The 72,089-nt window shown below is 46.0% G+C and overlaps 7 non-coding genes across 7 annotated transcripts; 5 read left to right on the forward strand and 2 right to left on the reverse strand.

Moving 5' to 3' along the window:
• Window positions 1-6,179: 6,179 nt before the first annotated feature.
• On the forward strand, window positions 6,180-6,251 carry TRNAH-GUG (transfer RNA histidin (anticodon GUG)). The gene has a single exon. It is a non-coding gene; the product is annotated as a tRNA-His (tRNA).
• Window positions 6,252-9,443: 3,192 nt separating this feature from the next.
• On the forward strand, window positions 9,444-9,514 carry TRNAG-GCC (transfer RNA glycine (anticodon GCC)). The gene has a single exon. It is a non-coding gene; the product is annotated as a tRNA-Gly (tRNA).
• Window positions 9,515-21,193: 11,679 nt separating this feature from the next.
• TRNAG-GCC (transfer RNA glycine (anticodon GCC)) lies at window positions 21,194-21,264 on the forward strand. Its single transcript has one exon. It is a non-coding gene; the product is annotated as a tRNA-Gly (tRNA).
• Window positions 21,265-27,644: 6,380 nt separating this feature from the next.
• TRNAS-UGA (transfer RNA serine (anticodon UGA)) lies at window positions 27,645-27,726 on the forward strand. The gene has a single exon. It is a non-coding gene; the product is annotated as a tRNA-Ser (tRNA).
• Window positions 27,727-28,002: 276 nt separating this feature from the next.
• Window positions 28,003-28,084, reverse strand: TRNAL-AAG (transfer RNA leucine (anticodon AAG)). Its single transcript has one exon. It is a non-coding gene; the product is annotated as a tRNA-Leu (tRNA).
• Window positions 28,085-57,032: 28,948 nt separating this feature from the next.
• TRNAI-AAU (transfer RNA isoleucine (anticodon AAU)) lies at window positions 57,033-57,106 on the reverse strand. Its single transcript has one exon. It is a non-coding gene; the product is annotated as a tRNA-Ile (tRNA).
• A 443-nt stretch (window positions 57,107-57,549) lies between these two features.
• On the forward strand, window positions 57,550-57,631 carry TRNAS-AGA (transfer RNA serine (anticodon AGA)). The gene has a single exon. It is a non-coding gene; the product is annotated as a tRNA-Ser (tRNA).
• The last annotated feature ends 14,458 nt before the right edge of the window (window positions 57,632-72,089 follow it).

Raw genomic sequence — 72,089 nt, forward strand, 5'->3', positions numbered from 1 at the left:
TTTCAGACTAAAGTATAATAGAACCTCGCTTAAGGCTGTTTCATAATTTTGCGGTCAATCGTCAATGTCTTTCAAGGGTGCAGAGTAAAGACACGAAAAGTGTTTTATCCCAAAATTTGCGTCCAGGTAAAGGTCTTTGCTAGATCTCCCATTCTTGTTGCCCTTCAATAACAGACGCCAAAAGCCAAATTGGTCTTTTGCTATGGCTGCAGCATTTAATTTGGCCCAGATGTTATCCTGCCATTCTTTTCTGGTATGGACCAATAATCTCTTGTATTCAGCCCTTTTGTCCCTTAAGTCCACTATATCTTTAGTTTAAAATGCCAGAATGAGCTCCTTTTTTGTGTTACGACATTCTTTATTATACGCTAAACTCACTAGCTTCTAAGATCCCATTTTTAGATTTCTTCGGAACCTTGCTTATTATAGGTGTCAGCTCTTTAACCAGTCTACAATGAATTTCCACTATTGGGATCTCTGAAATGGGTAAATCTGCATACGGGGAAACCATATTTTCAAAGGTTTGCTAGCCCTCACAGCAACCAACTGAAAGAGATATACCTCAAGTGTCAAACATAATGGGAAGTGGTCGCTCTCAGTTCTAGCATCGACTACTAGATTGTGAACCATTGGACACATTTCAATCAAAACTAGTATTTAGTCTATACAGCTCTTTACGTTACTTCTGCAAAATTTAGGGGCATTCGGACTGTCAGAAGGCAGATGGCCATTGCAGGCTCGTAGACAGTACCCCGAAACAAGTCTTAGTAACTGCGCAACAGCAGTTGTAAAGGGTACTGCCGGGATGCTTTCTAGTAGTGGGATATTATTGGCCAGGTCTTCTTCTTGAAAGATATTTTCAAATCCAACCGCAGGTTCGAATTTGCAGTTGAAATCACCTCCCAAAATTATCAGAGCCTTTGAGTCGATGGAGCTTAAGACGTTTTCTAGGTACTCAATGACCTCTGATTCTTTACTTATTGGATATGGTCTGGAGTATATATTTGATATATAAACTTCTTTTTTGTCAGGTGTACTAAATTTTATTCCCAAAATATCCTGCAATGGGATTTTAACTAGTTCGACGTCTATACCTAAAGTCACCTTTACCCAAATAGAGAGACCTCTTGAGGGCCTCCCTCTAACTACAGGGATGGCATCTATACTAAAGGTTTTTAAGCCCATTTTGTGAGGGGGCTCTAGGGTCCAAGTTTCTTGTAATTGAATTATATTGTTTTGCCCAATATATTCCTCCATACAACGTCTACCATGTTCCTTTTCAGCCCTGCAATATTCCAGGAGATCAGTTTTATCTTGCCTCGGCTTTCCGCCTTACTTTTTTCCTTTTGGACATATTCTATTGCAGAGTTATGAGTAGGAAGATGATTTCTAATATCCCTTTGATGGTTCGTAGGAGGATTGGCTAGCTCATTATTCAGCCTGTTAGCCTCAACCAAGAGTAGCCTATTCTCCTCAACCACAACTAACTTCTGGCGATCGTTTTTATCCTGTGCTATGGCTTCCTCTCCATCTTTAGGGTTACAACTTCTATTCTGATGGCCATTGTTTGAATCTAACCTTCCTGCCCCTTTGTTGGGATACTAAAAACTGGTTCATCTCCAGCTTGACCCATACTCATCAATATTTTGTTATCATTTACATAAATCTTAGAGGTAGTGGCCTGTAACCCAACCGCCAGTGATCCAACCAATTGGGGTACAGATGATTGTCAGTCTTGGGCATCCAAGTACGATAGTGTGTGAAATCTATTAGCCGTTGGTACAAAAATGGGTCTATTATATACATGTCCTGACTGCGGTCTGTGAAAAAACCCCAATGGGTGTGCACAAATATCAGTGTGAGTGGGATATGTTATCTCACGATTGTTCAAAAGATAGCGAACCAGCTGTGGCCTACAGAAATTAAGCACTATACAATCGCCTTTTACATTTTTCGTGGATTGACCTATCCATCCTACTCTAGGGACGATTAGTATCTCCTTTAAGTCTGAGAGATGGAACCTTTTGTGTTTTACTAGCCAATCCACTGTTTTATTCCGTAGATCATCCCAGCTTTCTTTCTGGTTCACTCTAAGAACGGGTACGCCAGCCAATATTAATGTGTATGGACATGAAGCTGGGGGCAAACTCAATACGTCCAAATTGGCATTTAATGGGACCTTAGGTAGGTCTTTGCTTAAGTCCAAGGCGGGGATCGGAACGTTTAGTCCCCTAGCTACATTAGATTGGTTTAGGCAGTTATTCTGTGTGCCTGGGGTTTTTGAGCCGTTTGATGCCTCCTTTTCCGTACTATTAAAAATAGAATTAAAACTTTTGCCACCCTTTGGTCCCCCATCATAGGTTGCATGTTGGCATCCATCCACCATTCTCCCATAGTCTCCCCTACTTGACTCATCTGCGTTCCTACACGCCATGTCATGACCTAAGTTTTTTATTACAGTGTCCAGATAGTTCAATTTATCCCAAAGCTGTGTAAAAGTATTCTCAAGTAATTCTTGGATGTGGGTTACTGTTGCACATATAATTGTTTCATTAAGGGCAACATCAGTTTTAGTGGTGGCCTCCTTGATGTTAATGTGTGTACAATCGTGCGGCACAAAGTCCATCTCTGTCTGCGTACCAACGGAACTGCTTTTAGGTTGGCACTTAGATATATAATGGGTAGTGGTTGGGCAGTCAATTGTTTGGGAGCCCTTCGTGAACTAAGTTTCTTTACAGGCACCCCCTGTTTCCGTTTTGCCGGCAGAGCTTCCTTTTTTTGTACTGTCACGTTCTTCTGGGCTCCGGTCCTAGTGACTAACCCACAGTTACTGGTGTAACAGTTTCTGTATCTACCGTGGTAGAAGAAGCACAATATGTAGGTAAGGCAATAATAGGGGAATTATCCGGCGGGTCTTCTTGGACACGGTCTCCTACTCCAATTGCTTAAATGCCCACTAAATGATGATCTCGAAAAATGGATGGATCCAGGGAGATACGACGCTCAGTTAATTCTATCTCATGGGTCAGTAATGATTCTGCCCTTACCAAAAAAGCGTCTAGCGTGCCCGCCTCACCCTTTCGTTTTTCCATTATATGCTAACTACCAGTTGTTAATGCAGAGATCAAAGTTAAAACAATAATTTGCTAAGGATTCCACAATAAACAGTATCTTGGTTTCTCTGCGAATTCCCGGTCAATCGCTCTCGGAAGCCAGATGTTAGAGAGCTTGCCCAGCCCAGCCTCTTCTAGGCTCTGACAGGTGCAAACTGGCTACCCCTTGGCTAGGGCGCATCCCACGCTGCGGGAGTCCTGCGGTCTTCTTAAGCACCTCCCGGGGCTTGGGGCATGTGTGGGTGGCGTGCGCCCTGCTGGGAATGCTGGGGCTTGTAGTCCTGGCCGGCGTCCCCCACTCGCAGGCGGAACCGGGATTTAGAATGCCCGAGTGACTCTCCTGGCGGTGGCGGCAAGAGTGGAGCAGTGAAGCACCAGGCACCAAGTAAGATTAGCTCCCAGGCTGCGAGAGCCCTGCGGTCTTAAGCGTCTCGAGCGCTTGGGGCATTCGTGGGCGGCGTGCGCACCGCTGGAATGCTGGGGCTTTTAGTGCCGGCAGGCGTCCCCACTCGTGCCCGGAACCGAGACTGTAGAATGCCCGAGTGACTCTCCTGGCCGTGGCGGCAAGAGTGGAGCAGTGAAGCAGCAGGCACCAAGTAAGATTAGCGTCCCAAATTGGAATTGTTAAGTGCAGTGACCTCATGATGAAGTGTCCTGGAGGAATGACGACTAATTTGTTTCTGTACCTTCCCCAAAAGATTCTTTTCTCTTATGGGGATTGGCCTCCGACGATGAGAAACAGTATTGGATCAAGCAGAAGGGTACAAGGCACCCAGAGGGAGTGGGTAGGTACAGCTCAGTCAACGTGGCCACACCAACATTTCTGCTCCCAAACCTTGCATGGCTGTACCTTTGAGCTGCTCATTTCGGTAGAGATGAAATGATTCATGCTGCAGCTGGTACGTGGCTTTCTTTCTCACTCTGACCCAAAATTATGGCCACCTGCCAATGCTTGTTATATATATATTTTTTTCTTCTACAGCAAGTAAAGGTGCATTTCCAGCTGCAGAAATGAAATACCAGTATTTGTAAAGCGCACAGAGCTACCTCCGAAGTGGTGTCCCGGCGCTGGGGGCCCTCAGGAAGATTAAGCGAGCTATTGCCCAGAGTCACATGGTGCTGGGCTAACCTGCCGCCGGTGATCAAACCGTGAACCCCATGGTCCGGTGTCAGGCACTCTTGCCGCTGCACCACACCTCTTCCATGATGGATGAAAACAACTACCTATCACGATCAGACAGCAGAGACCATTGCAGCATTCCGTGCCGGGATGCTCCAGATACCGCAGCAATGACACCGTTACAATTCACGACCTTTGCATACAGAAGCTGCCACATCTTGCCTTGAAAAAGCCCTTGGCCCACCCGCCCTTTGGGTGAAACATGTGTCGCTGTTTCTGTGTTCACTTGCATCTAAATAAAGAAGAAAATATTATAAAAACACAGTATTCTACTTCCTTTACCTGCAACACCTATCCAGAATGTGGGAATCTCTTACCCTAAGATTTTACGTACTTACTTGTGGCACAAATCTATCACATTTCTGGAATATTTACCCATCACAGTGCAGTCATAATTTCTTGGTCAAGTTATATCACCAACATCTGGTCTAGAACTACCCCATGAAACGAGACAACAGTACCAGTAACACCGTTACTGGATGTTGATATGGCAACATTGAGATTGTTTTCCAGTTTTATGTCTTCATTAAACAACTCATTGCATTTTGGGGGTTGGAGTCCAATTTTTCCTCAATTGGGTAAAATTAACAGATGACAGGGTTGTATAGAGTGAAACCATTTGGTGACTATTTTATTTATAAATTGACACGTGCTAAAAGTAAATGGGATAGCCAAAATCGAGCAGAACGTAGGTGTATATTATGGACTTTAATATTAACACATATTCAGCTGACTCCTCATAGTTGTGGTACTTTGCTAAATATGATATGCTAAATATGAAAACTGATCAGCGACCCTATTCATTGTCATACAGTTTATGCTCATTTTTTTGTTTTCACCAGCGGCACAAAACGCTCTTCACATCCCCTCAGTTCTTGTCCCCAGTACCCACCCACCCAAACTGGACCATGAAAGTTCTAGACCACTTTACAAGTGTCCTTTCACAGCGTTGGTCATTATAGCAAATTTAAGTAACATCTGTGCTGTAAAGTGCACTATTTAACCATTTTATCCAAACTTTCTTTAGCAGAGTACCCTCCAAACAAAACTTGAGAAAGAAGGGCCCCTTTACCCACCTTAATAGGTTGAAGGTCATGGGAGTAGCTGCATGGCACCGGGGCCCAGGACCCTGAGGGGCCCACTGAACCTTGCTCATTTCTGCATTTTGCTGTCCTACAGCAGTCAAAGGGGACCTTTCCCTTGCTTGCCCCGGGGCCCCTGGCATCCAAACTACCGTGGGTCCTGTCTTTCGGGGAAGTGTGTGGCTGCCTCCGAAGAAAACGTTTGGGGATTTGCCCTTATGTTTTTGGAACAAAGTAAGCACTGCTTGTGGCGCTTTAATTCGACTCTCCCGGTTCCATTGTTGTATTTTATGTAAGATGAGATAGGACTCGTGTTGTTCCCGTTATTCCTCATTCTTGAATCGTGCGCGGCGCCTCTGACTGTGTTCCCCATCTCTCCCATGACAGGTTGTGAACCTGTTATCTAAAGCTCGAACAGTAATAGATTTATGGTCTCTGGAGCTTTTTTTCTATATAATCCTCTCGCTTCCTTCCTCTGCTCGTGATTTGCTGCTGAGTTCGTGTTCGTTGCTCTTGAACAGCAGCAACAAACATGCAATGGTTTCTCCGTTTAGAACCGCATCCGACACTCGGAACAGGAGGTGCAGTCATGGTGTGTCAGTTCTCGGCAAATACAAGATGGCTGAGCTGTGTCGGGTACTGGTTTGTGTACATTACAGGTTACGGAAGTGGAAATAGACCAGTGGAAGAGGAGGCGAAATACGAGCGCCTCAACATACAACATCCACGGCTACCAGACATCACGTGACAAGATTTAGCTTATAAGAGCTTCGAGATAGATCTACGTCAGAGCCCAAGTAGCTCGCCGTGATCGTATAGTGGTTAGTACTCTGCGTTGTGGCCGCAGCAACCCCGGTTCGAATCCGGGTCACGGCATTGCGGGTGGCAATGTCACGGCAGTTGGGCGATATTTTTAGAAATACATTTGGCATACGGTAAAAAAAATTGCTTTTTTAAATAGTTTTTATTCCTTAGTATCGCACTCTCCAACCAGTGAAAACGATCACGTTTTACTAACAGTTGTTCATAATAATTTACATTTTATATACTGTTACATGCCATCGTTTTTTCTTGTCCAAAACTGAAAAAAACGATTTCGATTTTTTATGGGATGCAGGAAATGTCGTTGCTTTAAAATACCTTTTCTGTAATATTATTTTATTTATTGGCTTGGTATGAGCTCAGCTAAAGCTGAATGTATAATGAGGATTACTGATTTGTTATGCAATTGTGCAGGCAGTGGCTATTTTTGCAAAATGATACATTTGCCAGCCAATTCCTTATTCTGCTGATCAATCTGCAAATTTGAACCCCTAAATATTGTTTCTAGCTCAACAGGTTCAAAAGTTATTAAAAATGCAAGGATGCGTGTGAATACCCATTATAAAGACTGGCGTCCTGTTCCCTATTGCTATATTTATGAGTTAAACTGGTACTAATGAGGTGCAACCAATGCCCAGACAGTGTAAGCAAGCATAAAAATGTCAAAATAAGGGAGCAGTACATTGCTTTAAGTGGGCCGGGTCTTAAGGGGTCTGAGCACCTGCAGTTTTTTAAAAGGGGCCTCGAAAAGGGTCTCTACCGGGCTCTGTTTTGATCCCTGGCACAGGTGGTCCGTTTTTTTTCCGGACTGCAGTGACAAGTCCGGAAAAAAGTGCCAGGGCGCAAAACAGCCTGATAAAGACCCGTTTTGAGACACAAGCACATCGATGTGCGCTGCCCACACTGCTCACTTCTCACTAGTGGAGAAGTTACGGCATGACGTCATGCCAGGTGAGCGTTGTGGGGGAAGGGAAATCCTTTAAAGAGCCATTTTCTTTCTGGATTTCCCTTCTCTTTCTGAAACACAAGATCAACAACATTGTGGTAGGGTCACCAGGGCTTTAATTGGAAGCTTTTTCAATATTATATGTAACAAGCCATAGTTGCAGCTTATTTATCTTATGCAACTAATAACCATTGACAAAGCCAATAGTCCTTACATGTTGTAGGTATGATGTTACTTGTTGTATCACATATCTGGATGCAATGACAGAAACAGCAAAATACAAGTCGGGCGGCACACTATGCTAAACACAGATTTTGAGCGTAAGTGTTTTAAAGCCACACCCCTAATTACACTGGCCACGCCCATTGAGAGACCCTCCAGTTTTTTCATCCCACTTAAAACCCTGAAGTAGTATTATCATAAAATATATTTTGTTGGCAGTGGATGATGCTGGGCAAGGGGGGCTCCTCTGTTAGAGAGGAGGAGCGTCACCCGCCAAGTAAAATTACCCCAAAAGCCCCTACTAGATGAAAAATAAAATAGCAATAAAGTTAATTTATTATCATTTTATTTTTCATGCCCACATCCCGAACCGAGGGTCAGGAGAGGGCTTGGACAGTGACGGCAGCAGGGAGGGACATGAACTGCTTGAGCACTTTTCAAAGTGCGAATGTCCCTTTGGCTGGTCGTCTTGTGACGGCCAGCCAGACATGTACTTTGAAAGCTCTAACCCAGCTGTCTTAAGAAAGCTGACTCAGAGCAAGTGCAGGGCTCCAGTGTCTTCTGGAGCGGTGAGAGAGGCCGCTTCTTCCAATCCTGTCACATCTCTCATGCTGGTGAGAAAGTGCTGGGATTTGTTAATGCAGTTGGCTGGGGCTTGTGTAAACACCAGACTGGAGCAGGAGGAGCACGTGCTGCGAGGAGGATACTGTGTCATTCATGTAAGGTAAGTGGACTTTATTTTTTATAATTTTTTTATTTGCACAATAGTGCACTTCCCACCACCCATTTGCCCACCCCACTACACTCAGTAGATGCCAGCCACTGCTGATGCTGGCTGGGTCCCAGCTCAAGCCAGATCTAATTCTGATGTAGGAACTAGGTTTAATACATTGAGATTAAGTAATCTCGGTGAGTCAGGGGAACCTGTCAAAAGTAAACCTGTATAGTATACCTACAGTAATCATAGTAAGGGCCATTTTAGATATTATTGTACCCCAGTCTCCTGCATGTGATCTCCGCCTCCTCTCATGGATGGATAATTGTCTAGTGTGTGTGAACTCTTGTCTGTTCAAAACACAAAATAAGCATTGGCAAAGCCAATTGTTTTCGCCTCCGCAAAATCTATTGGGTTTGTCAATGTTCTTTTACATGTTGAAAAACAAGGCTCAAAGAAAAAACATGAAAGCAATATGACACGGCCTGCACAGACCCGAGTGGACGGTGGGGGGTGAAGAAGAAGATCTGCAGGAGCTTTCAGTGGAGGAATACTGGTCACGAAAAGCAGTACTTGGTCCTGGCTCCACGGCAGGACAAAGCCACGAAGCCCAGGAGGAAAACAGATGTGAGGAGAAGGAGCTGACCAATAGGAAGCAAGGAAATGAGAGTGACGTGGAAGCCTGCTGATGGTGAGCAAATAAAAGTAAAGGCAGGCGCTAAGCTCTTTTAATATTTTTTTTTAAACACAAGAGATTTCCCAGCACATTGCAATCGGTGTGCAGTCAAAATATAAGAACACGTTACGCGCTGAGTGTCATTTTTGTCAGTCCTAAGCTATGAATGTGCCATCCAGTGTGGAGAAACAAAATCATTCTCTAGTCCCTTTCCTGCATCCCTACAAGCCCTCAGCATTCAGCATTATAGAATGGTTCTACGTTTGATGACTTCAGATAGGGCTTGAGATTATCGTGGAGTCATTCACCACAGGTGTCCTATGAACCCTTGCTGTGTTATGCAGCATGCATTGGATCTTTCTTTCTGTTGGCTTTGTGTGCAGGTTTGGTGCTTTACATGTAGTGTTTCAGCATGTGCAGCAGGTGGACATCATCGGACTGTGCACTCTGATGTGCACCTGAAGCATGAAGAATTGCTGGTTCACTTGTAAAACTTTATATAATACTGTGTTTCCTGTCTGCTCTCTTCATATGAAGCATGATGCTGCAATATGCATGGGCTCTGCTGTGGTTAGCTTCATGCTTGACCCGGGTCTGAGCACAGAAATATATAACCATCTCTACATGTATACGTTCCTTGGGAAGTGAATCGTAATCTACATGTCCTGAAACATCATTTCTATCGAAGCATTGGTGGTTCAGTGGTAGAATTCTCGCCTGCCACGCGGGAGGCCCGGGTTCGATTCCCGGCCAATGCAGATGGCCTTTTTCAGACACTTTTGTATGTATATTAATTTGGGAGTATTGTGAATTGCCTTACAATTTTAATATTAACGTGAACTATATATTTAGACATACGTTTCTTGCATTACATAATTCCCTCAAAGCCGTTTTCGGAGCCATTTCCGAAATGCCACACTTCATGCCACGTACTGAAGTTTTTTTATGGGAGTTTTTAAAGCACTTTGCAGTAAACTCGCTGATTTTTAACAGCCTACGCCCCTTCATTAACACGACTGCACCCGCTTTTGTAACAAAAGTAACCAACCCATAAAGCTTTATGTAACTAGGCGATGTTTCAGTAACAGTGCTCAGGCATTTGACAGAGGACCGAAGGGACTAGGCTTCCGAGAGATCTCTACGTCAGAGGTGGGGCATCCCGGGCCACCCCACCTCACCCCACCCACCCCACCCCCACCCATGATCACTCTGAATTAAGCTCATCTATTTTACTGTCTGCCTCTCTATTTTCTGTCTGTTCATCTTCCCCTGTCCCGTTTCTCCTTCTCTCCCTCTAGCTCTCTGCCCGTTTTGTTCTCAGTCTCTTCGGCAATATCTCTATCTATCTCTCATCCTGTCTCTCCCTGCTTCTCGTCACCTCTTTCCTGCTTTTTGTCTCTCTCTCTCCGTCGTTCTCCTTCACTCTCTGTGTCCATATTTCTCTTTCTCTGAATCTAGCTTCTTTCGTTCTTTCTCTCTTTTTCTGTTTCTGTCTTTTTTCCTCCCTCTCTCGCTATTTCCCATCCCTTGCCTCTGTTTGCTCTGCCTTCTTGGGGTGGCACTTATGTCCCTCCCACTCTGAGGCTTAATAAACATCAAGATGTGTTCGCCTTGGTGATTGACGATTTACAAAACCCTATTGGAGTCAGCACAGAAGTCTGTGGAAATCATGGTTCTCCAGGAGCACCTCTATCTGCCACGCCTCCCCCGGCGGAGAATACATGGGAGCGCACATGGTGGGATTGTGCAGAAGCCCAGTTATATGTCTAGCGTGACAGCTTTCGATGTTTAGTAGATCTCATGTAACCCCCCAAAAACAAGCATTGTCATAGCCAATCCGTATCGCCTTTGGAACCTTGAAAGTGTTTTGCCATGCAGCCCATTATCCAGGGTGCTACAACATATACTGTTACTACTTATGATAATAATCCGGTATTTGTAAAGCGCAAACAATTACCCCCAAGTGTCAAGGCGCTGGGGGTCGTCAGAGAGATCAAGCGGGCTATTGTCCCGAGTCACATGGTGCTGGGCTAACCTGCGACCGGCGGCCGCTGCGCCACACCTCTTCCCCTTATCTTTTTATGTGTTATAATTTTTTATTAGTATTTCATGTTCAAAAACAATGCATATAAAATATATAACAGTATACTAGTCCATATGTGAAATAAATAATAAATTACATGAACTCATTTCAATATACTATGGTCTTCCCCTTATCTTTTGTCTTGGCATCTGTCAAGTCTCCCATGACCCATAGCTGTACTCAGGGTCGGGTGGAGATTCCTCGCCCTCATCCCAGGCTGCGCATGGAGGATATGAAAGTAACTGATATAAGAACTCAATCTTTGGGGAGGCTGAGGGAGGCTTGCCACTCCTTGGGGGGCTTATCAACCAGTGGTCTAAGGCCTCAGGCAAACACGCATTGCAAATACAGAGTGCACACAGGAAGTCACACAGAAAAACTTGGCCCCATGCAAACCCCGCAGATACTGGGCAAAAGCAGACGAACGGACCAAAGTGCAAAGAAATAAAACTCAGTGCACACCAAAACAGCAGCGGAAACATGCAGCAGGTGCAGGGCGAAGGCAAAAAGTTTATGGAGGGTGATCCAGAGAGATGCCAGGCACTTTCTGCTCACACAGTGGTGCATGTGGAGGGACGAAGGGCGAAAGAGGTGCCAAGCACAGTGTGCGTGCCCTGAGACATAGTGGGAGGAAATAGGGGTGCCAGCAAACAGTATCTCTGATAAGAGGGACCTCTGGAAGGGGAGCCTGGAGAGTTACCATGTACTGAGTGCTTGCACACAAAAGGTCAAAGGGAGGAGAGCCAAGCGGGTGCCAGGCTCTCAGCACACAGAGGGACACGGGGAGGTATATAATATGGGTGTCAGGCAGAGTGTGCATACCTGTCCACTGCCCCTGCTGTCCTCCTGGCATGTGGTGGCACCTAGGACACCCACCTCACTTTCCAGTGTTCTGCCATCCAGTGACTTCCAGATTATGATCATGTGCATCACTGAACCCCCTGCAGTGGAGCAGGATTCCTCCTCCATACTCTTCTCCGGCTCCTGTTCCCGTGTGGCAGGGGAGGTGGTGTCTCTCTCCCGCAATCTGCTGTTAACACACTGCCTCTGAGATAAGCCTGTCTGCTCGTGCCAAGCTACCAAGGGGGAACCAAGGGGGTGAGCAGGGGTTATCCAGGAGTGCAATCCTCTTTCCCTGACTAGAAGCAAGGGTCCCTATTTGGACAAAGGTGTATACCATTGTCAACTAAGAGACCCCCAGTTCTAACAAAAGGGAATTTTAGATTTATAATTCTTACCACACTTCCATTTATCTTCATGAGACAGTGCTCCTTTTTGGGACTGAAAATTACTAAAGGCCAGTATTTCCGTCGTGATATGGGTAATATACATCTGCTAAAAGTTTAACCTATAATAAATATTGTTTGGCTGTAAGAGGGCTTGACTTTGCTCATAATGTGCAACAATTGAAAAGTTGTTCCGAATTGAGGACCGCAAGTTTCGCCAGGCCTGGGGCCCTAAAAATCCTTAGGATGGCGCTGAACTGCGGTATCATTCATAAGTTAGTCATTGTTTCTACCTTCTTTGTGGTAATATTAATTTTGGCCTCCATTGCTTTCTGTGTTAATCCATTTGGTTCCTGTTGTGTGACTTACTTTAGGCTAATCTGATGTAAGTTAAGGTGTAATTAGCCTGCATCACATCATGAGTAGTGTTGGATGTAACCTTTCTGAATTGAGCTTGGCTTACCCCTCTGTAGGTGTGATGAGGGTTTGCATGGCCTTTCCTTTGCTTCTCCTTAGTTCCCTTTTACTCCATCCATTTTGGAGTGGATTGTCCACATTTTCGTATCTGTTCAAGCAGCATTCACACCTATGTAGGACATTTTGGAGCATAACACTTTCTGTACTTGAGGGGTAATATACTGCATATTGAGGTTCATTTTGTACTGCACTTGTGTTTTTAGGTCTAACTGCAGATAGCACATGTGCTGTCCTGGGTAGGAGGTGGGCTACTGTTTGCAATAAAAGTCTTGCAGCATGCCCATTGCTTAACATGTTGGTATCATTGCCACTCTTCTTTGCTGCCTCCAAATTGGTCAGAGTGTTCCCTACATCACTTCCTTTTCTGTCTCTTGCACATGGACCAACCACAGATTGATTAACTTGAATTAGTGCCCAACTCGCTTTGTGGTACTGTTTCATTTTTTTCCTTTTGTATTTTTATCATCGCACAAACTCAACCCAACTCCAGGGTATTGGTGTACTTTACATGGTCACCAGTTACATTATAAGTGCACATTCATATTTGTAGACACTTGGAAAATGTAGGGCCTGATTTAGAACTTGGCTGACGGGTTACTCTGTCACAATGGTGATGGATATCCCGTCCACCAAAATAATAAATCCCATAGGATCTAATGGGATTTATATTTCAGGTGACAGGATATTTATCACCGTTGTGATGGAGTCATCCGTCCCCCATGGTCTAAATCTGGCCCTGAGTGTTTTACAAAGAGTCACAAGATGTTGAGCCGACACAGAAACTTGAACTTGGTTCCCCAAGTCGCAAGTCAGCAATCCCGTCACAAAGCCAAATCCCTCTTTCACCTCCCACCCACCTCTTCTCCATTTTGCCTAGAAATAAAGGAGGAATTCTAGATTCAGAAGATGTTTTTGGAGCCCTCACTAGCTGTGCTCAATATTTGTGTTGTCGAACAAAAAGGCTGCTGCCAGGTGCTGATTCCACAACCTTCAATTGTAGTTCCGTAGTTTGAGGGTCTGAGGTCCGGTGGTTCCGAACCTGTTCAATAAAGGTCGTCTGAAAAAGACGATTTTGGTATCAGTGGAGCGCAAATCACGAGTGCGGTGTGTACGAGTGTTTCCGTCTTAATCGATCAATGAGAACACTACGTATCTAGGGATTTCGTTTGAACCCTCTGGTTCCATTTTGTGTATGGCAGCCATTTTGTGTGGTTGCCCTCACACAGGCCGATGACTGCGGCCGAGCGAGTCCTTGGGACACGTACACCTTAGCTGACTTCTGAGTGACCTGGCCGAACTGACTCCCTTGCCCGAGGTTGACCTCACTGAGCCAGTTCCTTGTTAAGCAGCTGGTCAGATAAAGATCAAAGAGCAGGACATTGCCAAATTTACAGTACACTGCACCCACCCTTCTATCTCACTTCTCATCTGTTTCTGCTCCTTCTTTTACGACATAATCACTGATTGGGTTAAGGTTTTATGATGGGTTTGTCCGGCCTGATCCGACAGGATATTGGAATGTGCTTGGTCATTTCTGGTGGGCTGGACAACGGAAAATCGGATTGTCGTTCTGCGCTACTTTTGAAAAGTCATTATCTTATTGGACAGTTTGTGTGTAACTGATGCTACTTGGAATGTGATTTTTGGCATAAAAGACCATGCTCCGCTCATTGAAATTGTGCAGTCTCTAGCGAACCACCCGTGTTGTGCTTCGTAGATCTCTGTTCCTGGTTGCAGCCAATAAACTTTGGTCTTTGACGTCATCGAGAAGTGCCCTGTGTCTCTGTTTGCCGAGGCAGGGGAATCCGAAGACTTTGAGCGTTTTCCCTGGCTCTGCTGGGTTCTAAAACCTGGTTCTTCACAATCCTTCTTAATGCTTTTGCAACTGCTTAACTATCTTCCTCTTGCTTCTTTATTCTCCCTTTTCTGTAGGACTGGGTGGAAGGAACTCCGTGAAGTAACAAAAATGCTCTGTCAAGCTATGAAGGGCTCCTCGAGTGGTGGAGTGTGTTACCTCGCGCAGTTCGTGCTGATTTTCACTGCCAAGTGTTTGTTCTGCACTGTAAAATCAATGTGAATGGCACCACGCGCAGTGCAGGATGGTGCTACTTCTTTCTGCTGCTCAATTAGAGGTTCTACTTGAGCGGCAGCTTTTCACGGCGAATGGAAGGGTTCTCAATACAAGCGGTAGCGACCATCTGCAACCACCCACATTGAGAAATTTTGCTCGGAAGCAGTCTTGAGTTAGATTTTCCTCACTCGTGTTCACCAATTTACTCTTGGCAAACACGAGCGTGGAAAAAACTCTGCTTCCACTGGTTTTTGGGAACTCTGCCAGGGTGGCGGTCACATCCTAATCTGCACGGAGAGACCTCCGCAGACCCTGCGGACGGTCCCTCCTACTCTATGGTGGCAGACGGACTCAGGTCTGTCCGCTATCATAATCGGCCCCTATGTACCGTTTGGCTTTATTTTCACTAGAAATTTGAAACTTCGTGACTCTTGTTCTCCTGTTTCAATTTGTGTCATTTTGAGTCCGTCCGCCACCATAGAGTAGGAGGGACTGTCCGCAGGGTCTGCGGAGGTCCCTCCGTGCAGATTAGGATGTGACCGCCAGGGTTGTGGTCACATCCTCAATCTTTAACATTGCGGCGGGTGCAGCTTCAAGCTGCACCCGCCGCAATGTTAAAAAAGCATGCACGGCATTTGCGTGCACAAAGCAGCAGGCACCGCGCGGTGCCCGCCGCTTTGTCCACGCAAATGCAGGGGGGTACCATAGGTACCCCCTATGTGAACCCCCCACCCATCCCGTCACCAAGGGGGCCCGCAACGGGCCCCCGAAGGCAATCTCTGTATGCTTTTCCACGGCAGAAAAGCCGCTGTGGAAAAGCATATGTTTTCCGCTATCCTCATATCGCTGGCGGTGTCTGACAGACACCGCCAGTCATGTTAGGGCTTCTCCGCCGTGGTCGGAAGGCGACTGTGGCGGAAAAGCAGCGGGCGGATTTTGAGACCCACCGCCATCCTAATTTGGCGGTGGGTCTTCTGTGCCTCCGCAGCGGTTTTCCCGCATCCTCCGGGCCGGCGGTGGCTTCCGCCGGCCCGGAGTATGCGGGACAACCGCGATCCTAATCAAGCCCTTAGTGCCAATTTTGGTTATCTACTCACTCTAGACCAGATGCCGAATTAATTGCACTTATTTGAGTCTGTATTCTGGCAGATAAAAATAGTTTAACTCTGTACACTGACTCAAAGGATGCATTTTGAGTGATGCTTGGCTTTGAACTTTTCTGGTTGCAAAGGGGATTTTTAAAGTTTGCTGGAACCCCTATTAAAAATGGTTAATATATATCTACAGAATTTTCTGCATGCTTTGATGCTACCCCAACAAGTTGGAGTACTTAAGTACAGTGCCCACCAATGCACTCATGATGAAGTGTCCTGGAGGAATGGCCTCGCTGACTCAGCTGCCAGGAAAGCTGCTCGGTCATGAACAACTGCTATGTATGTCGGACGGACTAATTTGTTTCTCTACTGTACCTATACGATTGATTTTTATTATGGGAATGAGCCTCTGACAATGAGAAACAATATTGGATCAAGCAGAAGGTGCAATGTACCATGAGCGATTGGGGAGGTTCAGCTCAGGGCAATTTCTACTCCCCAACCTTGCCTGGTTACCTTTGACCTGCCCATTTCGCTAGAGATAAAATGATTCATGTTGCAGCACCCGCTGGTAAGTGTATTTCTTTCTCACTCAGACCCAAAATCATTGCCACCTGCCAATGCTTGTTATACAGGGCACAAGTCGTAAAAAAAGAAGTGGGGGGATGCTGTCACCGGATAGTGACATCACGACAGGAAGTGACATCACAAAATGTGCCGAGCTCCTCATCCCAAAAGGCCAAAGAGTGAAGTTGAGCTGTTTGACAGGGGGGATGGCGTCCCCCCCCGGTAAAATAAGTGAGGGGATGCCGTCCACCGGCGTGGTACCCCGACTCGAGCCCTGTTGTTATATATTGTTTCTGTTCTAAAGCAAGTAAAGGTGCATTTCCAGTTGCAGCCGGATGAAAACAACTACCCATCATGATCGGACCGCAGAGACCATTACACGCATTCCGTGCCGGGATGCTCCAGATACCGCAGCAATGACACAGTTACAATTCAAGACATATTTGCATACAGAAGCTGTCACATCTTGCCTTGAAAAAGCCCTTGGCCCACCCGCCCTTTGGGTGTCGCTGTTTCTGTGTTCACTTACATCTAAATAAAGAAGAAAATATCATAAAAACACAGTATTCTACTTCCTTTACCCGCAACACCTATCCAGAATTTGAGAATCTCTTACCCTAAGATTTTACATACTTACTTCTAGCACAAATCTATCACATTTCTGGAATATTTACCCATCACAGTGCAGTCATAATTTCTTGGTCAAGTTATATCACCAACATCTGGTATAGAACTACACCATGAAACGAGACAACAGTACCAATAACACCGTTACTGGGTGTCGATATGGCATCATTGACATTGTTTTCCAGTTCTATGTCTTCATTTAACAACTCATTGCATTGTGGGAGTTGGAGTCCAATTTTTCCTCATTTGGATAAAATTAACAGATGACAGGGCTGTATAGAGTGAAACCATTTGGTGACTATATCATTTATAAATTGCCACGTGCTAAAAGTAAATGGGATAGCCAAAATAGTGCAGAACTTAGGTGGAAATTCTGGACTTGGATATTAACACATATTCAGCTGACTCCTCATAGTTGTCGTATTTTGCTAAATATGACCTTTGTTAATATCAACTTTGCTAAATATGACATGCTAAATATGAAAACTGATCAGCGACCCTAGTCATTGTCATAGAGATTATTTCTATTTGTTTGTTTTCACCAGTGGCACAAAACACTCTTCACGTCCCCTCAGATCTTCTCCCCAGTTCCCACCGACCTAAACTGGACCAATACAGTTCTAGACAACTTTGTACGTGTCCTTTCACATCGTATCTCTTTTTAGCAAATGTAAGTAAAAACTGGGCTGTAAAGTGCAATATTTAACCATTTTATCTAAACTTCCTTGAGCAGAGTACTGTCCAAACACCTCTCGAGGAAGGAGGGCCCCTTTGCCCACCTCAATAGGTTGAAGGTCATGGGAGCAGCTACCATTGCTGCAACAGGTGCATGATACCGGGGCCCAGGGCCAGAGATAAGTTCTGTACGTTGCTAAACCAATGGCAGTCAAAGGGGACTTTTCCCTTGTTTGCCCCGGGGCCCCTGGCATCCAAGCTACTGGTGAAGACATTGTCCACCATGTGGGCCTTGACTATCGCCGATGTGTGTGGCTGCCTCCTAAAAAAACGTTTGGGGATTTGCACTTATGTTTTTTAACAAAGAAAGCACCGAATGTGGCGCTATAATTCGACTCTCCCGGTTCAAAAAGTAATAGATTTGTGGTCCTCTCCTTCCGGAGCTTTTTTTCGATATAATCCGCTCGCTTCCTTCCTGTGCTCGTGATTTGCTGCGGTAGCTCGTGTTCATTGCAATATATAAAATGGTCTCTCATTTTAGAACTGCATCGGACACAGTTGACAGGTGCAATCATGGTGTGTCAGTTCTCTGCAAATACATATTGGTAGAGATGTGTCTGGTAGGTTTGTGTACCTTACAGGTACAGAAGTGAGAATAGGCCAATGTAAGAGGAGGCGAAATACCAGTGCTTTCACATACAACATTCACCGAAACCAAAAAGCACGTGACAAGATTAGGGTTATTATCCCTTCAAGAGGGCTTGACGTCAGAGTCCAAGTAGCTTGCCGTGATCGTTTAGTGGTTAGTACTCTGCGTTGTGGCCGCAGCAACCCCGGTTCGAATCCGGGTCACGGCATTGCGGGTGGCAATGTCACGGCAGTGGGGTGATCTTTTATTTATACATTTAGAATATGGCAATAAATTGCTGATTTCAATAGTTTATATCCCCTAGTCTCGCACTCCAACCAGTGAAACGATCAAGTTTTACAAACAGAAGTTGTTCATAATAATTTACATTTTATGCACTGTTACAAACCTTCGTTTCTTCTTGTCCAAAACTGAAAAAATCGATTTCGATTTTTATGGGATGCAGGAAATGTCGTTGCTTTAAAAGACCCTTTATGCAATGTTATTTTATTTTTGGCTTGGCTCAGCTGAATGTATAATGAAGATTACTGGAATTTTATGTAATTGTGCAGGCAGCGGCTATTTTGCATAATTATACATTTGCCACATAATTCCTTATTCTGCTGATTAATCTGCAGATGTTAACCCCCAAAAATTGTTTCTAACTCAACAGGTTCAAAAGTTATTAAAAATGCAAGGATGCGTGTTGCCGTGCAGTGGAATACACATTATAAAGACTGGCGTCCTGTTCCCTATTGCTATATTTGTGAGTTAAACTGGTACTAATGAGGTGCAACGAATGCCCAGACAGTGTAAACAAGCATAAAAATGACAAAATAATGTAGTATTATCATAAAATGTATTTTGAGGTGGTGGAAGGAGGCTGGGCAAGGTCGGCTCCTCCGTAAGAGCAGAGGAGCGTCGCCCGCCAAGTAAAATGACCCCAAAAGCCCCTACTAGATGAAAAATAAAATAGTAATAAAGGTAATTTATTACCATTTTTTTTTTCATGCCCTCGTTCCGAACCGAGGGTCAGGACGGGGTGGGGCTTGCACAGTTACGGCAGCAGGGAAGAGGGTGGACTGCTCGAGGACTTTTCAAAGTGCGCATGTCCCTTTGGCTGGTCGTCTTGTGATGGCCAGCCAGACATGCCACTTTGAAAGCTCTAACGCAGCGGTCTTAAGACATCTGTCTCAGAGCAAGTGCAGAGCTCCAGTGTCTTCAGGAACGGTGAGAGAGGCCGCTCCTTTCGATCCCGGCATCTCTCTCATGCTGGTGAGAAAGTGACGGGATTGGTTAATGCAGTTGGCTGGAGCTTGTCTGAACACCAGACTGCAGCAGGAGGAGCACGTGCTGCGAGGAGGATGCTGTCATTTATGTAAGGTAAGTGAACTTTATTTTTTATTATTGTTTTTATTTGAGCTGTAGTGCACTTCCCACCACCTACATGCCCATCCCACTACACTCAGTAGATGCCAGCCACTGCTGATGCTGGCCGAGTCCCAGCTCAAGCCAGATCTAATTCTGATGTAGGCACTATGTTTAACCCCTTTGTTGCAGCGGCGATTCCGCCGCAGCGCTCGCATGCTCGTGACGGAGCCGCTCCGTCACGAGCTGCGGTTGAGCTGTGCTCGTGACGGAGTGGTTCCGTCATGGCCACGCCCGCTCAATAGAACGCGCCGTGCAGGCGCGAAATCAGCGCCGCGCAGGCGCGGCGGCAGGCCATGACGGAACCGCTCCGTCATGAGCACAGCTCAGCCGATGCTCATGACGGAGCAGCTCCGTCATGAGCATGGGAGGGGTTAATACATTAAGGTTAAGTAATCTCAGTGAGTCAGGGGAAGCTGTCAAAAGTAAACTTGTATAGTATACCTGTAGTCATCATAGTAAGGGCCATTTTAGATATTAATGTACCCAGTCTGCTGCATGTAATCTCTCCCTCCTCTCATGGATGGATAGTTGGCTAGTGTGTGAGAACTCTTGTCTGTTCAAAGCACAAAATACGCTTTGGCAAAGCCAATTGTTTTTGCCTCTGCAAAATCTATTTGGTTTGTCATTGTTCTTTTACATGTTGCACAACATGGTTCAAAGACAAAAAAATGAAACCACTGTGACGTGGTCAGCACAGACCCAGGTGGAAGGTGGGGGTGAGGGAGAGGGGCTGCAGGAGCTTGCAGTGGAGGGATACTGGTCACCAATAGCAGTAGTTGGTCCTGGCTCCACTGCAGGATGAAGCCACGGAGCCCAGGAGGAAAACAGATGTGAGGAGAAGGAGCTGACCAATAGGAAGCAAGGAAATTAGAGTGACGCGGAAGCCAGCTGATGGTAAGCAAATAATAGTAATGGGCAGGCTCTAAGCTCTTTTAAGATTCATTTTTTTAAACACAAGAGATTTTCCAAGCACATCGCAAGCGGTACGAAGTGAAAATATAACAAAACATTACCCGCGGTGTGTCACCTTTGTCAGTCCTAAGCATTGAATGTGCCATCCAGTGTGGAGAAACAAAGCAATTTTCCAGCCCCTGCCCTGCATCCCTACCAGCCCTCAGCAATCGGCATTCTAGAATGGTGCTAGGTTTGATGACTTCAGATAGGGCTCGGATTATCGTATTCACCGCAGGTACCCTCTGAACCGTTGTTGTGTTATGCAGCATAGGATCTTTCTTTCTGTTAGGATTGTGTACACATTGGTGCTTTACATATAGTGTTTCAGTATTTGCAGCAGGTGAGCACCATCTGACTGCACTCTGGTGTGCACATGTAGCAAGAAGAAATACTGGTTCAAGTGTAAAACTTCATGTAATACTGTGATTATCCTGCCTGCTCTCTTCATATGAAACAGGGTGCTGCATTGTACATGGGCTCTGCTGTTTTAGCTTCATGCTTGGTTCGAATCTGAGCACATAAAATATATAACCATCTGTAAATGTAAACCATACATGAGGAATACACCTTAATCCAGTTTTTCTGAGCTTCCGTTATCATCAAAGCATTGGTGGTTCAGTGGTAGAATTCTCGCCTGCCACGCGGGAGGCCCGGGTTCGATTCCCGGCCAATGCAGATGCTTATTTTCACAAATTTTTGTATGTTTATTTATTTACTAATTTGGGAGTGTTATGAATTACCTTACAATTTTAATATTAATGCGAACTATATATTTAGACTTGATGTTTCTTAGAAAGATTCACTAGTTGCATTACATCATTCCTTCAAAGTCGTTTTCGGAGCCATTTCCAAAAAGCCAGACTTCATGCCACGTACTAGAGTTTTTAATGTGAGTTTTTAAGGCACTGCAGTAATCTCGCTAATTTTTACCAACCTACACCACTTTTGTAAAACGACTGTACCCGTTTTTGTATCAAAAGTAACAAACTCATAAAGCTTCATGTAAAAATGTGACGAGTCGATTACAGTGGTTATAGACACATTACACAGGTCCCAAGGCACAAAGCTACCGAGAGATCTCTTCGTCAGAGGTGGAGAGAGGTGGAGCATCCCGGCCCACACCGCCCCATCCCACTCATGATCGCTCTGAATGAAGCTCATCTATTTAGCTGTCTGTCTGGTCTGTGTATTTTACTGTCTTCCTCTCTATTTTCTGTCTGTCCGTCTTCCCCTGCCCCATTTCACGTTCTCTCCCTCTAGCTCTCTGCCCGTCTTTTTCTCAGTCTCTTTGGCAATATCTCTAGCTCTCATTCATCCTGTCTCTCCCTGCTTCTCGTCACCTCTTCCCTGCTCTTTCTCTCTCTCTCCGTCGTTCTCTTTCACTCTCTGTGTCCATATTTCTCCATAATCTAGCTTCTTCTTTCGTGATTTCTCTCTTTTTCTGTTTGTGTCTTTTTTCCTCCCTCTCTTGTTGTTTTCCATCCATTGCCTCTGTTTCTCCATTCGGTGCCTTCTTGAGGTGACACTTATGACCCTCCCACTCTGATGCTTAATAAACATCCTGATTTGTTCGCCTTGGTGATTGACGATTTACAAAACACTATTGTCAGCACAGAAATCTGTGGAAATCATGGTTCTCCAGGACCACCTCTGTCTGCCAAGCCGACACAGGCGGAGAATACATGGGAGCACACATGGTGGGAATGTGCAGAAGTCTAGTGTGACAGCTTTCGTTGTTTACTAGATCTCATGTAAACACAACAAAAAAACAAGCATTGTCATAGCCAATATGTTTTGCCTTTGGAACCTTGTAAGTGTTTTGCCATGGAGCACATTATCCTGGTTGCTACAAAATATACTGTTACTACTTATAATTATAATCCGGTATTTGTAAAGCGCAAACAATCACCCCTAAGTGTCAAGGCGCTGGGGGCTGTCAGGAAGATTAAGGGAGCTATGGTCCAAAGTCACATGGTGCTGGGCTAACCTGTCGCTGGCGATCGAACCGTGAGCCCCCGCGTCCCGGAATCAGCTGCCCTGGCTGCTGCGCCACACCTCTTCCCCTTACCTTTTGTCTTCTCATCTGTCAAGTCTTCCATGATCCATAGGTGTACTTAGAGCACCTTTAAGGGACGGGTGAAGCTTCCTCGCCCGCATCCCAGGCTGCGCTTGCCAGACTGCGCAAGGGGGATATGAAACTAACTGATTCGGAAACAAGTGGATCTTTGGGGGGGGAGGGGGAGGGGGGGGGGGGGCTTATCAACCAGTGGTCTAAGTCCGCAGGCAAACATGCATTGCAAATACAGAGTGCACACAGGCAGTCACACAGAAAAACCTGGCCACATACAAACCCTGCAGATCTTGGGCAAAAGCAGATGACCGGACCAAGGTGCAGAGAAATAAAACTCAGTGCAAACCAAAACAGCAGCGGAAACACGCAGCAGGTGCAGGGCGAAGGCAAAAGGAAGGGTGATCCAGAGAGATGCCAGGCACTTTCTGCTCATATAGTGGTGCATGTGGAGGGAAGAAGGGCGAAAGAGGTACCAAGCAAAGTGTGCGTGCCCCCTCCACTTGCAGGCAGAGCCCAATCTGCTCCCATTCTGTAAGCTTTTTAAAACTCTGCTCTTCAACAAACCTGCATAGTTCCTAACTTTTTCCTGCACCCGTGTGTCTGCAGTGCTAGGATGCCTTAGGGTAGAAATTGCGCTTTATAAATGGTCTTTTCATTTCATTTCAGACATAGTGGGAGGAAATAGGGTTGTCAGCAAACAGTATGTCTGATAAGAGGGGCCTCGGGAAGGGGAGCCTGGAGAGTTACCATGTACTGAGTGCTTGCACCCAAAAGGTCAAAGGGAGGAGAGCCCAGAGGGTGCCAGGCTCTGTGCACACAGAGGGACACAGGGGAGGTATATAATATGAATGTCTGACATAATATCGACAGACAGAATATCGAAATGCAAAAATATCGGAGCAAAAATATCGACATCAAAAATATCGGAATCCTATCTTCATAAAGGTAAGTACAAAAATATCGAAAAAATAATATCGTAGTACAAAAATATCGGAATCAAAAATATCGTTTTTTTAAATGTATTAATAATAATGTAAAAATAATTTTTAAATACATAAAAATACCCCTTTACCCAAAAACTGAAAACTGACCCAGAACCCTAAAAATACCCCTTTACCCAAAAACTGAAAACTGACCCTGAACCCTAAAAATACTCCTTTACCCAAAATTAATTAATATTATTTAATTACCAATTAATTATTAATTAACAATAACAATAAAGTAAATATATTAGCACATTAGCTGTAATTAATTTAATTTAATAATTAATATTATTTTTCCAAATTAATTAATTAAGAATAACACAAAATTATATATAAAAAAATTACTATAATTAATGTAATTAAATATTAATTATTTACCAACTAATTAATAATTATAAATATGTATGTATAAATATGTACAAAATTATATTAATTAATTAACTAATTAATATAAATTAATTACCAATTATTTTATTTATTAAAATATGTACAAACATATATCAATTAATTAATTATTATTACATTACTTCCCACCCTATTTCCCTATAAACCCATAACCCGCTACAGAACATATTTATCAATTAATCAATTAATTAAAATTATTTAAAAATTATTTCTCAATTAATTAATTAATAATTCCTACTAATTAATAATTAATTTAACATAATAAATTACTTCCCACCCTATTCCCCTATAAACCCACAACCCGCTACAGTAGTAAAAGACAATATTTAATTAAATTACATTAAAAATAAATAATAAAACATAATAAATACAATATAATATACACTAAATTTATTTAAAAATTGATATTAGTAACATCGAAGTTATTTATTTCGATATTATTGACATCGATATTTAAAACTTCGATATTACTGATATCATACTAATATCGATATTAAGACTGTCGATATTACTTACCTTCGATATTTTGTCCCATCGATATTTAAACTTCGATATTTTTGTATATCGATATTTAAAAATCGATATTTTGTCTGTGTACCATATAATATGGGTGTCAGGCAGAGTGTGAATAACTGCCCTCCTCCCTGCTGTCCTCCTGGCATGTGGCGACACCTAGAACCCCCACCTCACTTTCCAGTGTTCTACCATCCAGTGGCATCTAGATTATGATCATGTGTATCACTGACCCCCCTGCAGTGGAGCAGGATTCCTCCTCCATACTCTTCTCTTACTCCTGTTCCTTTGTGGCAGGGGGGGTGGTGTTTCTCTCCCGTGCTCTGTTGTTTTTCACCTGCCTGTATGCTGCCCGCTGTGGAGAATGTCCAGGTCAGCACCAGTCGCATCCTCCTAGAGCCAGCCCTGGATGCAACTGAGACAGCGATCGTCATTATAGCTTACATGACAGTGGAATACTACCCTCCAACATTGTCCTACCATTCAGCATTGCAAGGCTAAATGACACAGCCCACTACTAAAAGGATCACATACTATAATGGTTAATATGGCCTACTCTGGACACACAGCTCACTGCTGCATTCATTAATAGCTAACAACATCACTGACACAGCTACATAATATAAATGCAAAAAGCATGATGTTTCCATGTAGGAGACATTTTTTGTTGTTGTACCACACATGTGGGAAGGCCTACACCTCAAATAGCGATAGCAGCATACATGAGTGTGCTGTACCGATCAAACTGTGTGGCGTCAGACACATGACAACTCAGACGTTATACAGCTATTGACACAACACATGGCATCACAGTGCATGACATGTGCACTGATATACTAGCATACACTGCCCTGGACATGTGGAAGCATCCCCTGCACAGGCCTTCACAAGGACCGTTCTCTGCAGCTGGATAAAGCTGCAAGTTGTCTTGGGCTGTGAAGTGACCACTGACTGAGATCCTCTAAGAGCTTAAGGACATTTTGCACTTGCTCTTGAAGTGACAACTCCAACCACTCTTCACATCCGGGTGAAACCTGCAGATCTCTGGGTATGTACCCTGGCTCAGACATACTGAACAAACTGGTCCTTTGTCGATGCATCCTCTCTCTCCTCCTCGGGTTGCTGTGTTGCTTCTCGGGATGAGGGACAGTACCACAAAAAATGTCACTGACATTATGGAAAAGTTGTTCTGCCTGTGGCTGTGTTACTTATGGTGCTGACTTGCTTACAGCTGGTTGGTGGTTTAATGATGCTCACCTGAGGTGTAGGTGTGGTATAAATATTGTAAGTGAGGCTCGCTCATCGATAGGAAAGTGTGTGTTTCTGGATTGCTGTTTTTTCTGATGATTGCATGTATAGTGTGCATACATTGGCTGTGTGCTAATATGCAGATTTTGTCTGTGTTCATGTGGCTAGATACATGTGCATATTTGTGGCTCATGATACGTGCAATTTTCTTCCATTAAATGTATTGTCCATTTTTGGGATTTTCCTATCTTTTATGTTTTCCAAACCTCTTGTGTGTTTGTGGGGGTTGTTATATTGCAAACTCTGTGGGTATTGTTATTGTACAAACTGTGGGCAGTGAACTTCTGCAGAGTCATTTCAAGGTCTGTACAAAGTAACAATTTCCCAAGGTCCCTGTGGAAAAGTAATCAGGACAGTCCGACGTCTCACTCTCTTCACTCTGTCTCTTTCTCTGCCTCATAATTTCAAATTTCGCTCTAGTCAACCTTTCCACACAATTCTATTCAACCTAATTCTATTCCACACAGTGCCACTCCACTCCAGTATTTTCCCCCCAGAGTTTTATATAGCACAAACCTGACTCGAATGTATCAGAGTGCTTCACATGAGCACCAGTTACGTTTACACACAGGAGATTACATGATTTGCCCAGAATCACAGGATATTGAGCGTCATTGCCAAGACTCGAACCCAGATCCCCTATATTTGAGATCCACAGCCCTAGCACGTGAGGGTATACACCACACAATTTAACTCCTCACATTTTCACTGATCTCCATGCAATGCCATTTCACACTATACAATGCTGTATATATACTTCCACACAATGATACACATTTCCACTCTGCACAATTCCACTTCATGCCACACAAATTCACAAAACTCACTTCCACACAATACCATATAATGTCAAGTCATTCCACACAATTCAGCTCCACACAATGCCACCCACGTCCACTCCGCACAATTCCAATCCATGCCACACAATGTCACACAGGTCCACTCCATTCTACACCACACAAATTCACTCCACACCATGTCACACATTTCCACTTCACTTTAGGCTACATCACACAATTTCACTTGGCACAGTTTCAAAGCACTCTAGACAATGCCCCTTCACTCCACACAATGCAACTAAATGCCACGTCATGCCACTCCACTCAGTGCCACTCCACATGACACAATGCCTTGTCATGCCACACAGCGCCACTACAGTACAGCCTACACAATGCTCTATAATTCCACATTTTTCAACCCCCCACAATGCCACTGTACGCCCCACAATGTCACCCTACTCCACTACACACAAAGATTCCACTCAACAAAATTCCACTCTACTCCACATAATACCTCCATGCCACACAATGTTACTCCTTGCCACACAGTGCCTTTCTACTCAATGCCACTCTACATAATGCCACTCCACTCTATTACACTACGCTCAACCAAAGTCAATAGATCCCACGTAGGCGAAACCTATTGGCCTTGCCAATGCTTGTTGGATGAGCCTGTGTAAATTCTTGTTTCGCATATGCTGCTGGCCTATGCCTGTCCGCTGTCCTACTGTTCCTGTTCCACAAAGATCTGTGACAGGCTGGTGATTATCACGTGGTCACCGGCATGAACCAGTATCCATTTCATGGTGTGTAGCCCAAACGTATGTTTGGAGAAGTCCTTAGGAACTAACACAAGCCGAATTTGGTTGATGCATAGAGACACGCCCCGGTTACACAGTTAGAAATTCTACTTAAAACAGTTCTACACTGATACTCTGCACCGCTGTTGCTGCGCTTCTATGTAAGAAGGTTTCAACGTCTAGCTGCATACAGGAAGTAGTCGTGGCCGAGCGGTTAAGGCGATGGACTTGAAATCCATTGGGGTCTCCCCGCGCAGGTTCGAATCCTGCCGACTACGAATAACTATTTTTGTTTTACTAGAATTTGTTAATGACAATCTCAGAAAACAACAATATTTACTAACATAAGGAGAGGCTTCCCTACAATATTTATTTGCAATGTTTACAATACAAAACATCCAATGGGAAAATCGGACTACTTCCTGGATTCCACACTGACAACCGTATGGCAATTTATGTAGAGAAAAGTTAATGTAAAGAGGAGTATAACTTAAAACAAGGACTTTTTAGCACGGGAGCAAATACATAAAAAAATAAAAAAAATAAAAAAATGATGGCAGCGGTGGGATTTGAACCCACGCCTCCGGAGAGACTGGAGCCTTAATCCAGCGCCTTAGACCGCTCGGCCACGCTACCTTCAATACAGCAGCTTCAGTGTCACAATGATGAATAGGATTAGATCGGATTCACGAACATCATCGTTTTGTAGGATATTAGGTTATTGCAGGTAAAAGAATGCAGAACAAAGACTCATTAAACGACTGCAAAGGACACCTATTAAAATTAAAGGGGAGGAATAGGGATGACTCGTTGGCGAGAAAGAGCGCGGGTGCCTAGAGAGCAGTAGTTCCTGAAGATTATCGCTGTATTACTCACAAGCCGCAGACGTCTTCTCCCGGCCAATTGACTCGACAGTATTTACTGAAAAAACACTACTCGGTGAGAAAGGACATTTATTAACCAATGTAGAAACATCTGCTCTATATATGTCAACGTGAATTGATCATTTTCTAAGCAGTTATCCATAAAACTGGGCTATTTTGTTAGGTCATGACTTCAGAAAGAGAACTTCACAAATCAGAAAGGTGATAGGTGGTCTCAGACATGGCTTGCTTCACAGGCCCAGTTGTAGGGACAAGTTCTTATTTTCCATCGTTAGAATTTGAGCCAAAGCAAGAAAAACAAGCATTGGCATAGCCAATAGGTCTCGCTTTTAGGACCTTATAAGTAATTAGGTATGCAGCAGAATATCCTTAGTGCAACAACACCAACTGTTGCGTGGTTAAATACTTATAAACACTCCTCCCTGACAGGGATGGCCAGCAGGATGGCCCCGCCCTAACGGCTGAAATACAACGACAAGGGAGAAAGGGGGGATGAAAAATAATTTGGAAGCGTGAGATACAGAGACAGAAGTGTAAGGTGGCGGTATAAAGAGGTATGAGTGTATTTGCCACCATTAAAATAAAGGAAAATGGAGGTTTAGAAAAACAAATCGGGGAAACGCATTTTCCCCATTGACTTCTATTGAAGCAGAGGCAATTTCAGGCAGGAGACCGCTAAAAGGAAATCACATTTTGCTTTCAGAATCAAGAGTCTTCCGCCTGATGCGGGTCGATTGACATGTATGTTGGAGGTGAAATCAAGACCAGGCAGCTTTGGTATCCTTCACTCCAGCTTTCGAAAAACTTTGGGCCTCTGAACTCATTGTTTCAATTTCAGCACTAGGCCCAGGGGCGTGGGTGGAGTTCGTGATTTGGGCTCTACTTAATGTGAAGGGTGAGTGGTTGGTTGAGTGAGTGAAATGACCGATGTGTAGGTGTGTGAGTGAAAGGGTGATTAGAAGCATGATGGATACAATTGTGGATGGACAGATACGTGGAAGAATGGATGAATGAAAGAGAAGTTAGGTGGATGAAAGGGTGATTGTGTGGATGAATGGATGGGTGGATGGGTAAGTAAACAAATGGATGAAAGGATGGATGAGTGAAAGGGAGAGTGGGTGGGAATGGATGAGTGAAAGGGAGGGTGGGTGGGAATGGATGAGTGAAAGGGAGGGTGGGTGGGAATGGATGAGTGAAAGGGAGGGTGGGTGGGAATAGATGAGGGAATGGGTGGATGGCTGAGTGAAAGGATGGATGGCTGAGTAAAAGAAGGTCGATGGATTGATGGATGGGATAAGTGAAAGGGTGGATGGATGAGCAAAATGATGGATGAATGAAAGTATGGCTGAATGAGTGAAAGGGTGGATTAATTAAAGGGTAAATGGATGAGTGAAAGGGAAGGTGAATGGAAGAATTAAAGGGTGGATGGATGAGTAAAAGAATGGATGGATGACTAAAAGGGAGGGTGGATGGATGAGTGACAGCACAGATGAGTGAGTGGATGGGTGAATGAAAGGGTAAATGGATGAGTGGTTGGGTGGAAGGATGAGAGAAAGGATGGATGATTGGATTACTGAGGGAAAGGGTAGGTGGATGAGTGAAAGGGAAGATGGCTAGAGTGCAAGGATGAATGTAGTGAAAGGGTATACGTATGGAAGGATGGTTGAGTAAAGTAAAGTAAAGTAATCATTTATTTGTACATGATTAATTAAAATTGTTACATAGTTATAAAACATTGGTAAACGTGATTTAAAAAAATCATTTGTGCTCAATATTATCAGATTAAGAGTTTGGTTCTGATCAGTTCATGATTATCCTTAAAATCTTCCAGTGTTCATCATGCGCTCTTAAGTTTTTTTCCTACTAAATCAAAAAACTTTACGACCTTGCAGTTTAATTTAGTGTTGATGGAGTTGAAACACAGTTTAACAGCCTGCCTGCATGTCCGAATGCCGGTTTTGCACAGGTGCAAATCGCATGGACAATGTCCTCCTTGCCGGTTTTGCACAGGTGGTACTGCTGTGAGAAGTTTTTTCTTTCCCTGGGTGGTAAATGTGGGAGTACAGGAATTACACCGAGGCGTAGTTTTAGAAACTTTTCTTTGATTTTTATTTTCATACCAATATTGAGGCATGCTTGTGGTTGCGTTCTTCCATAATCACCGAGCGTGATCCAGCCGTGCGCTCTGTTTGCTAGTGCCTTCTTGTCCTCAATTGCTGAAATGATGCAAGCTGATTTTTTTGCAACTTTTTTGAAGGACAGGAGGTCTATTGAGGTATCCCAGGCGTCAGACAGACCTAGGACTTGAAGTGAGTCAAGTAAATAGTCTCCGGCTGAAGATTTATGATGCCGAAGCAGCTCTTCCCATACATTGGCACTTAAAGAGCCAATCTCGGCAGTGCAAATCTTATGCCAGCTGGTTACATACGCATTCCGCCTTTCTAGTGTTTGTTTAAGAATACCACATTCCAGCCGGATCTGAGCAGGTGAAAAGTATCTTGGGAGTTAAAAAGGGCCCTGTATGAGTTGGCTATGACTATGTCCAATAATGCGGCGTCCTTCCCATGAAGGGGTTCACTCCCGTATGTAAGGGTCGGCTGTAATTTTGCACGCAAGATCTGGAGGAGAGGGTTAAGCGTTAGATCAGGAAGTTTGTCCTTTAACGATTTTATAGCCAAGTAGGTCATGGTTGCCTTCCCTCGTAAGCAGTCTAGGTGTGGTTTAAATGTGTTTTTTGAGTCAAAAATTACACCCAAGTACTTGTAAGTAGTTACCAGGTCCAATTCTTCTCCGTTTAAGTGCCAACTAATTCTCTTTTTTTTCCTATAATTCACAGCCATAACCTTTGATTTATTGAAATTTATTTGCAGGGCATTCTTTACTGAAAAGGTGTGAGCTACATTCAGGAGATGCTGGAGGCCCGTGGGTGTCCAAATTATCAGTACCATGTCGTCCGCATATAGCAGGTTGGAAAGGGTAATTGAATGGAGTAGTATTAGCACATCCAGGGGGTGTTTAGGTATTCCCCAGGTGTCAAATTTCTGCCAAAGTTTTTTGCGATCCACATGGTCGAATGCAGCAGTGTAGTCAATGAACGAGAGGTGTAGGGATGTTTTAATCTCGTTTGCTGCTCCCATCAGCAAGGTCATTGGCATGATGTTGGTTGTGGTCCCTTGGCCCCTGCAGAACCCCGTTTGATTGATCGGATTACAGAATTTTCAGATGCCCATAACGTTAGCTCCTCCAAGATGGTTCCTGCAAAATACTTGGCCTCAACGTCTATGAGTGCAATAAGACAATGGTTTTTTGGGTGTTTCTTACTGCCATGTTTGAAAATTGGGCTGATAACTGACCCATGCCAGGACTCAGGAAGAGTCTGGGTATTCCTTAACCCCTTCCATGCTGCTGACGGAACGGTTCCGTCATGCACTACGGGTGAGCTGTGCGGATGACGGAACCGTTCCGTCATGATTCCGCCCGCGCAAGGCGGAGTCAGCATGGGCGGGGAAAACCGCCCGCACGGAAGGGGTTAAGCTGTTGAATATTGGTGTTAGTGATATGCTCCAAAATTCCGCGTCCGATTTATACAACATTGGTGGAATGCCGTTTGGTCCAGGGGCTCCTGTAGGTCTCCCCCTTGCTATTTGCCTTTTGATGTCGGCTGGCACAGTCATCTGTTGTCCAGAGTCAATGTACTGAGAAGAACTTGCTTCCGAAACTAGTTTGTCAAGTTTAAGTAGGAGCATGGCCCCATTCTCACATGTTTCTTGAGTCCTTGTTGCCGTGTAGTAATTGTCTGTTTCTTCTGTTTTAGCCCTCATAACTTCTATGCTGGGTTATTTTGTTGCCGCGTCTTCATGACTATCCTCATTATTAAAGAGCTTAAGTAGATATTTTGTCCATACCTCCTCTGATATGTTTGAATTTAGGCCGAGATGTTCTGGATTCTTTATTCTTTTAATCATTTGCCAGAACCTAGAGCTATTTTTACGCTTTCCTTCATAAAGAAGTTTTGCCCATAGGTCATCATTTCTTTGCTTCTGTTTTTCCCATTTCTTCCATTTTAGCAGTTTCTTTGCTTTCCGTAAGACAATTTGCAAGTCGTAATTTGTTGGATCCTTTCGCATCTGCCTCAATGTGTGGTTTATTAACAGTTTTTGCGTTTTCATTTCTGGGGTAGGTTGTATTTTATTTGAAGTTCCCTTCCCTTGACGTAAGCAATTTGGCGAAGTTTTTAGCAATTTCTCACTGATGTTTTGTATAAAGATTTGCCAAACTTCTGACAACTTAGTTGAAGAGTTGGCAGTTCGAGTGAAAAGATTTTTCACTGCAAGGCTTATGGAGTCGATGTTATCGGCATTGCACCGAAGCCACCTTAGATTTGAAGTAACTTCAATGTCAAAGCCTATGTGTGAATCAGTTTCCAGTTGTAAATTAACTCTTATTGTAGCTTCTTGAGGCAAGTGGTCGCTGAGGTCACTCGTCCCTATTTTGAACGTTGTTACCCAGCCAAGCATATTTAAGGATGTAAACATGTAGTCAAGGTTGGAGGATTGTTTGTTGGAATGAAAAGTAGCAACTGGTGGATCATTTTCGACATAATGCCCATTCAAGGATCTTAGGTTAAGTTGTTGCAGTTGTCGAAGTAAGTTTTTTGAGTGCTTCGTTGATTTTAGCGTGCCTTGTCTTGGCACACCCCATGCATCATTCAGTTCTTGGATAAGATCGTTATCTTGGTCTGCGCTGACAAGGAACATGTTAAAGTCTCCTGCCAAGATGATTAAGTCGGAGTCCTTTTCTTCCATTATTTTTTCCAGGGCTTTCACCAGGTCATTGACCGCTTTTTGTTTCTGTTTAGGATGAATATAAGTATTGATTATTATTACTTCTTGAGACTGCTTCTGTAACCAAAGTGAAATGTTTACCACCTGTATTGCACTAGGAGGAGGTATGTGAGATTCTATTGACATAATTTCGCCTATTGTTGCTATTGAAGCAAAGAACATCAGGCCTCCTGATCTTCGTCCAAAGGTGGAGTTTTTATTTGCTGGAATACAACAAGATGTGAACCCTTGCTGCTCAAATGCCTTTTCTTCCCAAGTTTCTTGGAGCAGTAGCAGGTCAAATGAGTTCAGATATTTTAGGAACTCTGGATCGTTACTTTTAATGACTATGCCATTGATGTTCCAGGAGCAAACGCTGATTTCCCTGGTCTTTTGTATGGGATTAACAAAGTCTTTTCCCCTTTGTCAATTTGCGCCACTCGTTATATTGATTGTTCGTTGAATTGACTTTCAATTAAGGAGAGTGTCTGGCGAAATGTGGCTACTATGCCTTTGATCTTGTTCAGGTAGGTGTGTTTTTGTGTCTTGGGAGTACGCCCTTGGGGAATTACTCCTAGCTCCCTTTAGTACTGAGTTGATATTTTTTCGCGCCGAAGGCCTAATGAGGGGTAAAAAAGGCGTTGGATAGCGAGGTTGCTTTTCAAGTCTCAATTCTATCCCCCATTTTTGGAACGTTGCTTCTTCTTCCATAATTTTATTAGCTATCTCAAAGGAATTCCAGGTTGCTTTTGTTGTTTCTGAGCGTTGCAAGTCGTTATTTGACTGAAACTCTATTTGCATGAGGTCAGAGGAACTGATGTTTTCTAGACTTGTAACCGAGTGCAAAAGTCTTAATATGTTTCCCCTGTTCAGTATGTCATCCCAACTTCGGGACATATATTCAGGAGTGAAGAGGATAATTGTCGGACTGTCCTGATGTTGGGTTGTTATTGATGATCCCTCATGGCCGTATTGAACGGACTGGGGGGGACGGCTTCGGCGTTCCGTATTTGGGTAATTTGGTTGCTCACTTTGATGGTTATCCATCCTCAATACTCTTATGTTGCTATTCAATCTTCTAATTGATTGCTGAATTAACTCCGCGTTGTTAGATGTAACATTGTCCTTAGTTTCTATTATTGGAGTGTGTTCAAGTGTTGTTGAGTCAGTATTATGTGCTGGTTGAGTTGTTCTTGGTTAAGGAAGCTTCTGTTTGGGTTCACTCGGTCCAGATTTCTGGATGGCACTTTCTGTTGATTTTGTCAGAAGTGCTGGAGACGATGGGAGAGGACTTTCTGGGTCCTTGTGCAAAAGTGGAAGTTGTTCAATGTCTTTGGATTTCAGACCACTGGTCGTTACTACAGGGGATGACTTTAATTGTGCTTCTCTGCTAAGTCTTGCATCCGTTAAAAAACGGTTTCTTCCTTTCCTTTTTTTCTTTCTACGAGTCTTGTTCGGGGCCTGAGTATTGACTGAAGCCGATTCAACTGGAGTTGCAGTAGTTTTCTTAAATTCGATTTCAATGGTTCCTGGCAATGTTATTAGAACTGGTCTACTACCTGAGGGTGGGTGAATAACTGCGGTCTGTTCGGCTGGCTGCTCGGTGGCTAGCGTTGTTTGTACACAATAAACAAAAGAAGAGTGTCTATGAAAAAGGCTAAGCCGTTCTAGGGAGCACAGAAACAGCCACACTGGGATGTTTAAGAAGGCCCTCACTCACCACCTAGTGATGACTTGCTTCATCATCGGGCCCCACCAAAGAGACCGAGTGTCTCTTTGGTGTGCTGCAACGCCAGGATTACTGCGGAGCGGGATGGTGAGTTTAGGGCGTGTTGAGTGCAAATGAAATTTAGTGAGTGATGAGGGTATTAAAAAGTCAGTAGTGTATCTAACAATTTTATTAAATGATCACTAAAGACAAAAGATGTTAAAATATGTGAGGAAACAGTCCACTTTTAATTGAGTGGTGGGTTCCTAAAGAGTAGTCAACATGTTTCTTGCCATCGAAACGGTGTTACTTTACCAGGCAATTCATCAGGACTAGGTGTGATAAACCCTGGCGGTATGGGCACACTAAGGCCCACCCTTACCTAGGGACGTGAGTGTGAAAATTATAAAAAGTGAAAAAAGTGCAAAAAAATTAGGAATAGTTGAATTATTCCCAATTACTCCTGGTTTAGGAGGCTTCTACTGATCGTTTCTGCACCTGGAAGATAAAAGGACAGAGACATACGAGTAGAACAAGACAAACATTTAGAATTACTCCTGGTTGTCATTGATTTTATAGTGAATATCGTGCTCCAGAGGTGAAAGACACTCTAGCTGTGGTAGAATAGCGCTATGGTTAACACCACCTATTAGCCCCGGGTTCACATGAGCTAGGAGAGGTGTAGTGTACTATTCGTGGTACAGACTAGTAGTGACTAAGGGATAAAAAAGGTGAAAATCTTCATAGAAGATCATCAACTTTGCGATCAATATAAATGTTATGAAAAGATCGCGATCAAGTTAAAATTGTCTCACTTTCAAGGTGTTAGGAATGAACACCATGGGTCTCAGGAGGGGGGTGGAAGCGTATTCGCCACACCCTGTAATTTGGCAGAGCAAAGGAAAACAAAAAGGCATTAAAATAATGTAAAGCCCCTTGGTAAGCGGAGCGCGATCTGTACTTAGCTCCATGCAGGCAGAAGGTTCCCACTTACGCCCTTGACGCTCGGCACCCGTAGTGTACCTACGTCGCCCTCGAACCGGACCCCGACGATGATAATGCGGGCTCGGTTCGTTGTTTAAGAGCAAGGTAGCGAGGCGGTGTTTGCTTCCGGGTGGGCGTGGCCATGTGACGTAGTCCGACGTCAAACCAGCGCTACCGAACGGTGCGTTCTATTGGCTATGACGATCAGTCACGAGTTTACACGTTGCTTGGTTACCTGAGTAAACGCGGAAGGCGTGCGATTCAGATAAGCGCTGACGGCGTTGTTATCTGGACAGGCACGTTCGGTCACAAGTAATAATAGTTGCTTGGTAACCTGGAGAAACAAACGCGCGTTAAGGATTAGCGCATTGGGGATGTTAACTGCTTAATGACAAAGGTATGCAGTATTGTCACTAAAGTGTTTAGTAAGCGAAAGCATTAGAAGCACATTCTTTAACGATGGTAAATGTTTTCTGTATCTATTGGCATATGGTTATTTACAAGAGTAAATTAGAATGGGAGTTTATATGAATGGCCATAGATAAAACACCCAGCTACCACCAGAATCATGTGGAGGGGGTTAAGTTTACATTGTAAAGAGCCCGTTGTACAGTTCTATTATGGCTGATATCGAAAGACACTAATCTGGTTCACTTCATTACCGTATTCCAGGGGATATCGTCATTAAGACCTACAAGGTGGGTACAGTCTATAAACCCACCTTTGTTCTTTTTCAAAAAGAAGATTAGGAGTGTTCAGGGTGCCGGTCACATGCTCGATCACAGTCCACCGCATGTCGTTGGGAGTGTGGTTGTGCTCCAAGAAATGGCGGCTCATTTTGGTGGTCAGTTTTTTACACCTGATATTGGAGCGGTGTTCACCTATCCTTTGCTTGACTTTGCGGGTCGTCATTCCTACATAACGTAGGTCGCAGGTACAGGTGATCAGGTAAATAACATTTTGCGTGTTACAATTGGTGTGACATTTCTGTGTCCATACTTTGCCTGGTTCAAGCTCAAGGGTCTTTGTGTGCTCCCACCCCAGTGGCTGAAGTTAGGAACCTTGGGGTGTGGTTGGATGATAAACTTTCATTCACCGCCCACACTAAACGGGTTGCCGGAACTTGTTTTGGTGCCCTGAGGTGTCTGCGACCCATCTTTAAGTATTTTGATGCTGACACGAGACAGATCATTGTCCAGGCCACAGTCTTGGCTAGATTAGATTACGCCAGCTCTTTATTCTTAGGCGTCAATCAAGCTGAACTAGTGCGCCTCCAGCGAGTGCAAAATGCGGCCGCCAGGATGTTGGTCGGTCTTCCGAAGTTTGTTTCTGTGCGTCGCACTATTCAGGATCTTCACTGGCTGCCTGTGGGGCAAAGAATTAAATTTAAAACTCTTTGCCTAACTTTTAAAATCTTGAAGTTGGCTTCCCCCCCTATTCTGTCCCAATTAATCTGTCATTATGAGCCATCCAGAGCCCTCCGATCCTCAGGGACTAATCTTGCTGTAGTGCCACGTTTTAAAAAAGCAAGGATGGGCGGACGCTCTTTTGCTGTGATGGCAGCAGCTCTCTGGAATTCCCTGCCTGCCTCCCTTCGCTCCATTCCTGATCTGCTCCCGTTCAGAAAAGCTCTGAAGACCTTTTTATTTTCTACTGCTTAGTCTTTTTTAGCCACTAGCTCCCGTGTTGTGTTTTTTACCTTCTCCCAAGCGCCGGGACGCCTCTTGGCTGCGGCATCCGTGCGCTTTACAAAATAAAATAACATAACATAACACACACTACAGTTCGCACAGGGGAAGTGTCCAGTGATTTGCGGTAGACCCCAAACTTCTGTGATCGATCTTTCCGTGGTAGGTGCCTCAATTCTGGGTCGAGTATGTACAAGGGTGTCTCTCAGGCTGCGCCCTTTCTTAAAGGAGAACAATGGTTTTTCCCAATCTGTTTTTATACTAGACACAATGCGCCAATTCTTGTTGATTGATTTTTTCATGTAGTTGGACATTGTGCTATATGTGGTCACACAGGTCAGTGGTATGGTTTGATTGTTGGTAACCCTGTCTTCGAGCAAAGACTCTCGTGGTTGGTTACGAGCCCTCTTGTAACCTTTGTTCAGTATCTGGGTGGGGTAGCCTCGAGGCCTAAGTTTGTCTGTTAGATCAGCAGATTGGATCTTAAAGTCTTGGAGATCAGAGCAGTTGCGTCTGATTCGCAAATATTGTCCAAATGGAAGGTTTTCTTTCAGGGGCCTATGATGGAAGCTCGTAAATTCAAGTAGGTTGTTGTGAGCAGTTGGTTTGTGGTAAGTTTTCGTTGTAAGTTTTGTCCCACAGACCTGGATCCTCACATCCAAAAAGGTAACCTCTGTTTTGCTCAGTTCAGAAGTGAATTTTAGGTTGGTGTCTAGTGTGTTGATCCAACCTAGAAAGGCTTGTAATTGTTCATCACTGCCTGTCCATATTACCAGGACATCATCAATGTAACGTCTCCATATTTTTATGGAAGACGTATAGGGACTATTGGGTTGTGTGATATGTCTTGCCTCAAAATCAGCGACGTACAGGCCAGCTACGCTGGGGGCAAATGTACTGCCCATAGAAGTCCCCGTAGTTTGTAGGTAGAGGTTGTCTTTATAGGCAAAAAAATTCTCCTTTAGAGCTATGGTTGCACAGTCTAGGATAAAGGTCTTGGATGCCTGGTAATCCCAGTTAATAGAGTCTAAGGCCGTCCCCAGGACCTTGATGGTATCGTCCTGGGGAATGCTGGTGTACAGACTCTCAATGTCTAATGTCACGAGTGTGACTGTGTTTTCTGGGAAGTCAATGTTTTGAAGCAGTTGGAGTAAACTTTTGGTGTCCTTTAGGTAGGTTGGAGTATTTTGCACTAAGGGTTTGAGATAGTGGTCACAAAACCGTGAGAGTGGTTCTAACAGAGATCCGATGCCTGACACTATCGGCCTCCCTGGTGGTGGTAGCCGGTTTTTGTGTGTCTTTGGGAGAGTGTAAAAGTAGGGTATTACACTTTCACTCGTGCTCAGGAAGTCTGTCTCATTTTTGGAGACTTCTCCGTTCTCTTCACCTCTTTTAACCAGGTTGGTGATCCGAGCTCTTAGCTCGTTGATTATTGACCGGGGAACAAGAGTGTCAGAGTACTCTCCCTACCTCTCTCCTTGTCATATATAGCGTTGTTTGTACTACAGAGTATTCTGAGCTTAGGTCCCGAGTTTGTGGGATTGAAATTTGTGGGACTACTGATTTTAGATCCCTTATCAGGCCCCTAGCATGGATGGTAGAGATGATAGTTTGTCTAGGATCGGATCGCAGGGAAGTGGTAGTGGTGGTATTATTTGAGCCATGGAGACAGCGTCTTGGCCCCTCTTTATGAGACAATTTAGTTCTGAGATTTTCCAGTCAATTCCTGAAATAGAGTCGGCCATTGTCTGTAGGACTGAAAGCTGCAAATCTATTTTATGTGATTGAAATTCTAGAGCTGTATCTGAGTTTTGCAAAGTATTTAAAATTGTTGTCCATATGGATTCGGGAAACGAATTTCCAATATTGTTACTTTTATCCAATCTTAGAGAATTGTTTGCTTCATTGGGTAAATTGCCGTGGGCTGGTTTAAGGTTATAAGAAGTAACTAGTTCTTCCCATTCCTGTGTTCCTATGAAAGTCATACCATTGTTAATGGAGTTGTTTATGGCTTGGGAGTCGTTGTATGGTAATAAAGTACGGCCTTGAGGTGACATTTGCGCTGCTGGTCTGCTATTTGTCACTATTTGTTCCCAGGTTCCGTTGGAGTATGTTTGAGATATCTTAGTTTGAATAGGAGACCTGTTAGTCGATCGGAGGTGTTGCGTGCTGCATTCCTGCTCTTTAGTTGTTATTGGTGGTTCTATCTGTATGTCTCGGATTATCTTCATTAAGTTTGGCGTACTACTAAGTAGTTGGGGAGGGAGTGAATCTTCTCTTCTTCCGTCATTGTGGATCTGAACCTTGATTTTGACTAATGAGTCTTGAATTTCTAAGTGCGATGTACTAACTTTTCTTGAGTGAGTCTCAGCCTGTTGCTGTCTCAGCAAGCTCAACTATCTTTGATGGGCTCCATGTGCAGTGTTTGGTGGTCTTTTTTCTGGAGCATACCGTTTCAAAGTTATCATTGCTTTGGCTGTTGTGGTTGTTGTGGTTATTAGCTCTTTGGTCTGCTAAGCAGGTGGATACTGCAGTTCTTCTTGTTGGAGGCGATGTTAGTGTTGCAGATGCTACCTCAGTGATGGAAGAGTTGAGGGCTCGGGCTTACCGGGGTGAATCAGCTAGGTTGCTGTGAGTATGACTGCAATCAGGTTTGCTTGATAGGAGCGGCTTGTGGAGAGCTTTTATGTTCCCTATCTTAGAATAAATGACTGTTCCAGGGTCTTTTAAAAAGGAAAACTTTGTATATATCTTTGGTTGGTGGGAACCTATATTTTTCCTCGCTGGCGTTCCTTCGATAGTTATGAGGTCATTTAAGTCCTTTGATGATGACTTTAATACTGAGGGTGATAAGGTTTGTGAGGGTAACTGTAATGGCTTTGGCAGAGTTGGTGATCTCAATGGTTGCTGAAGAGCCATAATTGAAAAAATGGTAGAGGCGTCGGCCGTCGGTGATGTAGGATCCTTGTTATTTCCGTTTTTATTTGGGGTTGCAATCGAGGTTACATTTAGAGTTGTAGCTGGCATTGAAGTTGCCATAATTAGGCCTTCTTTGTCTGTATTATGAACATTAGGATTTGTTTCCTGAGAGTTCATTGGATGTGGTAACGATGTTGGCTCTAGTTTCCTTTTCCACGACTTAGGCTTAGAGTTAGGTTTTGGTTTGAGTAGTAGTTGCCTAACTCTGCCGGATCTCATTGCTCCTATGTGTTGTTTAATTTGTTGTGTCGAGTTTGTTGGTTGAGGCGCGTAGTGCCTCCCCTTTGATGGTACCCCACCTAGTAAGGTCTGCCATGGGGGTTCTTGCTTAAATCAGTCCTTGGTCTTTTAATGTTGGCTCTGGAGTGTCAATAATATAACTAATTCTTAACACCTTAGGAGCGTCGAACGTTCAGCGCCCAGTGTTGAACGTTCGAATAACGGGTGCGGCCCCGTCGGCAAACGGACGTTCGCAGCACTGGCAAGGTAGTGCTCGCGACGACCGTTGGCCGACGGCAGCACTTAAAGGGTTAATGCTGGGGGTGTGGTGTCGTTGGAGTCTTGAGTCTTGAGCTTTAATACGGTGCTTGGTAACAGTTAGGGTTGAAATTTTGGGTGTGTTAAGATCCTTGGCTCATCCTGAACCCGTCCTGTTCGGCTCGGCTCTCCTGAGAGATTACTGATGATCCTAGTTTGGCGCGTTAAAAGGTGCTAGGATGCCCTTGACAAACTCAGGAGGCTCTGTGGGCAATGGGCAATGAGCAATGGGGCAATGGGGGGAAATAGGGATGCAATAGGAGGCAATAGGAGGAAAACAGCAGCAACAGCAGCAATATGGCAGCTGATGGTAGGGGTAATAGAATGGTAACAGGTAGGTTCAGGTAGGTTCACGGGCTCAGATTTTGGAACACTCAGGCAACACTCGGGCGGACACTCGGGCAGGGCGGGCGAGTCTTGCAGCTAACCCCCCTACCACTCCGCACCGCACCGCACCGCAGGTAACTTTGCCAGAGCCGTGCCACCCGTTCTCATTGGCTATCCAAGGTCTATTTGAAGTTGAAAGCTGCTGGTGGGTCTGCCAGCGCAGCGCAACACTGGCACAACACCACAGCTGCTGCTCAAGTTACTTCCGCCGCTTCAGAAATTCTCTGCGGCACCGCTATTCTCTGCTGCTCTCAGCGGGAAAGGTCCTATACCCCACAGGAGGAACTGCAGGAGATACTATGATTTCATGAGCTTTGTGCAAAACTTTATACAAGTCTAGTACGAGTCTAGTGCTCTCTCTGTCTGTATGAGCTTAGCTGCTTAAGAAGACTTGGCTTGTGGAAGGATCGGACTCACCATGCAGCTGTGTGCAGACTTCAGCAGACTTCAGCAGAGGGGGGCCTGGAGGTGTGCCAGAAATACCAAGAGATGCCAGGAACGCTGGGAGCTCCAACGCCGGGAGCTCCAACCGGCCGCACACCACTCTCCAAGCGCGGCCGAGCACTGTACTGCACTCGCCTTTACTGCCTGCTTCTGATCCCAGAACCGGAGCTCGCGCCCCCGCAATTCAAAATCCTTCCCCAGAGCCCGGGCGGGCCATAGTCCGTAGTCTGCGGGGGGAGCCGCAGGGGGAGCAGCGGCGTTGACAGCAGCAGCAGCAGGGAGCCGCTGGAGTGGAAGCAGCGAACAAAGACAGCTGCAGTGGCGGCAATACCTGACACTTCCTTCTCCTCTTCCCACTGGTCAACGAAGCGTGGTCCGCGTCCCAGGAAAACGGGAAGGGGTGTAAGGAAGTACTGTAGAAAGGATGGATGAGTGAAAGGAGTGATGGATGGATGGGCTTGGAGATGGATACATACGTTTGGCTATAGATGGGTGGACGGACAGAATGGTGAAAGACTGAATGATGGATGAAAGATTGAATGCACGCCAAAATATAAAGGTGACATTGTGGAATTAGCAGGTGGAGGGAAGGATGAATGGTAGATGCATGAATGGAATAGACAAGAGAGCTCTTCTGAGGATTGTCGTAATGACTTGTTTAGTTTGCATGGTGCCATAAGATTTTTGATTCGAAGTAGGGGTTTTTTAATATTTTGGCTACTCCCTTGACTAGGTCCCACCAGTAATTTCCTGAACATGACTACAAATATGGCAGGTCACTGGGCTGGGCAGCTCTCTGTCCCTCACCGCAGACTTGTCTGCAGAGCTGTGCTCCTTGTCCGCGCTTAAGCACTTCCATACAAGCCTTCATTATAGCGCCTGGCACCAGGGGAGGCACTTTGGAGCAGGTCCAGCGAGCCGGCTCATTCAAAGCAGGGCCAAGGAGGAGGCCTGCCGGGGGCAGGAAGGCCAGCAGCGGGGCCACTGTCACACGCAGCCTCCCAATTACAAAAATATTTGGCACACGCTGGCAATTAATGCCAACATGGCGGTGGATGAATGGAAACCGCACAGCGACCGGCAGGGATCAGGTGGTGACTCGAGGGAGTGGGTTAAGGGGAGAGAAAGTGGGTGAAAGGGGCAGCTGATGGTGGGGAAGAATGTGGGAGCATGAAGAGAGCAGGAGAGAAAAGACTGGAACAAGTGAGGGACACAAAGGAGGAAAGGGAACAGAAAACATAGACAGAAGATAAAACTCATGATACTAAACTATTTTCATAGCTGAGAATCTGTAAAGCTATCACAACACTGGTTGGATCCCTGTCAACTAGGGAAACGAAGAGAGAAGGGAGAAAATAGTGCAGGAGAAAGAAGAAAGGCGGGAAAGATAATAAGATATGGAGTAAGAGGTAGAATGATAGTGAGGAAAGATAGGGAGGGAGGGAGAAAAAGGGAGACAAATAAGGGGAGGGGTCGTGATGCTAGGGAGAAACAAGATAAGGAGAGAAAGAGAGCTATGCCAGATAAAGAGAAAGGACTTGTCTGCAGAGCTGGGCTCCTTGTCCGCGCTTAAGCACTTCCATACAAGCCTTCAATATAGCGCCTGGCACCAGGGGAGGGGAGGCACTTCAGAGTGGGTCCAGCGAACCGGCTCATTCAATGCAGGGTGGAGGAGGCCTGCGGGTGTGGGGGCAGGAGGGCCGTCAGCAAGGCCACTGTCGCATGCAGGCTCCCAACTACAAAGATATTGTAGGGAGAGAAATAGCTTTCACTCTGTAAAAAATTAATAAATCTCGGGCCACATAAATCATGCTTCTTATTTACGTCTTGAAAAGGGGCACAGGGGAGCAGAGCATCGGGGAAAAAAGCATGCGAGTGGTGCGTGCGTGCGCGAAAAACAAGCCCGGGAGTTGTGTGCGCGCACGCTAAAATAAAATAAAAAACAAGTATATGCAGAAAAAGTACCTGAAAAGTTGAAGCCGGTCGAAAGCCTGAGCGAGTCATTGCAGTCATCAAGGCTCTGTTTGGTGTGCGGGGAAAGTGAAATCAGCGCGAATTAACGCAAGACGCAGTGGGGGAGGGGCAAAGGAGCGTTCAGAGAGCAAGGGAGAGGAAAGACAGATGGCGCCTGATCGGGCACTGAAAGCTGGCGGCTGCGGGTGTGCAGACGCGTGTAACCGCAAGCGATAGGCCAGCAAAGGCGTGGTGTAGCCCTTTTTAAAGCCCACTACTAAATGTCTTGCAGTGCAGAGCATGAGCTGGCACAGGCAATACCAAAAAAGGGGGAAGGGGGAAACAAGCATAAAGAGGAAGCTAGGAAATCATTGACAGAGGGAGAAACCTGTGATGGAAAAGATCCTTTGAGAGTTGGCTAAAGAGACAGGAAGTGTAGGTGGCAAAAGAAAGATTCATTAGGTGAAGTCAAGCCTAAGTTGCCCTTGGTATTTGGCAACTGTTAGAATTGGGGGTCTCTGGTTGGCACAGGTATACACTTGTGACAAACAAGGACCCTCTCCTTTAGTCAGGGTAAGAGAACGACTCCTTAAAAATAGCCCCTGCTCACCCTCTAGGTAGTGTGGCGCGAGCAGACAAGGCTAATCTTCAGGGCGATAGTTGAGTTAAGCATTTATGACCATATACAGTAAAATCATAGACCCACCACAAATGTACACCAGGCGTAAGGTTTTGTATCAAAAATATGTAGACTTTATGTAAAAATAGATTGTTTTGCAGATTTATCACAAGACCATATACCTATTAAAGAATGAGGCCACAGTACTGGTGTTTGGAGAACAGAGTTCTTTCAAGTTCTTAAAGATGGCTTAATTCACAAGTTTCTTCGGTTTTAAAACGGTCCAATATCCTTTAGACCGGTTCCACAATCTGTAAGGCAAAGCTCTGTTCTATTGTGGCATAGCTTTTCACTGCTGGGCGCTTCGTAGCGCTCCTGTACACTGCATACGTTTCATTCGGGGATCAACACGCAGCCTCGCCAACCCTCATACGCCTCGCGGACACGTTTAGTACGAGGCACGGCGCTTGATGCGAGGCGTACACGCGGTGGGCTCACAATGGGGTACGCGTCGTTGCACTCCCGTGCGATGCGTACCTCGCTAGCTTGAACAAAGGTGTTCCAACTCCATGCGCCTTGCAGTAGAATTGTACGAGGCGTACAGCGCTGTAAGGGTCGATGCCCACAGGGATACGGGGAAAACAGAACATTGCGGACCCCGAGTCTGCTGTAGACTTGCTATCGAGTTTGTGGGTTTCACAGTACCTTGTGTGGGTGTTGTAGATGGGATGTTCAGGTCCACATGGCGTACCTGGTGGGGATGAGTCGTACTCTCTTAGTACGTGCCGGCGGCCAACGCGTACCTTCGGGTCTTTGGGGGCTTGATGCTTCCGGGCAGGCAGGCGCGGCACAGGGCCTCCAGTACGGACCGTACTGGGGGTCTCTTCAGGGTGCGGCGCGGCCTATCTTCAGGTGCTAGAGGGCAAAAGTGGGGCGGCCGGGTACGTTCCAGGCATACAGGCCGTCCGAGGCAAAGGATTGCGCTCCAATCTGAATTCTGGTGGGAGGGGCGAGGGAGCACACCACGCACACCAGTAGCAGGCGAGGTGACAGGGGAGCAGGCGGCCCGGCCCAATGGGGAGAGAGTGACTCGGCAAGAGCGGGGCTCTCAGCGGGCAAGGGCGGCCAGGCTCCTGAGTGTCACGGCCCTAGGAGTGGACGAGGGCACAAAAGGTCACAGCTCCGGCGGGAAGGAAGCACGCAGCTCGGCAGAAAACGTACGAAGGCACAATGAGCCCAATGGTCCTGGGGCTCAGGTCAGGGGGCTAACTCAAGATCAAGCCCTTGGAGATCGTTTCAGGCACAAATAGAACAAAGTCCTTTCTGGTATTTTCCTCTCCTTCCTCAGCAAGGCACCACTGCAGGCCAGTCCCTCAGGTCAGGGACAGTCTTTCCTCCATCAGCTTCTTCTTGGTCCTTCTAGTCGGGCAGAGGTTCTTCGTGGTCAAAACAAGATCTGATTTGTTAGGAGCAGAGCTCCTCTTTTTATACACAGTTTCATTTGTCTTTTCAGGCCAGGGGGGTCTTTGCATAGTCCAATTCAGCTCTGGAGTACTTTGTTTTGCGGACTCTGGCTTCTTCTTTCAGAGAGCAGGGCAGGGACTTCAGACGCTCTCCAGGGGGTGGAGCCAGAATTGTGGTGGCAGAGCACAGCCCTATTCAAAGTCAAGGGGCACTCCTCCCACCTATCCTTGAGTTGATCCCTCTATTCACCACCTGGCAGCCCAGACAGTCCCCTGGAATTCCCCAGCCCTGTCACTCACAGAAACCAGACAGCAGATACACATCCTAGCAGAGGCGGGCTGAAATGGTCAGGCAAGCAAATGCTAACTTTCTAAAAGTAGCATTTGCAAACACAGGATATTAAAATAAACTTTACTAAAATATTTTTTTATTATTCTGAGTTCAGGCATACTAAACTTGACTTTCTACCATGTTCCCTGAGCCTGCTGGGATTGCTGCCTCCTCATACTCCTTGATCTCTCAGCAGCGTTCGACACGGTGGACCACAAGCTCCTCCTCATGACTCTTCAAGAAAGAGCCTGCCTTGGCGAAGTAGTTCTCAAGTGGTTTTCCTCCTTTTTGCATAACCGTTCGCAGTTAATAAAAATCAAGAACTTCACCTCCGATACCCAGCAAGTCAACAAGGGTGTCCCTCAAGGATCAGTGCTCTCCCCCCAGCTCTTTAACATCTACATGGAACCACTCGCCAAGTTACTCAGGAACGCCAACATCCACTTCCACCTCTACGCGGATGACACGCAGATTTACCTGGAAACCTCCTCTGTCAAAGACATCCACAGACTCAACTATGTCCTAAATGAAGTGCAAGACTGGCTGACAAAGAATCACCTGAAACTCAACCCCGATAAGACAGAAACACTCCTCATCTCAAACAAAGAAGATAACCCTCAAATCACCGAGTGGCTAAAGTCGATTGATGCTCTCAAAGGTAACCTCACGCTAGCCGACTCTGTTAAATCCCTGGGCTTCACCCTAGACCCCAAACTAACCCTGACAACCCACATCAAGAACTCAGCGAAAAGCGCATTCTTCAACCTCAGACTTTTGAACAAGATTAAACCTTACATTCCCAACAAGGACCTCAAACTAGCCACGCAATCTCTAGTTTTATCAAGACTGGACTATGGGAACTCAATCCTAACAGGCATCCCCAAATCGCACCTGGCACCACTAGAAACAACACTTCACGCGGCAGCAAGAATGATCACAGGCTGCAAAAAATATGACCACATCTCCCCAGCACTCAAAGAACTCGAATGGCTCCCTGTGGAAATGCGAAGTACCTTCAGAACGGCCTGCCTAACCCACAAGGCCCTCCACACCGGCAAACCGGAATACCTGGCTAACAAGCTCAAAAAAGCAGGCCAAGCCAGAAATTTGAGAAGCTCTAACTCCCTGCTGCTCATCCTACCAAAAACCAGAAGGAAGAGAACTGCGGACTGCTCTTTCTCAGGAAATGCCCCCAAAATATGGAACGCCATCCCCCCGCACATCAGAACTCTACCGTCCTATGCAGAATTCAAGAGCCAACTTAAATCCTTGTGTCTTATCCACTCCCTTGGTTGTGGATAACTTGGAGCTGCAAACGTCTCAGAATCCATGCGGTAACGTTGAATCCAGCACCAAGAAGCCCTGCTGTCCGAACTTTTCTTATTTCCAAATTGTCGCCGATTGCTTTTATTGGGTTTGTCTCATGTTGTTCTCTTTCTCATGTCCTCTACTGTGAAGCGCTCTGATACCTTCGGGTCTTGTTAGCGCTATAGAAAACTTCTAAATAAATAAATAATAAATATAGAGTGTAATACTTCCAGCAGCCCATTCTGGCCTATGAGAACAAGTAGCCTTACAATAGTGAAAAATGAAAATGGCTGTAATTCACTATTAGGACATGCCACACACATCAGGGCTTGTCCTACCTTATGCTTACAATGCACCCTGCCCTTGGGCCTACCATAGGGGTGACTCACATGAAGTAAAGGGAAGGTTTAGAGGCTGGCAAGTGTGCACTTGCCCAGTCAGCATGACAGTACCAGACTGCACGCAGGTTCTGCAATGGCAGACCTAGACACATTTTAAAGGGGTGCTTCTGTGGGTGGCGCAACCAGCGCTGCAGGTCCCCTAGCAGCATTTGTACTTACAAGCCCTGGCACTCCTGGTGCACTTTGCTGGGGACTGACAGTAAGCCAAATAAGCCAATCAATTATGTACACTTTATACAGGGAGCACTTGCACTGTGGCACTGATTGGCAGAGGCACATTGCCCTGAGCAGCTAACACCAGTAAAACATCTGAGGCACATCAGCAAAAAGTGGAAGGGAGACTCACACCAGGGTGCCAGGTCTAACATCAACCATGGCATTGAACAGCAGGACACTAATAAGAAAGGTTTTTAAGCCCTGCATTTATAACACATTATGTGACTGTTGGCTCATTTTTCAAAATATAACAATGCAGTATCAAATCCCAGCCCATTTCACAGTATATAACATAGATTCATGGCTAGCAGCAGATGACTCCGCAATCTTAATGATACTAGTCGTAAAATTTGTCTTGACTCAGGCATGTGTGCACTCCTTGCCTTTATTTTCACATTAGAGTCAAGTTTTAATGAAAGGCTTTCATCACTGTCAGAAATAAAGTTAAACAGTGTTTTAACCAAAACGAAAACTGCCCATTGCTGACAAAAATCAATTGTAGTGGGGACACCTCTAAGGTGCTTAAATTGAGGTTAAATGCCCTGTTGAGTTGTTGTCATGGGGAGACGTGAAGCCGGTCCCTCCCAGTACTGTCATTAGTGATGTGTGCATGCCTATTTGTTGAATAATGAAATCAAGGCTATGGACGTTTCTAGATTTGACTATAGCAATGCTCCCTTGACATTTGCAGAAAAATCACGCCTAAAACCAATGAAGGCCATCCTAAATGTGGCAGCTAGGCTAGTATCCGGATCAAAGTGATTCAGACACATTACACCTGTTCTCGTCACTCTGAAGTGGATCGCAATAGAAGCAAGGTGCCTCCCTCAAGGTAGACTGCACTACTCAAAGCCCTGCACTTCGGAACCCCAAAAATACCTGGCCACAAAACTCACTGTCTAAAGGCAACCACACCCTACTCAGTGCTGATTGACAACTCCTGGAAGCTCAGAGAATGAAGAAACAAAAAAACCTCCTAAAATTGAGATCTAACTACAGCCAGCCCTCTTGGAGAGGAAAGTCAAATCTCTTTTCAGTAAGTAATTCCTGACAAACTAATCGATCACCCTCATCTTCCATCGGTCTGAATATGGCATGGAGTTCCCCGTTCTTGTGTTTGGTAACATTGTTCTGTGTAACCTCGCTAATGATACCCAGCTTGTCCTTGCATTGGCAGAATATGCCATGTATATCTAGTTATAATGAATTGTAAATAGTTGCTCTGTAAACACAGCCATGTCCTTCAGCTTTGTAGTTATCATCTTGAACTGATATTTATGTGAAATTTGTACTGAACAAACGCTCTTCTACCCCGGCTCTTCTTTGCACTTTATAAAACCTCTGAATACACAAATAAATATACGATTGAGACTTTTTGTCAGAAAAAGTTTCAAAAATGTGCATTTCTTCAAACAAGTTTTTACTTGAAATTAGCTGTTTGACTGCCAGTCACCTTTTCATGAGAAATCAAGGGAAAGGTGTGAAAATAGTAAATTTTAAAATATAGGACCGATCTTAGCATCCCACTTCACAACATAAATGTTGTCAGCGGTCTATCACTCAGTGGCAAATTGCACTGGACTGGAGTGCATGCAACTCAAAATTAGGGGTATCTCGATCAGGCCGGAGTATCTCATCACCCCGCAAGGAGCTGGAGAATGAGACCCATGATCCTACAGCCAGCCCAAGCGTCACTGCAGCAATAAGTAGGTGACTTGGGAGCAGATGGTGGGGAGGCCGGGCCATTACCGAGGCCCTATGAGAATTTCGCAGGAGGACTAGTGAATCTGGAAACCTAATAGAGAGGACTCCAAACGCTCTAAACTGAGACCCCTATAACAGGCCTTTTTGAGACAAGAGGGTTGACAGGAGTGCTGCAAATGAAGCAAACTTGGTCAGTGGATCAGAGCGAGAGAATATCTGATGCCCTCCCGGGCCCTTGAAGCGATGCCTTCTCCCACCCTGTCTCCATCCCAGGTGGAATACAGGATCTGCAGCACAGGATATGGGGGTCCCCACGAACAGACGAATAGGGCGAGTGGTGGCTTACCAATACATAGGAAAGACAAGGCCCCACCCACAAACATCCCTACTAAGACGACACTTAGGAGACCCCCTACTGTTTGCAGGCCACCTGACTCGTCGCCGCAGGTGACCCTCATAAGAGGGCGGACACGGTAGTGCCACAAGATAGCAAGCGCTACTACTACTCTGCACACTCACTACTCTGCACACTCACTACTCTGCACACTCACTACTCTGCACACTCACTACTCTGCACACTCACTACTCTGCACACTCACTACTCTGCACACTCACTACTCTGCACTCACTACTCTGCACTCACTACTCTGCACTCACTACTCTGCACTCACTACTCTGCACTCACTACTCTGCACTCACTACTCTGCACTCACTACTCTGCACTCACTACTCTGCACTCACTACTCTGCACACTCACTACTCTGCACACTCACTACTCTGCACACTCACTACTCTGCACACTCACTACTCTGCACACTCACTACTCTGCACTCACTACTCTGCACTCACTACTCTGCACTCACTACTCTGCACTCACTACTCTGCACTCACTACTCACTACTCTGCACTCACTACTCTGCACTCACTACTCTGCACTCACTACTCTGCACACTCACTACTCTGCACTCACTACTCTGCACTCACTACTCTGCACTCACTACTCTGCACACTCACTACTCTGCACACTCACTACTCTGCACACTCACTACTCTGCACTCACTACTCTGCACTCACTACTCTGCACTCACTACTCTGCACTCACTACTCACTACTCTGCGCTCACTACTCTGCACTCACTACTCTGCACTCACTACTCTGCACTCACTACTCTGCACTCACTACTCACTGCTCTGCACTCACTACTCACTGCTCTGCACTCACTACTCACTGCTCTGCACTCACTACTCTGCACTCACTACTCTGCACTCACTACTCTGCACTCACTACTCACTACTCTCCACTCACTACTCACTACTCTCCACTCACTACTCTGCGCTTCTGTGCAACACTGTAAGACCCCAATAATAGCAAAAGTTTTCGCTTGCAAGAAAAACTGTTCCCGTTTTGTCAATGCTTGTTTATTTCTTTGTTTCCTTTTGTTTATGGCCCTCTGTCTGCTCACTGACACTTTCTTTCACAAAAGTAAGAGCGGGCCTGGTTCCATACACGAGGTAATGTCAAACAGCCGACAAATAGTGACACAATTGTCCTTGACTATGCTCCTCAAAAATTTTTATTTATTTTATAGTGTTCGCTATTACAACATGTAGCCGTGAGGCTAAAGGCGGTTCGATTTTATCTATAGAAGGGCTTGAGCGAGTCTTTAAGGGCCAAAAGTCTTGAAGATAGGATGTGAAAGTTGTCACTTGTGACTCCACACACGACATTTGCTGATAGATAGCAGTGGGTGCTGCTAGCAGCCATGAAGCCCTCAGTCCCTTCCTTGCAGGGCTTTAGCGAGCGTATGTGGCCAGGAGAGCAGGAGTGCTGCTGCATCGACTCCGGCGTGCGTGTAGCGGTTCATAAATACTGGTAATAAAGGGGAGCATTTGAAGAGGTAAAGAAGCAGCCACCTCACCTACGCGGATGACACGCAGATTTACCTGGAAACCTCCTCTCTCAAAGACATCCACAGACTCAACGATGTCCTAAATGAAGTGCAAGACTGGCTGACAAAGAATCACCTGAAACTCAACCCCGATAAGACAGAAACACTCCTCATCTCAAACAAAGAAGATAACCCTCAAATCACTGAGTGGCTAAAGTCGATTGATGCTCTCAAAGGTAACCTCACGCTAGCCGACTCTGTTAAATCCCTGGGCTTCACCCTAGACCCCAAACTAACCCTGACAACCCACATCAAGAACTCAGCGAAAAGCGCATTCTTCAACCTCAGACTTTTGAACAAGATTAAACCTTACATTCCCAACAAGGACCTCAAACTAGCCACGCAATCTCTAGTTTTATCAAGACTGGACTATGGGAACTCAATCCTAACAGGCATCCCCAAATCGCACCTGGCACCACTAAAAACAACACTTCACGCGGCAGCAAGAATGATCACAGGCTGCAAAAAATATGACCACATCTCCCCGGCACTCAAAGAACTCGAATGGCTCCCTGTGGAAATGCGAAGTACCTTCAGAACGGCCTGCCTAACCCACAAGGCCCTCCACACCGGCAAACCGGAATACCTGGCTAACAAGCTCAAAAAAGCAGGCCAAGCCAGAAATTTGAGAAGCTCTAACTCCCTGCTGCTCATCCTACCAAAAACCAGAAGGAAGAGAACTGCGGACTGCTCTTTCTCAGGAAATGCCCCCAAAATATGGAACGCCATCCCCCCGCACATCAGAACTCTACCGTCCTATGCAGAATTCAAGAGCCAACTTAAATCCTTGTGCCTTATCCGCTCCCTTGGTTGTGGATAACTTGGAGCTGCAAACGTCTCAGAATCCATGCGGTAACGTTGAATCCAGCACCAAGAAGCCCTGCTGTCCGAACTTTTCTTCTTTCCAAATTGTCGCCGATTGCTTTAATTGGGTTTGTCTCATGTTGTTCTCTTTCTCATGTCCTCTACTGTGAAGCGCTCTGATACCTTCGGGTCTTGTTAGCGCTATAGAAAACTTCTAAATAAATAAATAATAAATATAGAGTGTAATACTTCCAGCAGCCCATTCTGGCCTATGAGAACAAGTAGCCTTACAATAGTGAAAAATGAAAATGGCTGTAATTCACTATTAGGACATGCCACACACATCAGGGCTTGTCCTACCTTATGCTTACAATGCACCCTGCCCTTGGGCCTACCATAGGGGTGACTCGCATGAAGTAAAGGGAAGGTTTAGAGGCTGGCAAGTGTGCACTTGCCCAGTCAGCATGACAGTACCAGACTGCACGCAGGTTCTGCAATGGCAGACCTAGACACATTTTAAAGGGCTGCTTCTGCGGGTGGCGCAACCAGCGCTGCAGGTCCACTAGCAGCATTTGTACTTACAAGCCCTGGCACTCCTGGTGCACTTTGCTGGGGACTGACAGTAAGCCAAATAAGCCAATCAATTATATGTACACTTTACACAGGGAGCACTTGCACCGTGGCACTGATTGGCAGTGGCACATTGCCCTGAGCAGCTAACACCAGTAAAACATCTGAGGCACATCAGCAAAAAGTGGAAGGGAGACTCACACCAGGGTGCCAGGTCTAACATCAACCATGGCATTGAACAGCAAGACACTAATAAGAAAGGTTTTTAAGCCCTGCACTTATAACACATTATGTGACTGTTTTTCAAAATATAACAATGCAGTATCAAATCCCAGCCCATTTCACAGTATATAACATAGATTCATGGCTAGCAGCAGATGACTCCGCAATTGTAATGATACTAGTCGTAAAATTTGTCTTGACTCGGGCCATGTGTGCACTCCTTGCCTTTATTTTCACATTACAGGCAAGTTTTAATGAAAGGCTTTCATCATTGTCAGAAATAAAGTTAAACAGTGTTTTAACCAAAACGAACACTGCCCATTGCTGACAAAAATCAACTGTAGTGGGGACACCTCTAAGGTGCTTAAATTGAGGTTAAATGCCCTGTTGAGTTGTTGTCATGGAGAGACGTGAAGCCGGCCCCTCCCGGTACTGTCGGTAGTGATGTGTGCATGCCTATTTGTTGAATAATGAAATCAAGGCTATGGACTTATCTAGATTTGACTATAGCAATGCTCCCTTGACCGTTGCAGCGTAATCACGCCTAAAACCAATGAAGGCCATCCTAAATGTGGCAGCTAGGCTAGTACCCGGATCAAAGTGATTCAGACACATTACACCTGTTCTCGTCACTCTCAAGTGGATCCCAATAGAAGCAAGGTGCCTCCCTCAAGGTAGACTGCACTACTCAAAGCCCTGCACTTCGGCACGCCAAAAATACCTGGCCACAAAACTCACTGTCTAGAGGCAACCACACCCTACTCAGTGCTGATTGACAACTCCTGGAAGCTCAGAGAATGAAGAAACAAAAAACCTCCTGAAATTGGGATCTAACTACAGCCAGCCCTCTTGGAGAGGAAAGTCAAATCTCTTTTCAGTAAGTAATTCCTGACAAACTAATCGATCGCCCTCATCTTCCACCGGTCTGAATATGACATGGAATTCCCCGTTCTTGTGTTTGGTAAAATTCTTCTGTGTAACCTCGCTAATGATACCTAGCTTGTCCTTGCATTGGCAGAATATGCCATGTATATCTAGTTATAATGATTGTAAAAATAGTTGCTCTGTAAACACACAGCCATGTCCTTCAGCTTTGTAGTTATCATCTTGAACTGATATTTATGTGAAATTTGTACTGAACAAACGCTCTTCAACCCCCGGCTCTTCTTTGCACTTTATAAATCCTTTGAATACACAAATAAATATACGATTGAGACTTTTTGTCAGAAAAAGTTTCAAAAATGTGCATTTCTTCAAACAAGTTTTTACTTGAAATTATCTGTTTGACTGCCAGTCACCTTTGCATGAGAAATCAAGGGAAAGGTGTGAAAATGGTAAATTTAAAAATATAGGACCGATCTTAGCATCCCACTTCACAACATACATTTTGTCAGCGGTCTATCACTCAGTGGCAAATTGCACTGGCCTGGAGTGCATGCAACTCAAAATTAGGGGTATCTCGACCAGGCCAGAGTATCTCATCACCCCTCAAGGAGCTGGAGGCTGAGACCTATGATCCTACAACCAGCCCAAGCGTCACTGCAGCAATAAGTAGGGGACTTGGGAGCAGACGGTGGGGAGGCCGGGCCATTACCGAGGCCCTATGAGAATTTCGCAAGAGGACTAGTGAATCTGGAAACCTAATAGAGAGGACTCCAAACGCTCTAAACTGAGACCCCTATAACAGGCCTTTTTGAGACAAGAGGGTTGACAGGAGTGCTGCAAATGAAGCAAACTTGGTCAGTGGATCAGAGCGAGAGAATATCTGATGCCCTCCCGGGCCCTTGAAGCCATACCTTCTCCCACCCTGTCTACATCCCAGGTGGAATACAGGATCTGCAGCACAGGATATAGGGTTCTCCACAAACAGACGAATAGGGCGAGTGGTGGCTAACCAAAACAGCAGGCTCCTGGATACATAGGAAAGACTAGGGCCCCACCCACAAACAGCCCTACTAAGACGACACTTAGGAGACCCCCCACTGTTTGAAAGCCCTGAGTCAGTACTGAAAACAAGGCTCGTTAAGACCATTGGAGAACCAACCCCGACCCTCCCCCTGTTTTTTGCTGTACAACAAAGATAAAGCATACTGGGCCTCGCAAGAGGCTCAAGAACAGATGTCCAATAACAAATAACAAACGATTCAAGTTATGACGTGCATTCATTCGTGGCTTTAAAAAGACACATCCCAGCCAGCTCTACCCAGTTGCACGTACAACCTGTGATTCTGGGCAAATCACTTAAACTCCCCGTGTTAAAATGAATGTGTGTCCGCATGTACTGTTGCTATGTAAAGCGCTCTGATACCGGAATCGGTTCGGGTCTAGTTCGCGCTGTATAAAACTCTGCAACAAAAGTGGTAGATTGCAATTTTTTTTTGGGGGGGGGGGGTTGTTAATTGAGGATATAATTCCCCTTGGGAAATGGAATTTAAAAAAAAAATATCCATCAGAGAACAACGTAGCCCCCACCAAAACCAGTGCTAGATCTCTGGACCTAAGTGCTTGTGACTGGTGTAAACGGTAACGCAGCATCGGATGTCCAGGGATGCAGGCCATGCATGGGTGACCAGTGGAGGAATGAGCGCTCAGGCCATGCAACTTGTAAAGAAAGCCAAAGAAATCCTCCAGGATAGTAATGAAACGGAATCCAGTTGGGCGCATGCATTTTTGGTTGCTCTTAAACATTTTTCCTTCCCTTTTAGCGATAATGTAAACCCAGCTCTCAAATTTGCTAAGCAGTAGCATCGCAAATTAGATGATGTTTAATGTTACACAAAATACAAACAGCAACTGAAGTAATAAGGCATTTCGCAAATCAGTATAAGTTTTGGTCAGCAAATCACAAAATCTATTACTCTGAACGGGGACCTTGGCATTAATACCACCTCACTCTAACCAACTGAGCTAACCAAACTTGGAGTGTTGCATAAGCCACCACAAGTCTTTTATACGGAAACAGAAAGGTAACCTCCTCGGTGTTCTCAATTTTTATCACTAGTTGCTGTGACCCATTGGAACTTACAGGCTGGACGCCCGCACCACGGATAGATGTCCAATATCAAAGGCTATTACTTATGGCGTGCCTTCATAAGTGCTTCAAAAAGGCATAGCCCAGCCACCTCCACCAACTTGTGCATCCAACTACCTACTCTCTCTTTCTCAGATGTCCAGGGATACAGCCAAACAAAGCTGCCCAGCACGGGGAACGGTGGAGGAATGAGCGCTTAAACAAGGCAACTGTTTGCAGTCTGGCTTCCTTAAAAGGTCTGCTGTGGCACCGTATAGTGATGGACTTTAGAACGTAGGTCGGTGTACACATAGTAGATGAGCATATGAGTTATGTGCACAGTGTTCAGGCCAGACATATTTGGCAAGCTCAGTCTGTAGCACATTAAACTGCAAAACTTAGAGTCGTGGGTTCGATCTTTTGTGTTACTTTACATTTATTTTATTTTTCGTGGTTCTCAATAATGTATGCTCCCCTCTCAGATTTGCTAGACAATAGCATCAAAAAACAGATGTTCACTTTTACAGAAAATACAAGCACCAACTGAAGTAATATGGCATTTTAGCAAATGTATGTTTTCGTCAGCAGCAAATAAAAATTCTGGCCAGTACGGGGATCGAACCCGCGACCTTGGCGTTATTAGCACCACGCTCTAACCAACTGAGCTAACCGGCCATGTTTGGAATGTGAGAAATTCACACCACAGGACGAATCCTTCACCCAGAAAACGACTGAGCTCAGCAGCACCGCGCACGCGCAAACGGATATCAATGGGCAGTTTCCGTCTTTCTCCTCATACCGGAGCACACCCCATACCAGGCACTGGCAGAACTTGTGCCTTGCCTTTCACTCCAAGCACTTTTTTTTCAGCTCTCTTTCAATGACTCTTCCCTGCACACTCTCATAGACCTTGAGCTATTTAACACAATTTTTTCTATTATCCCCAGGAGTACACAGCTTCTACTTTCCAAAGGGATCCATTATTCAACAGGGAAAGCGAGCCCTCTAATCTCTAATTCTTTACGACTCTCCTTCATGAAGTATCAACATATACTGTCATGTGTGACGTGCATGCTGTATGAGCAATCACATCATGTAGATGCATTCATTTCCTATGGGTAGTCGTGGCCGAGTGGTTAAGGCGATGGACTAGAAATCCATTGGGGTCTCCCCGCGCAGGTTCAAATCCTGCCGACTACGGTAATTTTTTTTTTATACAAATCACTTTTCTCAGTTTGGTTTATTGGTGACTTGTAGAATCCATAACTGTCACATGCAGTATTCACCGGAAGGGAGAGAGAGAATCTCTGGACTCTACATAATAGCTCACATGGGACTTTCGACCTCAGCCAACCCACATATATTAAATCACAGGATCAGGGAGGCAGTGGGAGGGGACAATATGACAGCCATTCTGCAGCTCTCCTAAGTGCCACGCATCTCGGGTGGCAGTAAGGCATATACAAAGAAGCTCCCGCATCCCCCCCACTATGGAGAATCTATCACACAAATCAGCAGGGTTGACAACTGCTCGTTTAATATTTCACATTCTTCGCAATTCAAAGGCAAAGCATGGCGTTGCCTCGCTGCAAGCAGCCACCGTTACAGCCCAGGCAGCCCCCCTCTCCCCCCCCCCCCCTTAGCTCCAGGACTCAGCAGCAAAGCTCCAGCCCCCAGGTGAAAGCCCGTCTTTAATTCCTCCTAAACTTTCCCTGCTCTCCCCTCTGAGCACAGATTGCACACTGTGCAACTGGCCGGCCATGCATACCCTACCCTACACCACACAGTTTTCATGTCAAAATAGAAAATTGACCTCCTCGTTGTGCGTAATTTTGACTACTAGAAGCTGTGACCCATTGGAGCTTACAAGCTGGACGCCCTCTCTATGAACAGATGTCCAATAACAAACGATATGAATTATGACGTTGATTCATAGGTGCTTCAAAAAAGACATATCCCAGCCACCTCCACCAACTTGTGCATACACCTACCGTGTCTCTATGGAAGCACTGAGCACATATCAATTGTTTTCTGGCTCTTTAAACCATCACTTCCAGACATGCCAAAAATTTTTAAAGGAAAAGTGAGCGATTTCCTTTTTCATGGGAACTACATTTTCCCCCATTGACTCCTCCTAACAGAGAGGCAATATCAAGCCTGAATCGGGCCTTTTGTTTTGTTTTTATTTTATTTTTTGTTATTTAATGCGATTTTATATAGCACGAGCATTAGCACGAGGTGTCGGAGCGCTTTACAAAAGACCCAGTTGTGTTACATAAGGACTTTGGATTACATGAGTTACATAAGAGATATAAACAGGACAAAAATTGCAAATGTACAAGTGGAGCGAAAGGAGGGAAAAATTGCAAATGTACAAGTTAGAGAGTCACTCACAGAGGAGCTACAAACAGATAACCTCTAAAATCACATAAGAATGGTAGTAAGTACAAAGGTTAACTACGTATACTATAGCCTTATATCCCGCCGTAGAGGGCTATACCGGCTATTAAAGGCCCTCTCCAGCGTTAAAGGCCCCGAGCCGAAGGCGAGGGCCTTTAACAAGGGAGAGGGACTTTAATAGCGGTATAGCCGATCTACGAAGGGCTATACGGCTATTAGAACATTCTGTCACTAGAGGACAGAATGTTCTAACAAAAAAAACAAAGACTTTGGATTGGAATCCCCTCAGGCTCCCTGAAGCCTTTGTTCACAGCCAGAGCTGTGGACAAAGAAACATTGGAATGTTGGAGCTCCAGGCTTACACCAGCCATTATAAGCCTGAAGCACTCTATTGTTTTCAATGGAGCTCCCAACATTCCAATGTTTTAATAGTGGTTAGAGTTATATATACAAGTGGAATGAAAAGAGGGAAAAATTGCAAATGTACAAGTTGTAAAGTCACTCAACGAATAGATACAAACAGATAAACTCTAAAATCACATAGGAATGGTAGTAAGTGCAAAGCTCTACTACATATACTAGTGGTTAGAGATATAAATATGTACAACTTGCAAATTCACTCAGGATTACATTTTAACAGCGATTAAGTGTTGTGATGTATTCACATTCTGCCATCCCTTTATCCTTAGATCTCATATGCTTCCACAATCCTATTCACTTGCTGTAGTTTTCCTATAACTACCTCCGCAACATATGCATGCAAAAACGCTGAATGACACATCATGTCATTGAAGTCGCCGCAGCGCTGCCACGTTACCTAGTTTAGTGTGGGATGTGCAGCTACCAGGATTTTGCTTTGAATTCTTAAGCTTGCAATTTTGTTAATTACATTATAAAACAGGACCACAAGTCCCAGGATTCAAAGGGAAAAAACTGAACCGGAGTAGCACATCATACACCTGGGAAGCTTGGCAGCAATTATTGATACAATAGTGTGGCCAGTTATTAAGACATTTTGTTCATATTGCATAGAAGTTCTGCACCATATTGACTGTGAAATGGCTTCTCCTATTCTCCCCATTCACAGACCTGCCAACTTAAACAACCAGCATTTGCAATGCAATAGGTCTCGCATTTACAAGAGTTTGAGGTAAAGGCATGTAGAATGCCAATAGCTTAAACTCTTGCAAATGCAAGACCTATTGCATTGCAATTTTTTTGGTGCTTTTACGTTAATGGAGGCTGCGGCTCTTTCTTTAGAAAAGCTGCCTCTAAAGAAAGGGGCGTGGCTGACATTAAAGTGAAACCGCAGAATGGGGGCTTTGACAAAAAAAGCATCTGTTTGTCAAGTTGACAAACAAATGCTTTTTTATGTTAAAGTGCCACATGCTGCGCTTTCACTTTAATAGTTGCCACGTACCTTTCTTTAGATGCAGCTTGCCTAAAGAAAGGGGCGCGGCCTCCTTTAATGTGAAAGTGCTGCATGGGTGCTCGTAAATAAAACATAAATAAATAAGTGCAGCCGCTATAATCAAAGCAGACCCCGCTACTAAAATAAAGAAAGAAAGAAACGCGGCGACTATAGTTAAAGAGGTCCGCCATTAGTAATTAAGATGAAAGCAGACAGCGGGCTGCGACAGAGTGGGTGGAATAAGGACAAATCGTACTACAAAAAATTGCTTGCAGCCAAGATAAATAAACTGACAAGACAAGTAAAGCTCCAGTCATTATGGGAGGTTTCAAATGCAGACAAGGCGGAACTAACAAGCCTATTCAGGAATGAAAAGCAATGATTTGCCAAAGATGGTAACAGGAGCCAATTGAAAAGATCAGCGGGACATGGGAAGAGCTTCCAGTCCCTTCCTCAATACAGCATGCCTCGCAGAGCAGCGCATGGGCTTCCCAGGCTCGACCTAAAAAGATAGAAAGTCATTGTGTGATGAGGGGCTGGAGTCTAGGGGGCACACATGCCACCTTCACCCCACTGCCTCCTAGCCCCCCAAGAAACCCGCACCAAAACTTGCTGAGGCTGCTCCCAATTCCCTCCCCTATGCTATAGACCATGGGTACAGGCAAACATGGGTGCGTGGTGCTTCATGAGACTCCCTGCACTGCAGCGCTTCATGCACAGTGCTTCGTGCCCATGCTGTTTTATGTACTTAAGCATCATGCACAGGTGAAACTTGAGACTTGCTACAGGGGTCGTCGCCCTGCTGTGACCCCGATCTACCCCAGGTAAAGTTCCGGCCTGACCTGGGAAATAGAAAAAAGTATCCATTAGGGAACAACCTAGCTCCCACCCTACCTGATCTCCCGCCCAACCTGGTGCTAAAAGTCTGGCCCTAAGTGCTTGTGACTGGTGTAAACAGTATCAGATGTCCAGGGATATAGGCAAAGCAAAGCTGCCCAGCAGGGGGGACAGTGGAGGAATGAGATGTCAAATATGGTAACTGTTTCCAGTCTAGTCTTCCTTAAAGAGTCACCATGATCAACCTCAAAACATGCCTGCAGTCTACACCCGGTAGATGGATGAATTCCCTGCGAGTGATGAAGTCAGGTGCCCGGCTAGCTCAGTCGGTAGAGCATGAGACTCTTAATCTCAGGGTCGTGGGTTCGAGCCCCACGTTGGGCGCATCTGCTTTTTGTGCTCCTCTACATTATTTTTTATTTTCCTAGTTCTTAATCATGTATGCTCAGTTCTCAGATTTGCTAGGCAATAGCATCGCAAAATAGATGATTTTTACTTTCATGAAGAATAAGAGATCGTGGCTGCGGGGCGACTGGCCAGACCAGAAGGGATTGCTAGCCATCTCCTATGCAGTGTCGCCTCTGTCGCGGCAGCTTGTTGAAGTGATTTAGGCTTATGAAACAGCTCTTCGTCTACTATATACGCGCGTAAAAACACGCGTTAAAAGCAGACTTCCCATATTGCTGCATCCCCGACAGACGCAGACAAACTGCTGGTGGTGAAGGTCCGGTCAGCGGATGTTTTGGGGTGAATTGACCAAACGGGTTCTGGGGACCGACTGTATGACAGACAAGAAAGTGCTGATTTGAAAGGGTTAATTATCTATGCTTAAGATTTTTAAAGGTGATCAGCATAGACTTTTTGCCTGGAGCCGGTAATGCAATAAAGAGCTTCATGATCGACGGTAAGTGAAGGGTTAAAGATTGTCCCGCCATTTGTATAGGGTCGAGGGGAGACAAACCAGAACACAAAGGGTTAAGGAACATCTGGTGACTGAGCATGCGTCGTCATACGGCCTGTGCCCGCCCCTCTGGCTGGTGCGGAAGAAAGCGGGAGGATAAGATGCTGAGTGTCACTCGTTACTAGAGCAGCGCTTTGAGGGTGAAGTACAGAACTCCAGGCACTCAGTATCCAGACTACATATTGCTATCAAGAAGTGCCGGTACTATACATATTAAAAGTAAATACAAATTTATATATATATAAAAAAAACATTTATACATAAAAGTTAAAAAAAGAAGTGCCGGTACTATACATATTAAAAGTAAATACAAATTTATATATATATAAAAAAACATTTATACATAAAAGTAAAAAAAATAAGTGCCGGTACTTTCCCATTAAACGACAGTGTTAAGGACAAGGCGGTCACTACATGCAGTTTGCACCAGTACTGAAAAGAGCTGATTCTCTCCCTTTCAAATGAGACTTTCAGGTACTCTGTGCCTGCACTGAAGCATCCTCGAATGGACTTCAGTCACCATTTCAGCGGCGAGTTCTTCGGTAGGTGGTTAGCTTAGTTTGTTATGCTGATAATGCCAAGGTTTTCAGTTTCCATTCACATAGACCATTTAAAAAAATCGTTTCTACTCTCTGTGTGATTTGATATAAATAAATGCACACAGAGTGCACTGGCCGCTTTATGATAGACGTTGGGCAAATCAGAACATTAACAGGGAGAGCTCAGCTGATCCCTGGGTCTGACTTGGCACCACAAGTCACTTTGCCCCCTCAAAACGTTTAGTGTGTAATTCGTGAAACATACGCGATGCACCAATATTATAAAAGTCCCTCATCATTCAAAAAGTGTATTCCTTTTATGTTTGGAAGTGCTTCGTTTTCGTATAGTTGATTGATCACTCAATTGAGCACTAGATTCCCAGTGGGACAGCGCCCACAGCACTCCTGCACCTATTGAAGGCTGGGCGCATCACAGCTGTGTGACAAGCATCCATTGGAATCCTACCAACCTCTGTGTGAAAGTTGGGCTTGAGGAGAGGTGCCCACATACTGTGTTTCCTCTCGCAGAGTCTCTTCAAACATTGTTCTGCGAAAGGACAGGTTTTCAACACCCCAATTTGATTTTCCAAGAAGAGACAATACCAGCCCATGCACCTTTTGAAAAGCTATCTCTGCCCTCCCACACACTGGGCTGTTTAACCTTTGATTGCCTTAAAGAACTAAAGACAGAATGTCAGGAACTACATTTTCTCTAACATTTCACAAGCTTGCTCAGTGGCACTGTGTTATTTGATACCATCAGTCATTCTGGGCTTTGTAGCCACCAGCGTGTTGCATTGTGGGCCGGCAGATTTGCTTCTAACATGGCCATTATGGGTTCAAAACCCCAGCATGCAAAGTGCTCCTATCTAAAATGCCAGAATTGGCAGAAGGTGCACATATGAAATGGAAAAACTGCATGGGATGGGTCACAGATAAGCTAAGAAGGGCTAGGATGAGGAACGTAGAACACCACCACTATATAACCTCCCTAGCTACGACTACACAATATTGCAATCCAAATGAATGACTCAATAATATCATGAGAAAAATCATATAGAATACTGTTTCTTAAATACTTCTACATCACTTTCTGGCAATAAGAACTAGGTCGTACATCCAAGTACAAAAACTGAGGACTTGTTTCAATCAATTCATCATACTTAAAACTGTGCCATTCACAAAATAGCTCCCCAAGAGGCACCTGGCATCGATAAAATACTCAGAGACCTTTATCTCGCCAATCAGATGATTGGGGGATGCACTAACTGCACAAATCTCAGCGCCGTGAGGGGAACGGCTGTACCTTGGGTCTTTCTGCTGGAGAAGTGTGGCTCAATGGTTAGAGCGGCAGAGAAGCGGCGAGAAAGCATTCTGTTAAGGTGGCCTGCTGCGCACCGGGTGTGGTTGAGGAGCTAGCACCCTGCCGTGCGGCATCCCAAAGTGAATACCTCCCCTTCTCCCCCCTTGGTTTTTTTTTTTGTTTTTTTTTACACGAGGTGAGGGCGTATGTATGACTTGTACGCCCTGGAGCGCCATCTGCCCACCGCCTGGATCCTGTCCTCTGGCATGCCATGCTGCGCTGCCGAGGTCGCTGCGCCGATCCTGAATGAGTGAGAGGCAAACGATGCCGCGTTAAACCCGGCTTTACCAAGGCCTAGGCGCATTAGGGCCGTAAATTGGAACTTACTCAGGTTCCTTCCATCCTGATGTATAAAGAGGGGGCCCTCGCCAGCCGGGCGAGCCCCCATGTACTTAAATAGCCAGCATACCGCGCAGAGCCCCGCCTCTGGGATGCAATGGAGACGTACCGTCGTCCCCCTCCTTGCCCTGTCTGTCTTGGACTGTCTCAGTGTTAATTCCACGGCCTTTACCATCGGTTTGATGTCCCTCGCTTGCAGGCATTGCTGCGCTGGGCCCGACTTGCTGGGGGCTACTAACTCGCTGATTCGGAATGCTCCGAAGAAGGCCATGGTGAATGCCGCCCTAAATAATAGCAGCTCGTATTTGTCTGATATTATGCCTGTGAGGGCTCCTAGGAGCTGCACCAGCTTGGCGAAGTCGATGGGACGCCTGCTGTCCTTCTTTTTACCTTCAACCCTCCTCCAACCTTTTAAGGCTGTCTTTAGATAGGCCGAGGTAGTGGGGTCCTTGCCTGTGTAAAGCCTGGCAAAGTGGGCGATGGCGGACAAGTGCGCCTGGGCCCACAATCTCGTTTTCTTGGCGTTGAATGCCCATTGCACGAATTTTTCGACTGCTGTGCTAGTTTCTGCCTTGTCTTCCAGTGATTTTATGCCCCCAGCTCTCATCACTGTGCTTGCGTAGGTCCTGTATCTTCTGTTTGCCTCTGCGGTAAGTGAGTGCCCTATTAGCCAGGACAAGTCTACTCCCCCAGGTCCCAAAGGCACAGTGGAAAAGGGGTCATCTCCCTGTCCGCCCCGGGTACCAGTTCTCTGAACCGCTTCATTTGGGACCGGGATAGTGCATCCGCTACCGTGTTCTCTGACCCTGGCACGTGGCGTGCCTTCAGCTCCAGATTCCCCTCCAGCTGCAATTTAATTAACCGCCGCATTTGCCTCAACATGTCAGGGCATCTCGCTGCGCCTCTGGTAATGGCCTGCACTACTCCCATGTTATCCGACCAAAGCGTGAGTTTCAGGTTTTTTATCTCCTCTTTCCAAATGGTCAGTGCCACTATTATTGTGAACAGCTCGAGAAATGTGATGTTTCTAGTGAGCCCCTGCGCATGCCACTTGTCTGGCCACTGGCTGGCGCACCAACTGCTTCCCAGGACCGCGCCGAACCCCAGGCTTCCGGCTACGTCCGTGTAAAGAGCTATCTGTTTGGCCATCACCCACCCCTCTCTCCAAATCCGCACCCCGTTAAAATCCTGTAGGAACTCGCCCCACACCTGCAGGTCCTGTTTTACGCCTGCACTCAGCCGGATGTGGTGGTGTTTGTGGGTGACGCCGGCCGCCAGCCCTGTCAGGCGCCTAGAAAATACCCTGGCGGGAGGGATTACGCGAGCCGCGAAGTTCAGTCTACCTATCACTCCTTGGATATCCCTCAGGGTGGCTTTCTTCCGACCCCGTAGATTAGACACTTCTTCGCGGAATTCCTTTACTTCGTCTGCGGGCAGCCTGGCAGTCCCTGCTATGGAGTCCAATTCTATGCCCAGGAACGTGAGTCTCGTGGTCGGGCCTGTCGTTTTCTCCTTTGCCAGGGGGACCCCAAGGGACCTGGCTAATTCCTCGAAGGCTGCCAGTGTACTAGCGCACACCGGGGATCCTGCCGGGCCTGTGAACAGGAAATCGTCTAAGTAGTGCAATTTTCCACCTTCCTGGTGCCCGTCGTGAAGAGCCCATTCCAAGAAAGTGGCGAATTGCTCAAAATAGGCACATGATTTAGCGCAGCCCATGGGCATGGCTTTATCAATAAACACATCCTCCCCCCATTGGAAACCCAGTAGGTGGAAACTGGAGGGGTGGACCGGCAATAGGCGGAACGCTGATTCAATATCCGCTTTCGCCATGAGGGATCCTTTACCTGACGCCTTAACCAGTGCAATCGCGTCGTCGACTGACGCGTAGCCCACTGAGCAAGCTTCGGGGTCAATACCGTTGTTCACGGAGGAACCCTCCGGAAAAGATAGGTGGTGTATCAGCCTGAATTGCCCTTTCTCCTTCTTGGGGACCACGCCCAGCGGGGAGACGACTATGCCTTCGTGCAGCTCCTTTGGGAGGGGGCCCTCGACTCTACCCAGGTTCAATTCTTTCTCTATTTTAGCGCTAACAACCTCGGGGTGTTGCCTTGCTGACTTCAAGTTGTTCGCCCCCGCTAGTGGCAGTGGGCCCTGGAATGGGATAACAAAGCCTTCCTCAAAGCCATCCACCAGTAACCTGGCATCCGCTCTGTTCGGATATTTGTTCGCCAATCTGCGCAGCTGTTGTGTAATAATGGGGGATCTGGCCAGCTGGCACTTACGAATGTCCACCAGATCCCCTCCTCTCCCTGCGTTGGGGCTATCGCTTCTTGCTCTTCTCTTTCTTTTCCCCTTTTGACTCGCGCTTGGAACCTTTGCACGCCGCGGTAGCGTGCCTGCCCCCGCAGCTAGAGCATGCGTGTTGGAACTTACAAGAAGAGCCCCATGAGCAATCCCCTGCCTCGTATCTCCAACAGATCGCCTTAGTTGCGGTTGGAGAGTAGGATCTCCCGGTAGACCGCCTCTGATATGTACTATTCTTCCCCTTTTGGTACAAGCTCCGAAAGGGCTGGTCGCTTTTGCCCGCCCAGGCCCTAACCTCTTTGGCTGTAAGCATCTTGTAGATGAACCCCGAGACATCCTCCTCATTCCACTCCATTTCAGGGTGCCTCTGCATTTTCAATCTAAACCCTTTATCGTACTCCAACCAGGCATCCCCAGGGAACTGCCTCTGTGCTAGGTGGATGTTGGCCTCGTACAGCCATAAATCAGCAGATCAATGGGGGAACCTTTCTACTATAATACATGCCATGATTCTGAATGCATCCAACCAATTGTCGAAGGTGCGCTCCTTTCTGGCCCTGCGCCTTTCTCTCCTGTCCTCATCCTTCCTGTCGCACGTGGTTAGGTCGAGACCCTCTAGCTGTATTTCCAGTAGTGAAAATATGTCTATGAATTCCTTGCGCCATATCCTTTCTTTAGCCGCAAGGGGGATGAGACATGCAAAGCCGGTGGCTTTTGTAGTCAGGGACGCCGGACCAGGGGATGGCCTGATGTAAGGATCATTGACTAGCCCGCCCGGAGGTGGGCTCCCTGACGCAGGGCCGTAACCCCACCCGGTTAGTGGGGAGATTTGCTCACCTTGAGCTGACAAGCCTACCTGCTCTTGCCCTCTCGTCTGCCGGGCCCACCCTGGGTTGACCATATGCCATGTCAGACCTGCCGCTTCTTCTGCGCGCTGCTCCCTAGGCCCTGCTACCACTTGCCCTGTGCCATTAAGTAAGCCTGGCGCCAGCGATTTCAAGCATTCTTTTACTATGTTGCTAATATGCTCACCCTTTTCCCCTTTGCTAGTCGTCTCGCCCTGCTCACCGACATCCGGTCTCGACGGAAGAGGTTTCTGACGTATTTTCTTTGGAGGGTTCCTCTTAGATGTCTTCTTCATCGGCATGCTTTTGGGTTTCTTGGGTGCGGAAGGCCCTGGTTCTTCCTTTGCCTGGTCCTCTGGTCTGTTCTCCTTCCCCTTACCCAAGTGAGGGTGGAGCCAGTCGTCCCCGTGGATGGCCGATAATTCGCAGATCTTCTTCAGTACCTCTGCCATCTCGTCTGGCTGGCCTTCCGACATGTCGTGACGCCTCTGCGCACTTCTTGTGTGGCTCCTTGGTTTCTCGCGACTGCGTCAGGCCGTCCGCTGAGGCACAGCCAAATGCGTGTGCTCGCCCCGGGCTCTGAGCTCGCTGCACTCCTTCTGCTGGTCGCTTCACCTGATGCGATCCGGCGCCTTCGAAACCTTCGCGCTATCTTGCTTCGGGGGAGCTGGAACGGCGCGCCGTACTCAACGTGATGTCCTCGGCGACGATGACCTGGATCTCCGACCGGGCCTCGCCTTCTTCAGCTTGGTCCTCCGCCGCGTCGACTCCTTCCCTTCAGTCGTTGTTGTTATCGCGCCGTTCTCCCAGCTCCTCAAAGGCTTTGTGCTTCTGCTGGGAGGGCGGCGGCGCTTAAATCCTCTTGAGCCCTCTATGAAGGCCTCAGGTGAGCCCCCCTGATTGGGGGGTTCAAATAACGCCAAGTTGACCATTGGGCGCCCTTTAGGGGCACCCAGGTCAAAGGGTCACTTCCGGTCAGGTGGCTGGTGCGCACCCCACTTCCGCTGGTTCCTGGGCGCATCGAGGCGCCCAGAACCAGTTTACCCCACTGGTGGCACCACGAGAATTATGGCGCCGGCCTTCAAGCCTCCCCCCCCTACGGTAGGGTGCGGCGGCCTCTGCAAATGGTTAGAGCGGCAGACCCTGATGCAGAGGTCTAGCCCAGGACCAGGGTTCAATTCCCCGCCTCGGCGGGTCTTGGGCTCAAGAAAATTCCACGGACCTGATAATTCTCGCCTCGGTGCCTATTCCAATCATGGAGTCCCACTCTGCAACTCTGGGCAATAGCTTTCTTAACCTCCACAACGGCCCCCACAATGCTAAGGATGCCTGGCCTCCACCTTGGGGGTGCCTAGGAGTGGACGCCTCACAGGGAAAGCCAGGATGGGTTCCACAGCGGTATTCGTACAAGCGCCTTGAGACCCTTGCGGGTGAGTAGTGTGCTATACAAGTATCGTTTATATTTTTTTCTGCCGCGCTGAGTGGCGGTAGAATCGCCACAGCGTCTGCTGTACCGGCGCCGTGAGGGGAACGGCTATTCAGGCAACACCCACGCCATGAGGGGAACGGCATCGCGGCTCTACTGCCGCCTACAACTCCCAGGAGCCTCGGGGAGCAACGTCACCACCGCGCCGGCCACAGCATTGAAAGCGCGCCCGCGCATCGTGGGAGGCGCGCGGGCGGCGCCGGGAGAAGCCCGGGACAAGGGCGGGACCGTCTGAGCCGTCCGAGGTCAAGTCAAGTCAAGTCAAAATTTGTATAGCGCACTACTCACCCGGAGGGTCTCAAGACACTTGAGGGGGGGGGGGGTTGTTACTTATCAAATAGCCAAGTTTTGAGTTTTTTTCTGAAGGAGAGGTGGTTCTGTGTAAGGCGGAGGTGGGTGGGGAGAGAGTTCAAGGTTTTGGCCGCCAAGTAGGAGAAAGATCTTCCTCCCATGGTGGTTTTACGGATACGTGGAATCGTGGCAAGGGCTTGATTGGACGATCGTAGTTGGCGGGTGGGGGTGTAAAAGGTCAGGCGCGTGTTGAGGTATTTGGGTCCTTGGTCGTAGAGGGCTTTGTGTGCGTGGGTGAGAAGATGGAACGTTTTTCTCTTGTTGACGGGGAGCCAATGAAGGTCTCTCAGGTGACCGGAAATGTGGTTGTGGCGGGGTATGTCTAGGATGAGTCTGGCGGAGGCGTTCTGAATGCGTTGGAGTTTTTTCTGTAATTTGGCTGTGGTTCCAGTGTAGAGGGTGTTTCCGTAGTCCAGTCGGCTTGTGACAAGTGCTTGAGTGACCGTCTTTCTTGTTTCGGTGGGGATCCATCGGAAGATCTTTTTGAGCATGCGTAGGATGTTAAAGCATGATGATGAGATGGCATTGACTTGTCTGGTCATCGAGAGGGAGGAGTCTAGAATGAATCCCAGGTTGCGAGCATGATCCGTTGGTTTGGGCGCGCTGCCTAGGGCTGGTGGCCACCATGAGTCGTCCCAAGCGGAGGGTGATGATACTAGGATGAGGACTTCGGTCTTGTCTGAATTTAGTTTTAAGCGGCTGTTCTTCATCCATTCGGCTACGTCTTTCATCTCTTCGTGTAGGTTGGTTTTGGCGGTGTTTGGGTCTTTGGTGAGGGAGAGGATCAGCTGTGTGTCGTCAGCGTAAGAGATGATGTTGAGGTTGTGTTGGCGTGTGATGGATGCAAGGGGGCTCATGTAGACGTTGAAGAGAGTGGGGCTGAGCGAGGAGCCTTGGGGAACGCCGCAGATTACTTCGGTGGCCTCTGATCTGAAAGGGGGAGGCGGACTCTCTGGGTTCTTCCGGCGAGGAACGATATGAGCCAATCCAATGCTTTTCCTTGTATTCCGATGTTGTTGAGGCGTTGTACAAGGGTGCTATGACAGACCGTGTCAAACGCTGCGGAGAGGTCCAGGAGGATGAGGGCAGCTGTTTCCCCGTTGTCGAGTAGTGATCGGATGTCGTCTGTGGCTGCGATGAGGGCGGTCTCGGTGCTGTGTTTGGCTTGGAAACCAGACTGTGAGGGGTCGAGGGAGCCGTTAGGGTTCCCCCCCTTCGCCTGAGGCAAAGAATAAGGTAGATTTGAAACATATTGGGACATTTTTATATCTTGGGACTATGACTATAGCAATGGCAGACTGATGTTTAGACATTTAAGGCTTTTGTACTATCCCAGAACTGCTGGTAATTGCCCACTGGACAGTGGTTGGAGGTCTCATAGGCGTATTTAGGTAACAGTAGCATACACTGCAGCTTTGGTTTACCTGGGTTACTGATCAAATCAGTATGGCTATGTCAACTATGACAACTACAAGTAAGGGAACCGCTGGGACACGGGACGATTTCATCACTCGGGCAGAGAGTGTTCTGAACCGCGAGATAGAAATTGCACAAAGGAGGCTCTCGCTAGATCCGTCCCAATTACCCACATATACAATAACAGGAGGGCAATCTCCAGCAAATATCCAGGGATCTAATTGTGACATGGGAACCCTGCAAGCTATTGATAATCTGTGTCCAATTGTAAATGTTTTGGGAGATGACACATCAGGGCAGCAGAGAGAACATGCACAACAAAACACAGGCATTGCCAGTAGATTACGAACACAAAAAACTATAGGCACGGTGGTTCATTCAAGCGGGGAAAATCCGAAAAATCCCGGCGGGACGCAAAAAATCAGCCAAAGAAAGGCAAAACAGGAGAGATAGGAAATCCCTGTAATGGGTTCCCCACTACCACACCAGGAAAGAAGGTTACTAGCATTAGAACAATAGGGGTACAAACAGAAGCTACAGACTATATTGATGTAAACTAGAGATCAAGAGGTAATAGGGGCAATGGAGCAGACAGTGGCTAACATAGTTAAAACTGCCCTGTCCTCCATTCAGGCACCAATAAGCGATTGCTTGGATAGTAAATTAAGGGTCTTGGACACTGAGATTGCCCAATTAAGCAAAATGGTGCTCCGTATAAACAAGAACATAACAGAAGGTAATATCATAATTACAGAGGGGGAGAAACTTATCGATGGATTGAAAATAGCTAATCAGGCCACCATGGCTAATAAGGATGTGGATCAAATTCAGACACAAAGTGACGTAGGGCTTTCAAACAAGGCGCACAAATGTGATACAAAAGATCCCCAAGGGGCTAATAAGTGTGAAAAGAGGGCCCATCCTAATCCCACTAGTACCACATTGTCCTCAGAAGCTCCAACCCAAAGGGAAAGGGTATATAGCCCAAACAAGACAGACCTAGTACCTAATATAGATATACTAAAATTGCCCCCTGCTACTTGCCCATATGTTCTGGTTTTAGCAGGTGTACCAGTACTAAAAAAAGAACCAAAAAGAAATGTGGCAAAACCTAAAGAATAAGGTGGTAGGTTGGTTGACCAAACATAAAAAACTTACGGCAAACAAAGCCAATGACATTTTGATGGTACAAAGGGTAGGGTGGGTGGGAAGTGGGGGGAAAAACATACAGGGAGATTCCATTGTGGTTAACTTTAGACATCCCCATGTAATACGCTCCCTCTTGCAAGGCCATGAAGCAAACTTAATGTGGGAAACAAACATATGTGCACTGTCACTGGGTTACTTTTATAAACATCTGGAACATGGTAGGAACAAAGCAGTAAGCAATTCTCACACCCCAGAAA

Source organism: Lissotriton vulgaris, chromosome 12, assembly GCF_964263255.1.
Source record: "Lissotriton vulgaris chromosome 12, aLisVul1.2, whole genome shotgun sequence".
Classification (NCBI taxonomy): Eukaryota; Metazoa; Chordata; class Amphibia; order Caudata; family Salamandridae; genus Lissotriton; species Lissotriton vulgaris.